We start from the raw sequence: 72,089 nt of genomic DNA, 5'->3' as shown, positions 1-72,089 counted from the left end.
TTTTGCTTTTTTTTTTTAATAATTAAAATTAGATTCCCAGGCTTCCCCCTCCTTGCATGGTAGGGAAATTCATTGTCAGTCGTTACTGTGGTTTTTCTCTGTAGTAAAAGGCAGCTCCAGCCCTTGGTCGTCAGGTCACACAGGTTGCTTCTGAGACCCCCAATTCCTGCAGATCTGGGCTTTGAGCAATGTGCTTGGGGTCCGGAACGTTCAGGTAACCTGTGAGCCTGTCTACCTTTTGTACAGGCTTCCTTTGGGCATCCTCTGAGGTCTTTTCACCACCCCAGGCCACTCTACACAAAAGCCTATGAATTTCTCTTTCATTGTGCAGCCTCCAGCCTTTCTGTCTTCAGTCTCTACTTCTGTCTTCAGTGCGCCCCTCTTCTCTCCTGCAGTGATAGCTCATCTGTGAATTTAGGTGATGAAAATGGGCAGGAGGTATATTTATACTAAGAAAAAGAGTTCCCCTTCATGCAATGAAAAGTCTTTGACTTAGAGAAACCTGAAGATTGGCCTGTGTGTGAGTGTGTGCATGTGCGTGGGGGAGGAGATGCAGAGGGAAAATGCAAATTAACATCCTGCCAATTAACCTACCACATATTCTTTGTTTCATGTAATGACCATGGAAAAGATGTAGATGTAATCATTCCTGGAAAAGACGTAGATGAGGAATCCGCAGTTTAGAGGGGTTAAACAACTTCTGGAGGTCACAAGATGTCTTAGCAGACCTGACCTTGGATTTGTGTGTCTTCAGATCCCTAGCTTCTTCCACTAGGCTACAGTGCCTTCCCACTAATTCTCTGGTCTCCTGCTAAAGCAGCCTGGCTTCCCAAGGGAAATTTCCTTATTCTATGTTTGAATAATCTTAGCTTCTAGTGGCTTAGGCTGTCAGCAGCAAAGATCTTCTCTTCCCTTACATCTAGATATAAACCTGATCCCAGGGGTAATTCCTGGCAGAGAAAGCTGGCTGGTGTGGTCATGGATTGGATCAGAAGGAAATACTTCAATTCATATATGAAATTCATCAACTGTTAAGTATCTCCAAATTTTCCTCTAATAGTCTCATTAGGGATCTGGAACCTGTCTTCAAAAAAACAGTATCATTCACCACTGGCTTTTTGAGGGATTAGCATACACATAGAATAGAAATTACAGCCAAGTGTGGTTATATTCTTCATTTAAGGAGGGAAGAAATAAATCAAGCCCTAGGTCTGTTTTCCTAAGATAAGGGGAACTCTAAGAATTGGGTTTGTTCCTAGATGACGGGTTGATAGGTGCAGCAAACCACCATGGCACCTGTATACCTATGTAACAAACCTACATGTTCTGCACTTGTATCTTGAAACTGAAAGTAAAATTAAAACAAAAAAAAAATTGGACTTGTTTACTCATTTTTTTCCTGTATGGATCCACATTCAATGTTTACATTATCATAAGAATTCAGAGCAAAGTCAAATCACATTTAAATTATATCTTCCACATATTCCAGGAAGAGTGTAACATAAGCACTAAGACATGAAAATGAGAGAATGAACAGAATATTCAGAATATTTTGTCTGGTGAGCTTCTAGCTAAGGGTTTGTAGGTACGGAGGTAGAGTTGGAAGAGTAGATTGCAGTCTTATTTTCAAGACTATGCTTTTCATTTCCTAAATAGTGGAGATTCATTGATAGATTCTGAATGGAGAGTGACGAGATTGATTTTATGTTTTATAAGAAATAAATAATTATTATTATAAATAAAATATCTAGTAAAAATATATAGGTGGGGTAGAACAGAAAATTGAAGTTAAGGAAACTAGTCAAAAGTATTGGCATTAGTCCCGGTGAGACAGGAAAAGAGCCTACCAGATACTTTTTACTCACCATACATTTCATGCATCTCTGTATTTTCCAGACTTTCTTGAAGTTAGATTAGATCATGTTCTGATGAATGGTCTGCCACTTCTAACTTGTGTCACTTTCTACTTGAGGAAGTAAAGAGCTGGTCTGTCTTCTCTTCTGTCTCTTCTCTTTCATCTGAGATGATAGAAGCCTGTGTTGATTTAGCAGAGTCACAAGATGAATGCAGAATGGATCTGGAGTTACTACACGGAGGAGAGCATGGAGGGATCACTCAACCTGCATCAAGTTTGGGTGAGCCCATAACGACAAGACTTTGTTATTTTCATCCACGGAGAGTTCCGAGTTTGACAGCTGTAACAGCTAGTGTTAATTATCCTGATGAATACAAAGGACATAAACCAAGACATAACAGCAGGTTTTGGGAGGAGAAAAAATATTTAAGAGGTGAACACTAGAGGACACAGAGACTGGTGTTGAGTGTGAGAAGCAGAGATAAGTGAATGAAGACCCTGAGCTCTTAGCCTGAGAGGATGGCAATGCCATTGACCAAGACAGATGGGAGGAAGGAGGAAAAGTAGGTGTTGAGTTTTAAATGCCTGAAGAACGTCCAAGGGGAGGTTTCCAGCTGGCAGTAGAAAATATATGTCTGGCACTTAGGAGAGAGATTGCTGCTGGAGATAGGCTTGGGAACCATCCTCCTTGAGCAAGTAGAGTGAGAAAAGAAGCGGGCTGAAAAGGAAGGGTCTAAGGGTAAGATGTGAGAAAAGCAAAACTTCCCAAGCAAGGAGAAGAAGAGGGAAGGATGGAAAGAAAATCAGGAGGATGTAGTGGCAATGCCAAGGGAGGGAGGAATTTCAACATGGAGCTGGTCTTCAATGGCATGTACCATAAGCAGTACCTTCTACAAGGTAAGTACCAGATGGAAACCAGCAGGCCAATATTAGCACCTGCTTCATGATTGATGTGAATCCATATGTTGGAATACAAAGCTAGATATTAAAAATAAAGACAAAGATGACACATGGTTATGGGAAATACAGTTACTCATTCTCTTTCTTCAAATCTTCTTGCCCAGACATTACAAACAAATATTTCTTAGTTAAAGCTATGACTTTGGTGTGAGAAAAACACATGAAACTATAATCACAAGCATCTTTATCAATGAACATTGAAGCCACACATAACTTCAGAGGCCGTTCCTGCTACTTGGAAGTCTTATTCTAGTCCCAGAAATGGATCATACAGGAGGAATGCCCAAAATGATACAAGTGCCTGGTGGAGGGCAAGTGCCAAACGGATGATTTAAGCAATAAATACCTCCGTAACTCTAGGCTAAAGACTGGGGCAAATTGAAGAGATCTTCCTAGAGGAAAGGATACTGCGCTGGAAGTTGAGAAGACAAAGGGAAAATGAGGACAAGGAAGATGTAAAAGAAAGGGGAGCCTTAGAGAAGGCAAAGACATGGACGAGGCAAAGGCTTGTATGTGACAAGTAGTGACTAAGTTGTCTGCATTGCACAACACTATGAAGTAATACGCAAACGGTGGCTTATATAGACAGTTCCCTCTGGAATTGCTCAACACAGTGGTTCAGAATATACATCTACACAAAATCTAGACATAGGCTGGAGATAAAGCTAGATAGGTAGGTAGGGGCCATTTTGTAAAAAGCCTTGAATGCTGGTATGACGGCATTCCTATTGAACTTGAACAACACGTAGACATTTTTGAATGGAGAAATAAAGTGTGAAGAATTGTGTTGAAGATATTCTCCTAGGAGAAGTGTATAGGGTAGCTTTGGAGGTCAAAAGAATAGAGGTAGAGTGAAAAACTAAAAGACCATTGCCAGTGTCCCGATTTTAGATGGCGAAGTTCTTATTTTCCAGTTGTAATATCAAGCATGAGAAGTGAGTAGTTCAATGGCTCATAGGCTATCCATCTGTGGTCAAAACTCAAAATATTGAGTCAGCAGGTAAAGAAGTTCACATCTGGCCATCATCTGGGTAGAAATATGACGGATTTCGCTTTGGAAATTCTGATTTTTGAAAGGCAGGACATATAGTAGGAGATATCCGGTTGGAAGTTGGAGATGTGGTACCGAAATATGTGTTTGCTTGTGGGTGTGGATGGAATGCAGAGGAGTGAAGGGATACTCCAAATAATGAGAAATCAGAAAAAGAAAAGCAGAAAGTGGAAGACTCAGTCCTATAGTGTTACTGTGTTTGAGAGTTAGAGAGGGGAACACTGCTGAGAGAGGGGTTTGCCCAAAGGCAAAGACACACAAGGAGTAGACTTCAAGGGTTTTATGTAGGGGTGAGCGGCCACACTACCAAAGTACCAGAGAATAACACTGGGAGATAATCTCCTGATTCTCTCTTCTTCCCAGCTCCCCATCTACTCCCTGTCGTTAGAGCAGTTTCAGAACAGTGGCTGAGATAGATTACAAAGGGTCAGGACTGCAGTGTGCTTCTTTCTGGAAATGCCTTCTGGAGATGGAAAGAGGTGACCTTCAATCCAGCTCCCTACAGAAAACTACCCACTCTGCTGTGAGGCAGTTAGACACAAAGTCCTTGGCTAAGAGCTTCCAGGGAGCCAAGCAGATGGCAGCTCCGTCAACTGCAGCTGCAAACAACTTCATCTTCGGTTTATTTCCAGGAGCCAGAGGAGCTCGGGGATAGCTAACAGCTGTCTACCTGTAGGGACTCAAATGATCTCTGGGCCATCAAACCATCATATACTCAACAGTGACTTAGCAATTTATCCAAATGCTTCCTGGTGGCCTGAAAGAGCTATCCAAAGCTTCCTTGATATTCCCACAGAGGGACTTTCGCTGGTTCAAAATAGAGTAAATACACTCTTTATTGAAGATCTTTCACAAATGAAAAGATTCTATAAACCATGACTGTTTGCTGTTCTGTCTGAAAAGAAATGTAATTATCTTATTTGGAGGTTTCTTTTTATAACAACCTCTCAGGGAAATAGTTTTCCTTTTTTTGTTGAAATCTATAGCATAATCCATGGTCTTTAGAATAAGGAATGTTAACCACCAGCTAGAATCACTGCCAAACCCAAGTCCTGCCAGTCTACTGCAATACCATGGAACTGCTATGAATATTTGAAGGCATACAACTGGTTACGGGAAGTACCTGGCTTGACATGATTTCATGTGAGTTAGAATGCAGTGTTAGTTTATTAGGTAACAAACACAGAAGCAAATTCACCCTTGAACCCACTCTTGAGAAGGCATTCTGTCAGGAGCTGGATTGAAAGTCACTTCTCTCCATCCCCAGAAGGCACTTCCAAATATGAAGCACATGACTGGCCCTAACCCTTGGCAATCTATCTCAGCCAGTGGCCTGAAACTGCTCCAGGGATGTGGGTGGGAGTGTTAATTAGAGAATTCAGGAGATCTTTCCCCAGGGATATTTACTCTTGTACTCTTACAATCAGCAATGGGAGTCAATGTCTTTGTCATTATTTATTGAAATACATTTATATTGAGTGCTATCAGGATGCAAGGCACATGGTATGCACTCATCTCTGCTATATATTTCTGTATAAAAAACCACCCCAACACTTAGACAATTGCTTAAGAGGATGATGGCTTACCACTCCTCATCATTCCATGGGTTGGCAGGGCTTAGCTGGGTGGTCCTTTTGCTCCAGGTGGTGTCACTTTGAATTCAGTTAGGAGATCAGCTAAGATTAGAAGGCCTGACACGGCTTCATTAATATGTCTGGCACCTCTGGGGTGACTGAAATGCTGGGAACAGGCTGGGTTGCTGTGTGTCTCTTCCTCTCTCTTTCTTTCTCCAACAGGGTCATTATGCTTCTTGCACTGTGGCCCCGGTCTTCAAGAGAGCAAAGAAGGATGCATCGGGCCCCCAAATTGGCACAGTGTCTATTGGTTAAAGCGCATGAGAAGGTCAGTCTGAATTTAAATGGAGGAGAAACAGACTCTTCCTTTTACTGGGAGGAGAGACATGGTAGAAATTGTTGGTGATGGTCTCTATAGTCAATCTACAAAGTTTTACATACTACTTAAATAAACGAAAGTCACTTTGTTTCCATACATGCTTTAATGTCTCAAATGGAGGAAATGCCAGATTTTTTCAGGGTACAAACCATGCCCTTGCACATTTTTCATTACTGAAAACAAACAAACACTTCTCCAGACTTGCTCCTGGGTAGTACTTGTTGGTTACTTGTTGGTGAGTAAGACATTAGGTGAGCTCAGTGGTGTGGCATGCTGGGAAGACCAGGAAGTAGACGAGCCAGACCTACATAAGGACCTGCTGCTCAGGCCCTGGGTGGACTGGAGGGGGATTATTCTAGCTACAGTGGTTTCTGGAAAGGGCAACTTTGCCATCTTTGTGGACTCCTTTTTAATGTCATGAATAATTCTGGCCACTATCAATAACTAGGGACCCAATTGACAGATAGGACTTAGGAGGGGGAAACTCAGGGCAGGGTACAATTCTAAAGGCAGGTGAGCGTAGCAGACGTTGTTGTAAAGTCTCTCCATCAGGCATAGCTGTCGCTAGTGGTCAAGGTGGAGGTGTCAGGATGGATTGCTGGTGAAGGAGAGGGGATAGGAGCCATACCTGGGTGGCAGGGTCCCAGTTATGAGTTTCTGGCACTGTCCCAGAATTGGAAGATACTGGAGTTAAGCCACATCCCAAATGAGTAAGAAATCATGGAAACACCCAGTTCGATAGAAGATACTCAGGCACCAGAGATTCTCCTTGGCCTAGATTCTGATTATCTGAGTCTTTCAGAAATTGTGTGTGAATGTGCATGCTGTGTGTGCATGTGTGTGTGTGTGTATGTGTAGGTGGTTGGAGGGATGGTGTGGCATGCTAGCATGCAAGTGCTCCAAGCTCATGGTTGGACATGTGTGCCCATGGAAGCAAGAGGGTGGGGACAGAGGTGGTTCCAGAGCCTGGTGCGTCTGGTCACATCCTTATCACCTCTACTTAGAGAGGAAGTTAAATCCCCAAAGTCTCAGATCATCATCAATAAAAGACAGACAGCCATAATAATAGCTTCTTAAGGGACTGTTTGGAGGAGGAAGGAGCTAAGATTTATATAGCACTTAATGTTTTGCTTGGCCACATACTGACTCTCAACAGCATTAGTTTCTCTCTTTCCATTCCTCCTTCCACCAACCCACCATTATCTGTGACTTTATCATGAGCTGAATGTTGGGCCTTAGTTCAAATCTCTCTGTCCCTATAAATATTAGCTCAGGAGCCAATGGGGGCTCTTAGGACACATGTGGCTCTGGAGAGCTGCTCCAGACGGCTAGAAAGATAATGAGAGAAAGTGAGTCAGATCGCTGCTCTACAGAAGAGTAAACTTCTAGAGGCAAGGGGGTATGTGGTTTCGAGATTTATATTTCACTATTAGAAACTAGGTAGTAAAATCTGTTTTACTCTTCCTTGTGTCAAAATCTCTTTTTTTTATTTTTTTATTTTTGAGACAGAATTTCACTCTGTTGTCCAGGCTGGAGTGCAGTGGTGTGCTCTCAGCTCACTGCAACCTCTACCTCCAGAGTTCAAGTGATTCTCCTTCCTCAGCCTCCCAAGTAGCTGAAATTACAGGTGCCCACCGCCCAGCTAATTTTCATATTTTTAGTAAAGATGGGGTTTCACTATGTTGGCCAGGCTGGTCTTAACCTCCTGACTTCAAGCGATCCATCACCCTCAACCTCCCAAAGTGCTGGGATTACAGGCGTGAGTCATTGCGCCTGGCCCTTGTGTCAAAATCTTAAAGATGCTTTAACTAAGTCTTTCTTTCCAAACTAAGTAAAAACTATAATGTCACTAAGTGTTAAATTTGAACCTTGCCCCACTTTGATAATTCTTGACAGTTTTTACAAGAAAACATTTCACTTTAAGCAGAATTTGTGTTTCAGAACACTTGCTTGCTGCTGGAAGATCATGGTGTTTCTGGCAGCTTTTCCTCAACCTCAATATAATTTTTGTATCTTGCTAAATTCACCAGCTTCCAAAATCACTAGCTTCTTCCATATTCACCTTTGCAATCTTTATCAACCATCTCTTTGGTGATGCCTGTTTTCAGCTGTCTTCTCAAATAATGAGTCCTCAAGCATCTAAACCACAAGGATGATTTTTTCAGATCATTCTGAAAATTGAAATACCCCAACTCAACAATATAATTGTGTAGATATGGTGTTATGCTTGATCTTAAATATGTAAAGAATTGAACTTGTTTTGTGTCATAGCTTTGAACTTGGGCTTCTAATAGATAGGAATTCCACAGAATTCCTAGAAAAGAGCTCATGCACAAACAAAACAAGGATCCAGACATCTTTTCCCCCAGATTTGTGTGGGAAAAAGTATAGAGTGCTAGCACAGAGTGTGTTTCATGCCACAGCTTTGTTAATATCTTATGCCTTGTACTCAGTAAACCCTAATCATACTGCACTTCACTTATGCAACCTCAACTATTTATGGGGGCTGAGAGGGAAAATACGATTAACTCCAAGTGGGCAATTCTGGCTTCAAACCTCCACATGATTCCTGTGTACTCAGTATTTACTCCCCTTAAAAAAAGAACTGTTTCTATGGAGAACACACGTATGTACAGATAAGTTTCTGTCAGTCCAGGCGCAGTGGCTCACGCCTGTAATCCCAGCACTTTGGGAGGCCAAGGTGAGCAGATCACGAGGTCAAGAGATCGAGACCATCCTGGCCAACATGGTGAAACTCCGTCTCTACTAAAAACGCAAAAATTAGCCGGATGTGGTGGCCTGCACCTCTAGTCCCAGCTACTTGGGAGGCTGAGGCAGGACAGTCACTTGAACCTGGGAGGCAGAGCTTGCAGTGAGCCGAGATTGCTCCACTGCACTCCAGCCTGGTGACAGAGCAAGACTCCATCTTAAAAAAAAATTATCCATCCATAACTTCGCACCAAAAAAAGTCATATTTAAAACAAAAGAAGCCCATGACATAATTAAGTAGTTCAATTTTATCTAAGGACTGAATGACCATAATAGAGTGGGAAAGCGCCCTTGTTAAAGTGTAGTAGTGTTCAGATGCGTTTTAGTTCAGCATGAGTTCCTCAAACTCATGTTCACAGGAAAAGTTTCTTCAGTGTTGTTACATGGTGTTTCATGCTGTTTGCATAGCATTTAAGCAAAGCAGAATATGCAGTAATAATCATCTGGTGGATCTTACTGCAAGTTAAGGAATAAACTACATGAGCAGCAGTGGTCTTCGCTTCCCCCCATTACAATTGCCCTCCCATTGCATTCCAGTAGATAATATTACTTATGGACCCTTCTTATTTATTTAAATATAAAATCTTCACAGCTTGGGGGTGGGGGTACAAACAAGGTATAGATTTTGAGAAGGCAAATTTGAGATACAGGGAATACAGATTCTCCTCTCTAATGAAGGCGTTTTCCTGCTTGTTGATTATTGTAGAAACAGCTCATTCATTCTTAAATGTCAAGGTTGTCTAGGCTGCTCTGTGAGTTGTTGTAAATAATACTAGTGACCACAGAGACCACTTCCTACCTTTCAGTGGCTTCACCCAATCGAGGCTTAATCTTTGCTTACACAAAGTCCAGTGTGAGTGGGTCATGTGGGCTTGCCTCCAATGTGTCGTGACACTGTCCAGAGCACATGGCCTCCAAGGTTGTCACAAGAGGGAAATGAGCTTGGAGGAGATAGTCTCTTCACGATGCTGAAGGGTACACTTCTTATGTCTCACAGTGCACCCACCAGAACTGGTTCCATGGCCGTCAATTAACTATAAGGAAGGTTGGGAAGGGTAGGTCAGCAAGTGGGATATTGGTGATGCTATGTCTATGCTATGCTTAGTGTCTTTTGGTTCTAATTTTCTGGCGGTATAGAAATATAAACGGTGAGTGCCCAGGCATTGGCTGAGGCCAGCTAGGGTGGTGGCCAAAGGAAAAGGCAGATATGTTAGGTGGCAGAAACTTAAAGCAAAATAAGCGAAGTACCCATCCCTGTAAGCCAAAGGGAAAGGGGGCAAGAAGATGTGTAAAAGCCTGGGTTTGTGGACACCATTTTCCTATTTATAAGGTAAAATACACTTTAGTTTTGCTTCATGGCTCCTGCAGCTCAACCTTGGCTGTCTGGTGGTGTAAAGTGTAAGACTTTTCATGCTAGCCCTTATCTGGACTCAGTTCCTGGGTCTGCGATTGCCGCACGTGCTTGTTGGCTTTGGTATGGGATACTTACCTTAAACTGACATGATTAGAACAGAACTTAGAATCTCACTCTGCAAAGTGACTCTCTCTCATCTGCCTGTCTTGGTTGTTAGGGACACCAAGTCCTACCTGTCTAGACTTAAAACTTGGACTGCTCTTTGATTCCCCAACTTTCCTTCTCGGTAAGTTATTCTCTGGTCCTATTTCTGTTCTCAGTTTATTTGGTTGTGAGGTTTGTTTGTTTGTTTGTCTTTCATGGAGCATGTCCTGATTTGTTCCTTTTCTCTACTCTTTCTTCCATCATCGTAGACCAGGCCCTCATCATCTTAGTTATAGATGACTCCAGTAAACTTCTAGAGCTCAGTTCCAGTCTGTCCTGTTCACCATTGCCAAATTAACCTTCATTCAGCAACTAAATTCATAACTTTACACTAACATTTGAAAGCCTTCAATACTCTCTGTTTTCTTCCGCATTAAATCTACATGCAAACCCAGTGATTATTTTTGCTATATCTTACACAGAAAACTGAATTCCTTACTTTTCCTAGCTGGTACATCGCATACCTCTTAAACTATTCTCCTTAATGTGTTCATCTTTGTATATCTCATAGCAATTAGCAGTGTGCCTGGCATATAGTGAGGCCTGAATAAATACATTTTGAGTAAACAAAGAGTGGATTTTCAATAGATATTTACTTAAAGAGGGCCTGGGATTAAATGCTGATGGAACCAATGTCCTGAAATACAGAATGTTTCAACATCCTTTTACGTTTGAACAATGCTGACTGAAAATCGATATGATAAAGACCTATTGAAACTTATTTAATGTAATACTTCAAAGTAGTTTCTCTTCACTGTGAAGTTTTAATTGTTCCTATAGCAGTCTGTGCGAAATTATCGATGATTTTTATACACACACATCTATTCTATCACACAAAATGCATATTTTAAATAAGTCACCGCATGACTATTTTTTCACATGATTATTCCCTTTCCTTGTCCAAATAAAGTAACTGCAGCACATTTATTCCCTGGAAATTTTGGAACACATCAGGGAAGAATGTCCTTTTCTACCTTTCCTGTCTCCCCTCTCCCCTCGAATCCTCCTTCCCCCACCTCATCCCAGTCACTAATTTACTGACTCATTCCATTTACGGTCATTATCTTTTTTTTTTTTTTTTTTTTTTTAGATGGAATCTCTCTCTGTCACCAGGCTGGGGTGTAGTGGCGTGATCTCAGCTCACTGCAACCTCTGCCTCCCGGGTTCAAGTGATTCTCCTGCCTCAGCCTCCCGAGTAGCTGGGATTAAAGGCACGTGCCACCACGCCCAAGTACTTCTTGTATTTTTAGTAGAGATGGGGTTTTACCATGTTGGTGAGGATGGTGTCGATCTCTCGACCTCGTGATCCACCTGCCTCGACCTCCCAAAGTGCTGGGATCACAGATGTGAGCCATTGTGCCCGGCCATCTTCTTTCTAAATAAGAACACAATTTACCCACCAGCTCTACTCTCTGCTTTCCCTGCTATGCCACTGCCATCTTTCACTCCCTTACATAAAATAAATCAAAGGAAACAGAAAACTCCGGGACAGCATGATGTATGTGAGATACACATTTGATAAACATAAAAGTATATAAGTCCATGGTTAGAAAAATCACAAGAATTTCACTTTGCATATTCAACAAACCAATATCAGCCAAGCCAATATAAGAAGGATCCTTCCTAAAAGAAAATGACAGTTTACTGAGGAAATGAGAACAATGTAATTGACTGGCGGAGTGGAGAGGGTGTGAAGAGTCCTTTGCAATTATAGCAAATAAACAACAAGCACAATGACGCCTAAGTGGTTTTCCACACTGGGAGAGCCCTGAGCCTTGGGACTGGAGGCAGCCTTCCTGCGGGCAAATCTCAGCACACTTCAGATTAGCTGTGCGGCCTCGGGCAAGTTACTTATCTATGTCTCACTTTCCTCATTGAAAACGTGGAGATAATGAAAGCAGTTTGGAGATTTCTCAAAGAACTTAAAACAGACCTATGATTCAACCTAGCAATCCCATTACTCAGTGTATACACTAAGGGATATAAGTTATTGTCTCATAAAGACACATGCAAGCGTATGTTCATCACAGAACTAAATGCTCATCAGTGGTGGACTGGATAAGGAAAACGTGGTGCATATACACCATGGAAAACTATGCAGCCATAAGAAAGAACGAGATTAGACCAGGCGCAGTGGCCCACGCCTGTAATCCCAGCACTTTGGGAGGCTAAGGTGGGTGGATCACAAGGTCAGGAGTTTGAGACCAACCTGGCCAACAAGGTGAAACCCCGTCTCTACTAAAAATACAAAAAATTAGCCGGGCATGGTAGCACGTGCCTGTAATCCCAGATACTCGGGAGGCTGAGGCAGGAGAATCACTTGAACCTGGGAGGCAGAGGTTGCAGTAAGCCAAGATTGTGCATTGCATCCAGCCTGGGTGACAGAGCAAGACTCTATCGCTAGGGGGGAAAGAAAAAAGGACGAGATTATGTCTTTTGCAGCAACATGGATGTAGTTGGAGGCCACAGAAAACCAAATACTGCATGTTCTCACTTGTAAGTGGGAGCTAAACATTGAGAACACATGGACACAAATATAAGAACAACAGACACTGGGGCCTGCTTGAGGGTGGAGGGTGGGAGGAGGGTGAGGACCGAAAAACTACCTATCCTGTATTTTGCTTGTTACCTGGGTGATGAAATAATCTGTACATCAAACCCCAGAGACATGCAATTTATCCATGTAAGAAACCTGTGCGTGCACCTCCTAAACCTAAAATACAAGTTGGAAATAAAATAATATAAAACAACTACAGAAAAAAAGAAATGACAATTTAAAAAAAAGTTGAGATAACAGTTGCTGCCTCAATTGTGAATATTAGAATTTGAATATAGCTATCCACAAAAAGGACTCAGCACAGTGCCTAACACGTGTATTAAGATGGCCCTTAATATCATCTTATTGATTAGTTTTATATTATTGAAGCATTGAAAAGGTAAATGGAAATTTTGGCTAACATTATGACATTTAAAATTCGGGAAGTGCCCATAGCAAATTACTTCTCTTAAATACTAGAGTATTAAACAATATTCTAGCCTTTGAGTTCATGGGCTTAAAATTTAGAATAGTCAATAAACGAGCATGGTTAAAAGCTATGACTATACAGGAGTGAAAAATGTTGTTAACTTGGAGCAGTATGTTCCAAAAAACTAGTCGTGATGGATTAAAAAAAATAATAATCTGTTATAAAATAAATGTGGGGAAATACTACAGGTTTTTCTGCCCCTCTTAGTAACTTACAATACTTTTGACAATGTTATCAGCTCTGATAAGTCTCCACAGGGAAGATGTATTTCCCTGAATTTTAACACAGGGTTTCTTAAAGTATTTCATCATGAAGACTTTTGAGAATGGGGCTATTCATTTTGTTCACAGATATATCCCAAACACTAACATATAGTAGGTGCTCAATAAAAGCTGTTGAATGTATTCAAGAGGAATATACTGAGAGATGGCTTAGGAAATGAAAGTATGTTTGTGCTGACTTTGATTTTCTCTAGAAACCAAAGTTTTATAAATGGAAGTAAATTCCTCCCCAAGACTCATGCTCATAAGATGTTTAGAGGAACGTATTCAAAGTCAATAGGGAACATTCTCTAACTCAGAGCAGGATTGGGGGTACTTTGGTTTCAAGGAACTGACTCTATCTTTCTAGTTAGCAGGAAAGTTCTAAGATATGCCTATAAGAGAAATCCCGTCTCTCATGGCATTTTGCTGGCCAGAGATGGGTATAATCTGAGGAAGTTCTGAGGAATCAGAATAGGGATGGCAGCCCCAACTAACCAATTCATTTTTTCTTGCAATGGTGACTAGATAAAGAGCTTTCATAAAAACCTGGTCCAGATGGGACCATGAGGAAGAAGAACCCCTCCAAAGACAATAAATAAGTGCCACCCTCAAAGGCTTTGGGGCTCCAGCAGCAAATTTTGGCTTATGCACAATCATATTCGTAACAGCAACAGCAAAATCCTTGCTCATAAAATTACCTTGGCTGCTACACTGTGTAAAATGTGAAAAGGAAACAAGTCATTTTCCTGATACATGAGCTCACTGCTTATCTGAAATCAGTTATACACTGCAAAAAAAAAAAAAAAAACCCTCTTTAACCCCCTGCCTAGGTCTCCCATTAGTACACAATGTAATTTCACAGCTAGCGCTTGGGGAACTTTCTGGAAGCATTTTAGGCTGAAATAGTGAAGTAGGGGGTGGCATGGGTCTGGTTAATTTCAGAATATTGAAGTGTTGGAATTACAATGTGATGACAGGATTCATCAGAAGGATTTATTTCTTTGGGCCTGTGGCCTAATGAATTGGAAAATATTTTCCTATGTCTTCTCCTTCAGCTCTAAATTAAAGTGACACATTTTATTAAAAAAATGTCATTTTTACATATTAATGTATGAATTATGGTATGGCACATATGACAATAATGACATCTGGGTGAAACATTCTAGTGATCTCTTGCGTTGATTTTCAGCTCACTTAGAAGTGAGAACATAGAATGAAAAAGTATCTATGGAAAGCTTTATTATGTGTGTATGTTATCCAAATACACTGTGTAAATGTGTAGGGATTTTATGTGACGGCTCATATATACATCTGCCTAGGCTGTGTGCTTGGGGATATAATTGCATGAACTCACACTGCTCTGTGGGGCAAAGAAAGAAGAGGAGTAAAATGAAATCTGGTCCATTTTCATTTCAGGGTTATAGCAATAAAATCATCCGAAATGGCATAGTTAATAGAAATTGCTGGGCAACTTACTGAGGAGATCTGAATTACCTCCAATTTTGTGTAGGTCTAACCAAAGGATGGTGCTGAAAATATCTTCCAGTTTCCATTCTCAGATCCACTTGGGAATTCTGCTACAGGTCACTCTTGGCATGCCGTGTCAGAATAACATTGCTACAGTGCCACAGGGCCTACACACACTTGCAATGAAAATATCTTGTCAAAAGCATGAGTCACTCTCACTGGATAAACAAAGTTGGAAATACTGAGGCAAATATGAACTGGAAGTTACCTGATGGTGATAAACAGATCCTCTTAGGATGAAAAATGCAAAGATTGAAAGGTAGAAAGTAAGACATTAGAAGAGGCACCCCTTCATGGAGACAAATATTGAATTATATCTGTGTCTACATGTACAACTCTATTTGAGCTAACTATGTATCTATATCTATGTATCTATGTATCTATGTCCATTTTGCTAGATTTTACTGTTTCTGACATTAGCAATTTGGAAATGTAACAGACGTTAAGAATATGAGTTATAAAAAGAAGATAATTCAATTATCTTTAATGAAACTATTAAGATTAGATTTCATTAGTATCAATTTTATTAATAACTTATCAAGTGTCGGTGATGCCCTAAACAATGGTACTTAAACAGTGGTTTAGGCCATTTAACTTTAATGTTTCAATAGTCTAATTAATGATTGTATACCTAGTGGCCCAGATTTTTGAATTAACTTAAATTTCATTTTAGGCCGGGTGCAGTGGCTCACACCTGTAATCCCAGCACTTTGGGAGGCCAAGGTGGGCTGATCACCTGAGGTCAGGAGTTCGAGACCAGCCTGGCCAACGTGGTGAAACCCCATCTATACTAAAAATACAAAAATTAGCCAGGTGGGGTGGTGGGCACCTGTAATCCCAGCTACTTGGGAGGCTGAGGGAAGAGAATCGCTTGAACCTGGGGGACAGAGGTTGCAGTGAGCCAAGATCGAGCCACTGCACTCCAGCCTGGGTGACAGAATGAGACTCTGTCTTTAAAAAAAATAATAATAATTTTAGTTCTACCTTCTTCAAGCATCATAATACTGTTTTTGTGAGTGACCTCATTCACTAGATCGGCTTCAACTGCTATATTTTAGCCCATTTGGGCTGCTATAACACAATACCATATACTAGATAGCTATAAATGAACAAACAAAAAATTGTTTTTCACAGTTTTGGAAGCCGGGAAGTTTAAGATCAAGGTGACAGTAGATCTAGTGTCTGGTGAGAGCCTGTTTTCTGGTTCATAGACTGTATTTTCTAGTTGTTTCCTCCCATGGCATGAAAGGGCAAATGAGCTCCCAGCAGGTCTCTTTCCTAAGGGCCTAATCCGATTCATACGGGTGGAGCAAGAATGGAATGAGTGCCCTTAAAAAGAGACCCATTAGTGAATGGAACTAATCTCATTCACCTCCCAAAAGCTCTGCCTCCTAATACCATTGATGGAGGTTATGATTTCGACATATGAAGTTTGAGGGAGCACAAGCATTCAGACCATAGCTGTATACACCAGTGAGCCCTGTTTATATATCTGTAACTTCTTTCTATCCCTGGATCCTCTGTTTATTGCACGTATCTACTGAACGAGGGTGTTTATCATCTGAAGCTCAAGAAATCCAATAAAACTCTCTCTACTTTGTCTTTTTTGGCTTTCCCCAATTCTACTGTTCTCATAGTATTTAGGCAGCTAAGGACATCATATCTTCCTAGCTGTCAAATTTAAAATTCCTCCTTCAGTCCTCATGTCCAATAGCTCATGAAGACCTGTAAGTCTGCCTCCTGAAACTATCAAATATATTCCCTCCTCTCCACCCTCTACTGACTTAGTTCAGCAATATTTTCTTTTATCTATGATATTACAACAGCCTCTTTGTCTTACTATTTCGATTTGCTATTATGTTAGTTTGTACTTCCTTCAAATATTACCCTAAGATAAATCAAATCTTCTCACTTCCTTACTTAAAATCCTTGGGTGGAAATCTGTTGCAAATTATTTGCAATCTCTACACCACTTTCTTTTCCAGTGCTCCCACCTTCCTTTCCGTCACAAGCACCCTGTGCTCCACTTGCTCTGAAATGCTTGACTCTATACTTTGGGGTATTATACACACAGATTTCTTTCTTGGAATGAATGCCTTTTCCCTTAGTATCTGACTGGTGAATTTCTCCCCCACCCAATTTAAATGTTGTCCTCTCAATGCAGGCTTCCTAGGTTCTTCCACAAAACCGCTCCTTCTTGTGGGTTCCCAATATGCACCCATCATACTGTATCTTCATTCCTAAGTGAATGTCGATTGCCTCAAGCCAAAGAGCATATTCCTTTGGGCGAGGGGTATCCCTGATGCTTATCCTAGTGCCTGGCACTAAATAGGTATTTGATAGATGTCTGTGGAGTGAAGAAATGACCTAATGGGTGACCTTTAGCTCCTTTTGATCCTTGAGATGATAAAGGAGGTGAGAGAGGATTAGTGTGTAGTAAATATAACATTTTTTCACATTAGGAAACAGTCATAGCCAAGTTACTGTCCAAATTGTATTTTGTGTTCTGAAAGATAAATCAATTTCTCCAAGACCCCAAGTCACCACTCTGTGAATTATTAACAAAATACATCATTACCCAGGCCTTGAGTTGAAAGCATCATGACATGGTTTTTAATTCACAGCATATAATTTCCAAGAACTAGTCTAAATTCAATGAACAAATTGTATTTAATATACCAAATTTTGAGCCTGTTGGGACTCCAAAACACTTTTAAAATTTGGAATGTGCTTGGGCCCTGTTTATTGTTGAAATGTATGTGCTTAATAACAGGTTAAAAGCTGGTATGAATTTAATCTTTATAAAAATTACAGAAATGCTTAGAAAAATATTGCAGAGCTATTTGTTTCACCACTTTTAATATATTTTCACTTGGTATGAGCACTAAGAATGTCATAATTTTTTTAAAAATGCAAATGAATACCTAAAAGCTGATATAATAGTGAAACAGAAGAATTGCAGAACTCTAACACTAACATTTATTATTCTCAGTAAACCAGTGACCTAAAAACATGTTAGTATACATTGTTTACTCTGGATATGTCATAGGAAGCACAGCTGGTGAGTGGACTCTACAATGAAATAGCCCTGCCTTTGTCTAGAAGGCTATTAACACCAAACAGAACTGGGCAGATCAATAGTTCAGGAGTACAGGGTTTGGTCTTTCCCTCAAGTGACTGTGATTCAAATGGCATTGCTGCATGGCTCTTTTGTTAGCCATTAACCATTTAAGAGCGAGCAGCATGACCAGCTACGGTACACTGGGTAGAGAAGAAAACTTTGAGATGAGCAGCTCTGAGCTCTGCCAGATAGAAAGGCTAGCTGGACATTGGAAATAACATCATCAATTCTTTCTCATTAAGTCACAATAATCTTAGTTAACGGTACTTCCTGGTATTCTAATTGAACCTTATCTTCTTAGAAAGTGATAACGTTACTTCCTTTCTAGGAAAAAAAAAAGATTCTCTTCATTTTCTTCAAATGATGATCTATTTTTTTAAAAAAACCCAAAATCTCTTTTTTCTATTTTGGCTACTTTTCATGTTTTTATTCTTTCTCCGTCTCGTCTTTAACGTTTCATGACTTTGAAGTCTTCTTCTCAGTCCCAGACCTGCTTGGGGACCCTGGGGCTTCCATTCTGAAGTATCCTTCATGAATATATCTGTGCCTGTCATATCTGCCCCTTTTACCTTCTTGCTTCTGCTTCTAGAGCCTTTACTGGAATTCTAGAAATTTCCTGGGAGCTAGCTCAAACTAGATTTCTCTTTAATTCATTTCCTCCTCCTTACCCCCATTTTATATTAACATTATTTCTCAAGATCTTGTTTCTAGTGCCTGAGAATATTTTTTTTTATCCTCTTTCTTCGTCTCTGCTGTCTTTCACACAATTAACTAATGTTCATTCTTCTGTCCTCTTTGCCCTGAAGACTCCAGGGAAATCACTTTCCTTCAACAATAGCAGGAGTCATCAGGATTCTATCTGGAACAGCTTAGTTTGCTGAGAATACACCACATGCACTATGCAGGCAGCCTCTGTTTTCATGCATAGACACACTGTTCCTTCTTCTCTATCCCTCCCTTCCTCAAGTGAAAACATTCATGTTTATGCATGTCCCAACTATAAGGACAGGCTTTGATGAATACATTCACCTGTTGATTTAAAATAAATGATGGTTTTGTGGTTACTTCTTACAGAGATATTTTCTTTTCTACAAGAAACATTTCTTTTTTTATTTAAAAATACAAACAGACCAGGTGCAGTGGCTACCAGCACTTTGGGAGGCTGAGGTGGGAAGATTAGTTGAGCCAAGAAATTCAAAACCAGCCTGTGCAACATAGGAAGACCCCATCTCTACAAAAAACTAAAAAAAGCCAGATGTAATGGTTCATGCTTGTGGTCCCAGCTACTTGAGAGGCTGAGATGGGAGTTTGAGGCTGCAGTAAGCTGTGATTGCACTGCTGCATTCCAACCTGGGTGACAGAGCAAGACCCTGCCTCAAAAAAAAATAAATAAAAATAAAAATGGTAAAAACCAAAATACAAACAGCAGCCAGGTAACATTTACTGAGCCTTTAACATGTGCTAGGTTACTTGCTAGGTACTTTACCTGGTGTTATTTATTCTTTATAATAACTCTCTAATATAGGTGTTGTCTTAGTCAGTTTAGGCTGTTACAACAAAAATATCATGGGTTGGGTGGCACAAACAGGAAACATTGTTTTCTATTGGTTCTGGAGCCAGTGAAGTCCAAGATGGAGGCACCAGCAGATCTGGTGTCTAGTGAGAGTCATCCTCCTGGTTTACAAGGCTGTCTTCTTGTTGTATCCTAATATGGTGGAGGGAGAGAGAGGAAACAAACTCTCGTGTCTTTTTTTAAGTGCACTAATCTCTTTCATGAAAGCTGCACCTTCATGACCTAATCACCTCCCAAAGGCCCCGCCTCCTAACACTGTCACATTGGGGATTAGGTTTTAACATGTAAATCTCAGAGAGATACAAACATTCAAACCATAGCAAGTTATTTGTTTCCTGTTGTACGGTGGATGAAGTGAGACTGAAGGAGTATAAATAACTTGTCGAAGTCTACACACCTACAAAGTGACCAGGCTAAGACTTCAGTCCCATTCTGTCTGACCCCAAAACATGTATTTTAATCCATTTTCGTCACTGACATCCTCTGGTTGAAAGAGAGTGCTACTTTTCAGTTTACAAGATGGCCAAACATGGATTTGTTTTAAGTTCTCAAAATAAGTTAAGTTTATTTTTATAAGTTCTATATATAACTGAGATTTCTTCTCATTTGAATAATTCTGTGGCTTGTTTGAATAATTCTGTGGGCTAGAAGGGATTAAATCCCTCTATTCAGGGTAAAGCAGAAGCCGTGCCTGGTCTCCTTGATAAGAAACATTTGGCTACAGGACCTTATCCATCCACAAGAGCAGAGTAGGGAGGGAAACTTGTGGTTAGGCTTTCCTGATTTCATCACATGTTAAGACAGCATATCATATTGGGCCTGAATTTTTTTTCCTTAGGCCACACCACACACTCTTACCCAGCTTTGAATTTTACTTTTATTCAACTCACTTGCAGAATTGAGGCTCTGGAATATATACCTGAAAACTCTTAAGCACTAACCTAGCAGCAAGATATGAGAAAAAAAAGAGTCCAGGAACAGGGTTCTACTCTTAGTTTTGCAACTAAACAGCTATGTGATTTCAGTGACTTCATCTAATGTCTTCTGGTGCTCTTTTTTTTTAAAGGACTACAATATTACTAGGTGGAAAATAGTTTTAGCTGAGTGAGGAGAGTCCCCAGAAAAGAGGGAGGGAGTAAATGGCCTTCTGTGAGAGTTTCTTCCCTATCTGCATTTCCTCCTATGATCTAAATGTTCACATCCCTCCAAAAACGTGTATGTTAAATCCTAATCACTAAGGTGATGGATTAGAAGGTGGGGACTTTGGGAGGTGATCAGGTCATGAGGTAGACCTTTCATGAATGGGATTGGCGTCCTTATTGAAGAGGCCCCAGATTGCTGTCTTGCCCTTTTCAGAATGTGAGGACACAGCTAGAATGCACCATCTGTGAGGAAGCAGACCCTTGTCAGACATGGCTGGCACCTTGATCTTGAACTTCCTAGCCTTCAGAACTGTGAGAAATACATTTCGGAGAAGCTTGAACAGACTAAGACATTCCATAATGCAGAATTTCCCAAAGTATGCTCCGTGGCATCCTGTTCATTCTGGATGCTGTCTGGACGAAAAGCTCTGGGATGAAATAAGTTTGGGAAATGATGCTTCTTTGCCTTTTCCTGCAGATTTACAATTCTAAGTAATCTACAGAAAAGTTCTAAGAAACCAGACCATACTGGATCTGGATGGTTTAACCAGACATCCCCCTGCATTTTTGCCCATGAATCTTGCTTTTGTGGAACGTTTGCTTATATTGATGGAAATGGTGTTCTATAGAAAAATAAACACCTTTTGGAGATGGAGGTGAGTGGCATTAGTTGGATGGAGGTAAGTGCCATAAAAGAGTAGGCAAGTAACCCACAATCTCTGCTGTGCCACACATTCTGCCCCAAAGGCCAGACACAACATGTGCTCCTCTTATCCTTCCACAGTGTGCAGATGACCCATGATCAAACCCAAGGTCCAGTCTTGAGCCATGTACATGGCTATCGCTGGTTTATGGAAATGGCTGGACACAGTGATGTAAAATCCAGAAATGGCTTTATTTTCTTCCCATCACTGCCTTCAAATTCCTCTTGTCAGTGTTCATTCTGTATCGATCTGGCAACATGGTTAGAAGAGACTGCCATTTTTCAGTTCCTTTCAGGTTTTATAAAATTTAATACAAACTACATTTTTATGAACTCATCTTATATTCAAATAAAAACTTCATCCCTCTCCATTATTAAAGCCTGACTTGAATTCTCTGTACTAGCAGTAGGGGGCCACGGGGGTGGGGAGACACAATCTGGCTTTCCTAACTTCACTCACATCCCACCACTACCCTCCCCTGGCTCTTCTGAGAGGAAGGTAGGTGGTTAGAACAAAAGAAGCACAGGACTTAGTTCTTAGCTGGTGCTATTCGGATCCCTCACTGGGCTTTCAATGCCCATTGTATTGGTGACGTCTTCTTTCAGATGTGCTTTTTGGTGGGTTCCTCTGAGTCCCTGCCCCACACAGACACAGTTGCCAGTGACTTCTGAAGTCATGCCCTCTTCAGGACATCCCTGTTTTTAGACGCTGTGTTGCTGCATAAAGGCCTCTTGAGCATTTTTCAACATGACTTGAGTCTGCACCCACTCCCTCCAGGGGCAGCCCCACACATCCTTTCCCCGCAAACTCTGAAGTGGAGGATGTCCTTGCTGCTCTCCATGGCTCCTGAGAGCCTCTGACTCTCAGGCTTCTGTAAAGGAGAGGACGAGTCCAGTCTCCATCCACGCATCTGCCCTAACTCCTCAGGGTATCAGTCATGTCGCTCACTCTGCTTTGGCTGAAGACCTGTGGACATCTGTGCTCCTCAAACATCCAACTGCTAGGAGATATGCATCTTCCCTCTCACAGACCACCCAGTGTCTGAGAGTGTACCTCCTGGAGCCAACTTATTAGATTAAAGCCTGTGGGAAGCGGCGAGAGAGGGAAAATGCCACAGGGCTCTGCTTTTTTCTGGACGCTCTTCAAAGTAATGGCTTCTCCTCCTTTCTATGGAAACCCTATTTCTCTCTTTTTATAGACTACTGAGAGTAATTTAAGATGGTTTAGAGGCTGTTTAGCAAACTCTAGAGAGTAGGGAGTATCTAATCTAGTGCCTCCCTTTGGAATGCGGTGGTACTTAAAAGCCATCAGGCTAAACTTGAAGCTTTAGTTAAAATTCCCAGACAAGAGGAAATGTTCCATTTCATAACCTGTTGTGGTGTCCAAGAACCAGACACCTCCTGCTTGGTTATCTCTGCACCACCATTTTGTGAGTCACTGGCCTCACTAGCTGACTGAAATCGGATCATGCACCATTTGAGGAGCTGATGTTCACTCTCACAGACCCTTTCTTCCTTCCTTCTCCAAATGGCTCAGAGCAGCACTGGAAGAGGATGATCTGTGGTTTTAGGCAGGGAAGAGGTAATTCTGAGCCAGCAATGTAAAAAGCCACTGGCAGAGATTCTTGAGCTGATGGCCAGTTAAGAACTTTCTCCACTCATTCTTGCCATGAAAATATCAATGCTATGCAGGTGCCAGGAAAATCTAGAGAGGTCTAATGTTATATCAAGAATAACAAAAAAAAATTATTAATGGAACTGTCATAGAATGGGAGAAAGTTACAGGAGGCATTTTTATCTTAGGAATTTCAAATGTGGTAGAGTTCTCCAGGAAGATGTGGCCAACACTTGAGGTCAGGGTCACACCTGCCTTCTGAAACACAGCATCATCAGGACCCGGTGTGGGGTTGGGTACAGAGGAGCTCCTCCACAAATACTGCTCAGTGGATACGTGATTGGTTCCTTGGTATTGTTTAAGAAGAATTGCATTAGGAGATTTTTGTGGTCACACCTGATATTTTTTGTGACTAAACAATTAGTTGTATAAGGTATAAATCTTCATTTTCTTTTTAATTATTACCTTATTAAAAAGATTGCTCACATATTTGTGCTAAACATGTTTAAAGGCCTCAGAAACATAAGAAGGAAAAGCAAATCCCTTCCTCAAAGACCTTCCCTTTTAGAGTGGAGAGAGGCAAACAAAAAGTACATTGAGAAAACATAACTACTAGAAGGAGAGCATGTACTAAGTAGAGTTGTGCAGGAGGAGGCTTTAAGTCAGGGGGAAAGTATCATTTGAACTGAGATATACATCCTAAGATAGCTTTTATGGGCCACAAATTGAGAGGAGATGCAGAAAATGCATAAACTTGAGAAAGCCTAGCACTTCCAGTGCTGTGGGAGCCTAATGAATAAGAACTAGAAAGGTTCCTAGACAGATGTTGACTGGAACCTTGTCAATCAGTTTTCTGATGAAAATAATTGTGCATTTTTGGTATTGAAAATTGACTATGACCAATTGAGTTTTAGGGTGCCAAAGAAAAAATAATTTATATCATCAGTGTTTAAAGAGAAAAACAATTGTCCCAAGCCTAGGCATCTTGATCAGGTTCCTAGGTGCCCTCTTGGTTCAGAAGCCACACCATGAATGAAATTCAGTGGAAGAGCTGCAACCCAGTGTCCCATCCCACCACGAGAGCTGATCAAAGACTCCCCAGCCACCACCCTGCACAGGTTCTAACATTAAAATAAAAAGTAGGAAGGACACTACAATTCAGACAAGAGAGAAAATGTTTCTAAGTATCTGGGTTTTAAGCGCAATTCCAATCCTTTGAAGTTAGAATTACGCTTAGCCTTTTACCCTTGGCCAACTTTTTTGGTCCAACAACTGAAATAATAATAAAGATAGCTTAAAAATTTTAACAGACCAAAAGTCCAAATAGGTTTCTTGGATTTGAAGCTTGTCTTGCAAAATAACATTTGGATAAATTATTTTTAAATTAATCAAAAGCACATAGATTATAATTGTTTTACTTTTAGCAGACAACTCATGTATCAAAAATCAAAGGAAAATTTGTTTTGTATTTGAGTTTGCTGAGATCCACATATTTTTGTACGACTTCAAGAGGCACATTTCCCAAACCAAAAGTCATGGGCATCTATTTTAAGTGGTCTACATGCTCAGTGGCACTTGGGTCATAAGGGATGGATTTTCTCAACTCTGAGGAGAACCTAGATTCTTCATGTCCATCTTTCAGATGAAAACTGATATGATTTGGTTCTGTGTCCTCACCCAATTTCACCTTGAATTGTAATAATCCCCATGTATCATGGGAGGGACCCATTGGGAGGTAATTGAATCATAGGGGTGGGTTTTCCCATGCTATTCTCATGATAGTGAATAACTCTCATGAGATCTGATGGTTTTATAAAGGGGAGTTCCCCTGCACATGGTCTGTCTTGACTGCTGCCATGTAACATGTGTCTTGCTTCCCTTTTGCCTTTCACCATGATTGTTAGGCCTCCCCAGCCATGTGGAACAGTGAGTCAATTAAACTTCTTTCCTTTATAAATTACCCAGTCTTAGATATATCTTTATTAGCAGCATGAGAACAGACTACTACAGCTACCACACATAACTAAGCAAGAAAAAGAAGAAGAAGGAGAAGGAGAGAAGAAGGAGAAGGAGAAGGAGAAGGAGGAGGAGGAGGAGGAGGAGGAGGAGGAGGAGGAGGAAAGCAGCCACCCTCACCCAGGAACATGGAGTGGCTGTTAGGAGCTTTAATCTCCTCCAGTTGGCAAAGCCCTGCCCTCTCATGAGCTAGCTGAAGTTAATCTCTAGAGCTAGGTGGTTTCTCTCAGCCAAAACCAAATCCTGAATAAATAGAAATATTCCCCAAATCTAAAAGCTGTAATTTTTAACATGGCACTATTAATTTTTTAAATTTATTTTTTAAAACCTAGTTAACATGTTGACTGGCCCAGAAAACTAAAGCAAAGAGCTGCTCCCTCCTTACTGATCAGACTTCACTTAATTTATCTGGTCATTCAGCCCTCCTGATTTTGGTCACCCTTCTATCAGACAGACATTTTCCTGATATACAACATGGAATTATGACATTCCATAACGTTCTAAACATCATATCTTAAGTATTGGTAGATAATACAAAATAAAATCTCACAGGATACAAATAGTATCCTGTGATACTATTTGTCTACAATGAGAGAGACAACCAAAAAGATCTACTGTGAAGAGGTGACTATAAATTGTAATGACTTGACATTAGAATTTTTATTTTTTCACTGTTTTATATAGCTAGAGAAATATAAAAATGAATAATCTCAAGGCCTTTCTGATGTTTCCTGCAGCTTAACATTCTCCAAAGAACTGGGAAGTCATACAGCAAAAGGTTTAAGCAAGGGCTCCAGAATGAAACAGGAATGGATTTGAATTTAGGCTGTGTGCTCTTGAGCAGACACAGAACTTCTCTGAAGCCCACTCTGCTCGCCTACAAATTGGGTAGAAGCAAGGGAATTACCAAGGGATGGGACAATACCAAGGGACTAGCTACTTCCCTCTAGCCTGAAGGAGTAATCAGAGGGGCTCCAGTGGGATCTGGAGCTATCCAAGAACTCAGGGACTGCCCAAGTCATGGCCAGGCAAGGAAGGAGCAGGAGGAAGAAATACTCCTTCCTCTCTCTTTCCACCGCCCAGTCCTGCTGATGCTTCCCGTTCATCAACTCAACTGGTAAGCCAGAGGGCAAGAGGGTTGGGGTGGTATACTCTGTAGAGGTCAATTTCCCTTGGTCCAGCTCAAGACATAGAAGGGTGGAGAATGGATGAGAAGGAGACAAACAGAAATGCTCAGCACAGAACAATAGAGTAATAGTCCCAAGGTGATGGGGAGCTGAAGTTAGAACCGAAGTCTAACTCCAATGCCCATACTTAATTCAACCTCCATGCCATATTGATACCATATTTTTTTTAAAAAACTTCATTAATATAAAACTTATATAAAAACCGAACTTTTTAACTATGAAGAAAGAAAAGTTCGGGTAGAAAAAAAAGCCCCATTTACTTTAACACAATTTCTCTCAGCACAGAGAAATGGTACTTCTTAATGATGGCATGGGAGACTGATCCTGGCTCAGGGATTATAATTATGGATCTTGGGCAGACACCACTAGAAAGTAAACAAATAAAAACCCTATGTCAGGAGTAGTGATGAAGATAGCACACTTCAAGTGAATGTCTCATTGCCAGACCCAGGAATCCTGTTTTTTCTTTTTTTTTCCTTTTTTTTTTTTTTGAGACTGAGTTTTGCTCTTGTCACCCAGTCTGGAGTGCAATGGCGTAATCTTGGCTCACTCTAACCTCTGCCTCCCGGTTCAAGTGATTCTCCCACCTCAGCCTCCCAAGAAGCTAGGATTACAGGTGCCCGCCACCATGTCCAGCTCATTTTTGTATTCTTAGTAGAGATGGGATTTCACCATGTTAGCCAGGCTGGTCTCGAACTCCCAACCTCAGGCAATCTGTTTGCCTTGGCCTCCCAAAGTGCTGGGATTACAGGCATGAGCCACTGTGCCCGGCCATCAGACCCAGCAATTCTTGACCTACTATCACCAAGCAGATTAACAAGGCCATTTTGCTTTCCCTGTCTGTGCCTACCTATTATTCCTTTGTCTTCAAACCTAAACTACCTCATTCAACTCATTTCAACTATTCAAATTTCTATGGAGTTCAAGGGATGGATGTAAACAAGCCTATAGGGTGAGGTTTTATGTTTTTCTGTCTAAGAGTTAAGACTGTGTTTATTGTTTGCTGTAGCTGTAGGTGCCAGAAAGTAAAATTTTCTTCGTTGTCTTTATTTTGTCTTCCTTGTTGTTTTTCACTTTTTGTCTGGTAAAATTCTTGTCTGGTAAAACCCGTGTGGATTAGGCTCTGGTAAAATAGTTTCTCTTGAGTGCAGATCTTGTTAAGGAGAACAGAACACTCTGGGCCTATTTCAAAATGGCTATTTTTCCCCTACCCCTTCTAAAAATGCAAGAGGATTTTTCTCTAATTTTTAGTGTTGAAATCTCATTGGGCTCTTGGAGGTAAAACTCATAATAGCATGGAGACCCCCTTTAGACTGCTTCCTCGCCGAATTTTTGACTCTCACGCTTGTTCATACTTAGGTTCTAGCAATTTTTTCAATTACAATTTAAGTTTTCTTACTCTTGTACTAACTCTAGTGGTTCCTGGGCTGCTTCTCAGGTAAGCTGTGATTTTCTGTATTCACCTGTCTCTCTCAAATGTTGGGAGCAATAGTTTGCCCTGTGACCTCAGGTCTCTGAAGGATCTAAGAAGAGTGCTTGATTTTCAATTTGTTCAGATTTTTGTTGTTGTGAGGATGGAAGTGATGACTTCAAACTCTTTATATGCTGGACAGAAAATTGGAAGTCCCCTGTGTGTTTTTCATATGGTTATTTTTTTGGCACAAATATTTGTTATAAGTGCCATTATCTTCAGCTCTGTGGAGCAAAAATAGATCCAAGACTTTTTTTTTTTTTTTTAACTGGGGTTTTAAAATTTTTAATACAAATTCACATTTTAAGTTATAAAAACTGTCTTTCATTGTGTCAGAGGCATTCAAACCAGAGCAACTGCATCTTGAGTGAGGGCGAGGAAAAATGAGGTTGGGACTTGCTGGGCTACATTCCCAGAAGGTTAGGTACTCCTGGCTTCTAGATGTTTACGGTTAAGAAAACAGATTGATAACATTTACTAAACAGACCCAGACTTAGGAGTGGCCTGATATCCCAATACCTTAAGAATAGAAGCATTCCTAATTTTGCTTTAAAGATAATATCAATTCTTGCAAAACACAGTACTTAAGAAAATTAATCCTTTATTACAAACCCTTGTAGCAGAGCACATCTCCCATGAATTTTTCTTTTTCTTATTCTTTTTTTTTTTTTTTTTTTTTTAAATGGAGTCTTACTCTGTTGCCAGGCTAGAGTGCAGTGGCACGATCTTGGCTCACTGCAACCTCTCCCTCCTGGGTTCAAGCAATTCTCCTGCCTCAGTCTCCTGAGTAGCTGGAACTACGGGAAGGTGCCTCCACGCCCAACTAATTTTTGTATTGTTAGTAGAGATGGGGTTTCACCATGCTGGCCAGGATGCTTCTTGATCTCTTGACCTCGTGATCCTCCCGCCTTGGCTTCCCAAAGTACTTACAATATATATAAATAAGTATTGTACTTAGGGTAGTTGTGTTCCTCCTCTTACTTTTGGGAACACCCTACTCTGTCCATAGAGTAGCTATTCTTTCACCACTTTTCTTTTTTCTTTCTTTCTTTCTTTCTTTCTTTCTTTCTTTTTTTAGGCGGAGTCTCACTCTGTTGTCCAGGCTGGAGTGCAGTGATCGGATCTCAGCTCACTGCAAGCTCCGCCTCCCGGGTTCACGCCATTCTCCTGCCTCAGCCTTCCAAGTAGCTGGGACTACAGGCGCCCGCCACCTCGCCCCGCTAGTTTTTTGTATTTTTTAGTAGAGCTGGGGTTTCACTGTGTTAGCCAGGATGATCTTGATCTCCTGACCTACTGATCCGCCCCTCTCGGCCTCCCAAAGTGCTGGGATTACAGGCTTGAGCCACCACTCCCGGCCTACTTTCTTAATAAACTTGCTTTTGCTTTGCACTGCTGTCTTGCCCCGAATTATTTCCTATGCAAGACCCGAGAACCCTCTCTTGGGATCTGAATCAGGACCCCTTTTTGGTAAAAACATTCTGGCAAACCCTGAAGAGACAATACTGAAGAAACCCTCCAACCAAAAGGAAACAGACTGTAGCACTGGTTGGCCAACTTAAGGTAAGTGGTAGGGTACCTGGGTAAAGGAGTGGATTGGGTTAGAGGCCCAGCTTAGGGGAGTTCAAGTTTCTCCTAAGATAGAGAGGGTTAAAGATGCCTCTCAGTAAAAGGCAAGGATGCTTGACTAACTTTGGTTTGAGGCCCAACTTAGGAAGGTTAGAGTCCTTCTTAAGATTTAGGGGGTTAGAAGCCCCTCTCAGTAAAATCCCTCTCAGCTAAAAACGAGTTTGGCACTATGGGATGTTAACTGCTATACTCTTTGTATTATTCTTGCTTGTCCTGTTTGCTGCATGAATAAATTTCTTGGTCACTGTCTCAGTTTCACTGTCATTTTCAGACTTCATTTAAGTGGTCTTTGGGATTTTAACTTATTCTTCCCCTGTGGGCCTCCCAATTTCCATCTGTTTGCTTGTGAAACACTGTGAACAAAAAGCATTGAAGACTCTGTCTCTAAAATTGCTGATGAAGATTTGGTATTTAACAGCTATGAGCAATAAGTTCAGATAAATGTACTCATGTTTTGTTGCAGATGTGATCTAGAAGCATTAGGATGGAAATCAGGGGACTTTTCTCCTTGCTGTTTTGTTTCATTTACACATTTCTTTCCCTTCTTGGATTTGGGCAAATTGGCTTTGCTTGTTCAATCCACACTGCCACTATTGCTCAGAACCTGCTTGCCCTGGTCATTCCCATCTAAATCCTCTTCATTTCCTTTGCCTTATTCAACATTTCTTTTGTTGGATACTATGTTATGGTATATCTAAATTCATGGTTTGGCTTATTTTTAGTGTGAATAAAATAATTCAATTTTTGGCAGGAATCCTCTCATTAATGCAGCTGGCCTTAAAAACCTCTCTTATCTCTTCTAGTGGAGCTGAGCCAATGGCGATATGATTTCATAGGTTTGGAACTTTTCTTTCAACATTACCTGCCTCCTTCCTGGAAACCATAGCATTGATTTGAAAGGACTCACCACTAGGATATACTCTTGAACATTGGGACCAGTTTAAATTAAATGGGCTTAAGAAGAGAAAACTGGTGTTTTGATGTAATACTGTTTGGCCTCGGTATTATTTGGGAAAACAAGAAAAATAACCTCCTGCTGGACCCATGACCTTTAATACTATACTTCAACTAGATTTGTTTTGTAAGTGGGAAGGAAAATGGGATGAAATGCCCTATGTTCAACCCTTTTTGCTGCTCAGTCAAGATAAAACCCTGCAGCAGGTGTGTGCATGTTTGATGAGAAGAAAGAAAGAAAAAGAACTAGACATACTAGATGATCCCTTGGCGCAAGCCTTCCCCTCCCTGTCTCCCCAGACCAGAGGGCATTTTTGGGTGGAGCAGAACTTCCTTCTTTCAGTTCTGAAAGTTCAGATGTATCAGCCCTTTCTCCCTCTAGTTTACATGAAAGTTCTAGTGAGAACCCTTTGTCCCTACTCCTTACCCCACTCTATACCCAGCCTTGTGAGTACTACTTCTAGTGGAGCCTCTTATCAACTTCCAGAAGGAAATCTTTGTCCACTTACAAATGTGACAAAAAGGGAAGAAGGCACTGTAAGAGTACATGTCCCCTTTACTATGTCTGATTTGGCTGAATGTAAAGAGTTTGGTCATTTCTCTGAAGATCCAAGAAAATTTATAAATCAGTTTGAGAAATTAACTCTGGCCTATAGTTTAACTTGGCAGGATCTGCATGCTTTGTTGTCTCTGTGTTGTACAGTACAAGAGAAACAACACATTTTGGGAACAGCTAGGACCCATGCAGATGAGATATTGGCTTATAAGCCTAACCATAATATATATGAGGCAGATAATGGAACAGTTCCAGATCAAGATCGAACCTGGAACTATCAAAGGGGCAGTGAGAACTTGGGGAGGAGAGATCATATGGTCACTTCTTAAAAGGTATGAAGAAATGTATGAAAAAGCCTGTTAACTATGAAAAGGTTAAGGAAGTTTCTCAGGGTAAAGATGAGAATCCAGCTTTGTTTCAAGGGTGTTTAGTTGAGGCCATCAGGAAATATACTAACACTGATCCTGTCTCAAGGGAAGGACAGACCCTTTTGGGAGTAAATTTTATAACCCAGTCTGCTCCTGATATCTGTAGGAAACTGCAAAAAGCAACTATGGGTCCTCGTATGCCTATGGAACAGCTTTTTGATGTGGCATTTTTAGTTTTCATTTTTAGCTCTAAAGCAAGAAGGACCTCCCACAAGGTGTAGCTCTTGGCTGCAGCCTTCAGCTCACCTTCCACATGGGATTGCCCTCCTGGCTCTTGTCCTGACCAAGGGAAGGAGAAAGGTTGGAAAGCCCAAAGTTGGGCATCCCAGTCACCATGCCTTGGGCATAAATCAGTGTGTATACTGTAAGAAAACTGGCCATTGGAAGAGGGACTCTCCAGAGTCCTAAAGGGAGTCATTGGCACCTAAACCAATGATGACCAAAATATCCAAGCAAGCCCAAGAGTGACGGGATCTGAGACCTTTTGCCACAGCTCCCATTGGACAATTTGCCATATCTCTGGAGGGTGCCTGAGTAACCCTTGATGTGGCAGGTAAAAATATTAACATCCTTCTGGATACAGGAGCTGCTTACTCTGTTTTGACCCATTATAATGGGCCTCTGTCAACCCAAAACTGTATGATCATGGGGATAGGTGAACAAGCTCATCGATCCCATCTTACCTGTCCTTTAAGCTGCTCTTCAGGGACTTTGGTTTTTGTCACATGCCTTTGTTATGATGCCCAAATGCCCCACCGCCTGTTGGGAAGGCATTTGTTGACCCAGATGCAGTGTTATCTTTTAAAAATCAAAAGGCAGATGAGGGATTGCTCTTCTCCTTTCCTGTGATAAAGGAAGAAAGTCAATAGGGGACTTACCTAGTTTACTTATTGAAGTAGCCTCCCAAGTAAATTCTACAGTATGGGACATTGAGATTCTAGGCAAAGCATTAAGCGTTCCTCCAGTTTACATCCAACTTAAGCCTGGTGCCCCATCCCTTGGAAGAGACAAAACTTCTTAAAGCCAGAGGCACAAAGAGGGATCCAACCACTAATGGCTAAGTTTTTGCGATTCAGGTTGTTAAGACCCTGTGAGTCTCCTTTTAATATGCCAATCTTGCCAGTTAAAAAGTCGAATGAAGACTACAGATTTATTCAAGATCTTTAAGCTGTCATTCCCATATATCCTGTAGTGCCCAGTCCCTATATGGTGTTAGCCCAGGTCCCTGGGGATGCTGATTGGTTTACAGTTTTAGATCTTAAGGATGCCTCTTTTTGCATTCCAGTACACACTGATTCACAATTCATCTTTGTGTTTGAATGGACTGATCCTGATAGTCATTTGGTTTCTCAATTAACTTGGACAATTCTTCCCCAGGGGTTTAGGGACAGTTCTCATCTGTTTGGAAATGAATTGGCTAGAGAATTAAGGATGTTACCATTAAATAAGGGCACTGTTATCCAACATGTGGCTGACTTGTTGGTTGCTAGCACAAACAAAAGAGACTCAGACGAAAATACCATTAGGTTGCTAAATTTTCTGCAAGCTAATGGGTATAGGGTCTCACTACATAAGGCCCAGATTTCAATTCAAGAGGTTAAATATTTAGGATATGTCCTAAACCCTGGTACCCAGGCAATAGCACCAGAATGAAGGGAAGCTATCTTGAGCATTCCAGAAGCCCAAACTGGAAAGCAGCTGTAGAGTTTCCTAGGAATGGCAGGATTTTGCCATTTATGAGTGCCTATATTTGGGCACATAGCAAAGCCTTTATACGAGGCCCTGAAAGGAGCAAACATAGTTCCTTTCGAATGGGATAGCAATTGTAAACAAGCTTTTAATGCTGTCAAAGATATACTGGGATCAGCTCCTAGGGATCCCTAATCTTGATAAGCCATTTTTTCTTTATGTGGCTGAAAAACCAGGAAATGCCCTACAGGTCCTTGTCCAGAAACTAGAAGATATCCCCTGACCACTGGCATAGTTTTTTTAAACAATTAAACCATGTCACTTCAGGATGGCCTGGATGCCTCAGTGCAGTTGCAGCAACTGCTCTTTTATTAGATGAAGCCAATAAACTGGCTTTAGGACAATATGTGGAGGTTTTAACCCCACGCCATATACAAGGAGTCCTAGAAGCTAAAGGACTCCAGTGGATGACAGGGGGACGTTTATTGTAATATCAGGCTTTGTTGCTAGACACTCCTGATGTAACTCCTAAAGTATGCCAGACTTTGAATCCAGCTACTTATTTTCCTGAACCCACAGGCACCCTAGATCATTCTTGTATACAAGTTATGGAACAAGTTTACTCTGGCCACCTGGATTTAAAGGATGAGCCTCTAGATAGTCCTGAGGTAGAATGATTTACAGATGGAGGTAGCTTTGTGCACCAGGGAAACAGGAAAGCTGGGTATGCTATTGTCAGTCAACACGAGGCCTTCTCAGTTTCTACCTCGGCTCAAAAGGCAGAATTAATAGCTCTTATTAGAGTCCTGCAATTGGGAAAGGACTTCATTGTCAACATTTACACTTATTTTAAGTATGCCTTTCTGGTGCTTAAAATGCACATGCTGCTATCAGAAAGGAACAGGGACTCCTACCTGCTAAGGGTTGCCCTGTAAAACATCATTTGGAAGTTCTGAATCTGTTGAATGCTGTTTTGCTGCCCAAGGAAGTAGCTGTAAACCATTGCAGAGGACATCAAAAAGGATAATTTAGTGTGGCTAAGGGAAACTCCTTTGCAGATGCAGCAGCTGAGGCAGCTGCATTAAAGGAACCAGTTGGACTTGTAGGCATGTTAGTGCCCTCTGCCATGGTGATGACAGAACCAAGATATACTAAAGAGGAACAAGAATGGGCTAAAGGTCAGGGGTTAATTCAAGATACTTCTGGCTGTCTTATCAATGACAACACACTGTTGGTACCAGGGCGTAATCAGTGGAAAACAGTTAAGCATTTACATGACTCTACTCATTTGGTAAGAGATTCCCTGTTTCAACTGAATGTCTCAGCTTTGTGTAAGAAGAGGCTTATTTAAAACAGTAAAGCAGGTTACTTGGGCCTGTGAATAACCCAAATAACAAATTTTTACCTCCTCCTTTAGTAAGGCCTGTTCATCACAGGGGAATGTACCCTGGCAAAGATTGGCAAATAGATTATACTCAGATGCCCCCGTGTGAAGGGTTTAAACACTTATTAGAATTCATCGACAACTTTACTAGTTGGATCAAGGCTTTTCCCACCCAGTCTGAAAAGACAATTGAGATTTCTAAACTTCTATTAAAGGAAATAATTCCTAGATTTGGGCTGCTTAAGAGCTTGCAAAGTGATAATGGCCCGTCTTTCACAGTGACAATTATCCAAAACGTATCTTCAGCCCTAAAAATTCAGTACCACCTTCACTCTGCATGAAGGCTACAGTCTTCAGGTGAAGTATTATAGAAAGACCCAATCAAACTCTAAAAAGGACTCTGGGTAAACTATGCCAGGAAACATAAAAAACCTGGCTGTCTTGGTCTCCATCCCAAGATAGCCGAGTAGGAACAGCTCCAGTCTGCAGCTCCCAACGTGATGGATGCAGAAGATGGGTGATTTCTGCATTTCCAACTGAGGTACCTGGTTCATCTCACTGGAACTGGTTGGACAGTGGGTGCAGCCCACAGAAGGTGAGCAGAAGCAGAGCAGGGCATCGCCTCACCCAGGAAGTGCAATGGGTTGGGGGATTTCCCTTTCCTAGCCAAGGGAAGCTGTGACAGGCTGTACCTGGAAAAAATGGGACACCTCTGCCCAAATACTGGGCTTTTCCCACAGCCTGAACAACTGGCAGACCAGTAGATTCTCTTCTGTGCCTGACTCAGTGGGTCCCACACTCACAGAGCCTTGTTCACTGCTAGCGCATCAGTCTGAGACCGATCTGCAAGACAGCAGTCTGGCAGGGAGAGGGGCATTCACCATTGCTGAGATATGAGTAGGTAAACAAAGTGGCTGGGAAGCTCAAACTGGGTGGACCCACCGCAGCTCAGCAAGGCCTACTGCCTCTATAGACCGCACCTCTGTGGGCAGGGCATAGCTGAACAAAAGGCAGCAGAAGCTTCTGCAGACATAAACGTCTCTGTCTGACAGCATGGAAGAGAGCAGTGGTTCTCCCAGCACAGGCCTTTGGGCTCTGAGAACTGACAGACTGCATCCTCAAGTGGGTCCCTGACCCCTGTGTAGCCTAACTGGGAGACACCTCACAGTAGGGGCCAACAGACACCTCATACAGGTGGGTGCCCCTTTGGGACGAAGCTTCCAGAAGAAGGATCAGGCAGCAATATTTGCTGTTCTGCAATATTTGCTGTTCTGCAGCCTCTACTGGTGATACCCGGGAAAACAGGATCTGGAGTGGACCTCCAGCAAACTCTAACAGACCTGCAGCTGAGGGACCTGACTGTCAGAAGGAAAACTAACAAACAGAAAGGAATAATATCAACATCAACAAAAAGGACATCCACACTAAAACCCCATCTGTACATCAGCAACATCAAAGGTAGATAAAACCACAAAGATGGGGAGAAACCAGAGCAGAAAAGCTGAAAATTCTAAAAATGAGAGCACCTCTTGTCCTTCAAAGGATCGTAACTCCTCTCCAGCAATTGAACAAAGCTGGATGGAGAAAGACTTTGACTAATTGACAGAAGTAGGCATCAGAAGGTTGGTAATAACAAACTTCTCTGAACCAAAGAAGCATGTTCTAACCCATTGCAAGGAAGCTAAAAACCTTGAAAAAAGGTTAGACGAATGGCTAACTAGAATAAACAGTGTAGAGAAGACCTTAAATGACCTGATGGAGCTGAAAACCATGGCATGAGAACTTTGTGACGCATGTACAAGCTTCAACAGCTGATTCAAACAAGTGGAAAACAGGATATCAGTGATTGAAGATCAAATGAATGAAATGAAGTGAGGAGAGAAGTTTAGAGAAAAAAGAATAAAAATAAATGAACAAAGCCTCCAAGAAATATGGGACTATGTGAAAAGACCAAATCTACATTTGATTGGTGTACCTGAAAGTGATGGGAAGAGTGGAACCAAGTTGGAAAACACTTTTCAGGATATTACCAGAACTTCCCCAACCTGGCAAGGCAGGCCAACATTCAAATTCAGGAAATACACAGAACACCACAAAAATACTCCTTGAGAAGAGCAACCCCAAGACACATAATTGTCAGACTCACCAAGGTTGAAATGAAGGAAAAAATATTAAGGGCAGCCAGAGAGAAAGGTCGGGTTACCTACAAAGGGAAGCCCATCAGATTAACAGTGGATCTCTTGGCAGAAACCCTACAAGCCAGAAGAGAGTGGGGGCCAATATTCAACATTCTTAAAGAAAAGATTTTTCAACTCAGAATTTCATATCCAGCCAAACTAAGCTTCATAAGTGAAGGAGAAATAAAATCTTTTACAGACAAGCAAATGCTGAGAGAGTTTGTCACCTCCAGGCCTGCCTTGCAAGAGCTCCTGAAGGAAGCACTAAACATAGAAGGGAGCAACCAGTACCTGCCACTGCAAAAACATGCTAAATTGTAAAGACCATGGATGCTATGGAGAAACTGCATCAATTAATGGGTAAAACAACCAGCTACCATTATAATGACAGGATCAAATTCACACATAACAATATTAACCTTAAATGTAAGTGGGCTCAATGCCCCAATTAAAAGGCACAGACTGGCAAATTGGATAAAGAGTCAAGACTCATCAGTGTGCTGTATTCAGGAGACCCATCTCGCATGCAGAAACACACATAGGCTCAAAATAAAGGGATGGAGGAAGATCTACCAAGCAAATGGAAAGCAAAACAAACAACAACAACAACAACAAAACAGGGGTTGCAATCCTATTATCTGATAAAACATACTTTAAACCAACAAAGATCAAAAGAGACAAAGAAGATCATTACATTACATAATGGTAAAGGGATCAATTCAACAAGAAGAGCTAACTACCCTAAATATATATGCACCCAACACAGGAGCACCCAGATTCATAAATCAAGTCCTCAGAGACTTACAAAGAGACTTAGACTCTCACACAATAGTAATAGGAGAATTTAACACCCCACTGTCAATATTAGACAGATCAATGAGACAGACGGTTAACAAGGATATCCCAGACTTGAAATCAGCTCTGCACCAAGCAGATCTAATAGATGTCTACAGCACTCCCCACCCCAAATCAATAGAATATACATTCTTCTCAGCACGACATCACACTTGTTCCAAAACTGACAACATAATTGGAATTAAAGCACTCCTCAGCAAGTGTAAAAGAACAGAAATTACAACAAACTGTCTATCAGACCACAGTGCAATCAAATTAGAATTCAGGATTAAGAAACTCATTTAAAACCACACAACTACATGGAAACTGACTACTGGGTACATAACAAGATGAAGGCAGAAATAAAGATGTTCTTTGAAACCAATGATAACTAAGACACAACGTACCAGAATCTCTGGGACACATTTAAGGCAGTGTGTAGAGGGAAATTTATAGCACTAAATGCCCACAAGAGAAAGCAGGAAAGATCTAAAATCAACACCCTAACATCACAATTAAAAGAACTAGAAAAGCAAGAGCAAACAAATTCAAAAGCTAGCAGAAGGCAAGGAATAACTAAGATCAGAGCAGAACTGAAGGAGATAGAGACACAAAAAATCCTTCAAAAAAATCAATGAATCCAGGAGCTGTTTTTTTTTTTTTTAAGATCAACAAATTGATTGACTGCTAGCAAGACTAATAAAGAAGAAAAGAGAGAAGAATCAAATAGATGCAATAAAAAAATGATAAAGGAGATATTACCATAGATCCCACAGAAATACAAACTATCATCAGAGAATACTATAAACACCTCTACACAAATAAACTAGAAAATCTAGAAGAAATGGATAAATTCCTGGACACATACACATTCCCAAGACTAAACCAGGAAGAAGCTGTATCTCTTGAATAGGCCAATAACAGGCTCTGAAACTGAGGCAATAATTAATAGCCTACAAACCAAAAAAAGTCCAGGACCAGAGAGATTTATAGCCACATTCTAGCAGAGGTACAAAGAGGAGCTGGTACCTTTCCTTCTGAAACTATTCCAATCAATAGAAAAAGAGGGAATCCTCCTGAACTCATTTGATGAGGCCAGCATCATCCTAATACCAAAGCCTGGCAGTGACACAACAAAAAAGGAGAATTTTAGACCAATATACCTGATGAACATCGATGCAAAAATCCTCAATAAAATACTGGCAAACCAAATACAGCAGCACATCAAAAAACTTATCCACCACTATCAAGTTAGCTTCATCCCTGGGATGCAAGGCTGGTTCAACATACACAAATCAATAAATGTAATCCAGCGTATAAACAGATCCAAAGACAAAAACCACATGATTATCTCAGTAGATTAAGAAAAGGCCTTCAACAAAATTCAACAGCCCTTCATGCTAGAAACTCTCAATAAACTACATATTGATGGAAGGTATCTCAAAATAATAAGAGTTATTTATGACAAACCCACAACCAATATCATACTGAATGGGCAAAAACTGGAAGCATTCCCTTTGAAAACTGGCACAAGACAAGGATGCCCTTTCTCACCACTCTTATTCATCATAGTGTTGGAAGTTCTGGCCAGGGCAATCAGGCAAGACAAAGAAATAAAGGGTATTCAGTTAGGAAAAGACAAAGTCCCTGCTTGCAGATGACATGACTGTATATTTAGAAAACCCCATCGACTCAGCCCAAAATCTCCTTAAGTTGATAAGCAACTTCAACAAAGTCTCAGGATACAAAATCAATGTGCATAAATCATAAGCATTCCTATACACCAAAAATAGACAAACAGAGGGCCAAATTGTGAATGAACTCCCATTCACAATTGCTACAAAGAGAATAAAATACCTACACTCCAACTTACAAGGGATGTGAAGGACCTCTTCAAAGAGAACTACAAAACATTGCTCAACAAAATAAAAGAGGACACAAACAAATGGAAGAACATTCTATGCTCATGGATTGGAAGAGTCAATATCATGAAAATAGCCATACTACCCAAGGTAATTTATAGATTCAATGCCATCCCCATCAATCTACCAATGGCTTTCTTCACAGAATTGGAAAAAACTACTTTAAAGTTCATATGGAACCAACAAAAGAGCCCGCATTGCCAAGACAATCCTAAGCCAAACGAACAAAGCTAGAGGCATCACACTACCTGACTTCAAACTATACTACAAGGCTACAGTAACTAAAACAGCATGATACTGGTATCAAAACAGAGATATAGACCAATGGAACAGAACAGAGGCCTCAGAAATAACTCCACACATCTATAACCATCTGATCTTTGACAAACCTGATAAAAACAAGAAATGAGGAAAGCATTCCGTATTTAACAAATGGTGCTGGGACAACTGGTTAGCCATATGTAGGAAACTGAAAATGGATCCCTTCTTTACAACTTGTACAAAAATTAATTCAAGATGGATTAAATATTTAAATGTTAGACCTAAAACTATAAAAACCCTAGCAGAAAACCTAGGCAATACCATTCAGGACATAGGTATGGGCAAGGACTTCATGACTAAAACACCAAAAGCAATGGCAACAAAAGCCAAAATAGACAAATGGGATCTAATTAAACTAAAGAGCTTCTTCATGGCAAAAGAAACTACCTTCAGCATGAACAGGCAGCCTACAGAATGGGAGAAAATTTTTGCAATCTACCCATCTGACAAAGATTCTAATATCCAGAATCTGCAAAGAACTTAAACGAATTTACAAGAAAAAAATCAAACAACCCTATTAAAAAGTGAGCAAAGGATATGAACAGACACTTCTCAAAAGAAGACATTTATGCAGCCAACAGACACATGAAAAAATGCTCATCATCACTGGTCATCAGAGAAATGCAAATCAAACCACAATGAGATACCATCTCATGGCAGTTAGAATGATGATAATTAAAAAGCCAGGGAACAACAGATGCGGGAGAGGATGTGGAGAAATAGGAACGCTTTTGCGCTGTTGGTAGGAGTGTAAACTAGTTCAACCATTGTGGAAGACAGTGTGATGATTCCTCAAGGATCTAAAACTAGAAATACCATGTGGCTCAGCAATCCCATTACTCAGTATATACCCAAAGGATTATAAATCATTCTACTATAGAGACACATGCACACGTGTGTTTATTGCAGCACTATTCACAGTAGCAAAGACTTGGAACCAACCCAAATGTCCATCAATGATAGACTGGAGTAAGAAAATGTGGCACATATACACCATGGAATACTATGAAGCCATAAAAAAAGGATGAGTCCATGTCCTTTGCAGGGACATGGATGAAGCTAGAAACCATCATTCTCGGCAAACTATCACAAGGACAGAGAACCAAACACCGCATGTTCTCACTCATAGGTGAGAATTGAACAATGAGAACACTTGGACACCCTGGGGGGAACATCACACACCGGGGCCTGTCAGGGAGTGGGGGGCTGGGGGAGGGATAGCATTAGGAGAAATACCTAATGTAAATGACTAGTTGATGGGTGCAGCAAATCAATATGGCACATGTATACCTGTGTAACAAACCTGTATGTTGTGCACATGTACCCTAGAACTTGGAGTATAATAATAATAATAATAATAATAAATAAATTAAAAACCTGGCTGTCTTTATTGCCCGTAGTCTTATTACAGGTTCAAGTTGTCCCCAAGGGGAATCTACAACTCAGCCCTTCCCTTTTGAAATAATATATGGAAGGCCTTTCTTTCTCAACTACAGATTTCCTGATAGGCACCGATACTTTCAAGCTACAAAATTATGTAATCAACTTAGGACAAGCGCAAAACGCATTCCTTGAATATGGAAATCAAAGAATCCTTCCCCCACTAAGGAAGAGAATCTTGTTACCTCAGATGGGAGATTGGGTCCTATTAAAAACTCGGAAGGAAGGATCTCCAGCATGTAAACATTCCCCAAAATGGAAAGGATCCTATGAAGTTCTTAATACCCCAACTGCAATTCCACTTATCTCAAATTAAACCTGTCTGTTATGAAGTTTCACAGGCAGATGGAACATGAGAGACTGGTCCCACCTGTTCCTGTGAGCCAACCAGTGATCTCCGGCTTCTGTTCAGAAGAAGTGAAAGAGACGGGTAGCCTAAAGATATGGACTGGCATTCTACTTTTGGGTATAAGTTGGAATCATACCAAGAGTAATTTATTTGCTGAGTGGGCACAGACTTTAGCCTCTCCATGTAATCAGACAAACTGTTGAGTATGTGGAGAATTGCCACTTTCTTCCACTTCCTGATTGCCCTGGCATATTCAACTGGCCAACCTAGGTTTATAGGGATTTTATTATGATTGGGAAACTGAAAATTATAAACATAGTCCCTCTTTTCCTATGTATCATAGCCACACAGACCTTAGCCCCTTCCTCTCCTATGGAGAGACAAGAAGGTACCTTTTCAATCTAATTAAGGAACAGCTAAATTCTATCCCAACTTTAGGTTATGCTGTAGATGATGGACTTGGGTGTATGACAGCTGTTCAAGTATAGGTATCAGGCAAAGCGCCTCTATGTTTCAAAAGGCACAATAATACTCACGACCAGACTGGAACTCGTGATGTGGGATGGTTGCCACCTCAACAATGTAATCAGACCCTTCTTTTAACAGAGTAGATGTGGATGGGATGGCAACATAATTTGCCAAAAATGGGCACCTAACTTTCTCCTTGGGGATGATTATGGGCTTGTAGAACTCATGGTTGGCCGTACTTACCTTATAACTGGCCTGGAAGGAGTATGTGGGGTCGTCCTTATCTACCAGAACATATCCTCACCAAATTGGATTTTATCCCATCTAGCTGGGAAATTGTAAAGACTCGCCATAGGTGACAAAATGGGCCACACTGTGATTTTACCCAATGGCTATATTTTCCCCACAGGCAGCTACAATCAGTATCGAGTTACAAGTTGAAGCCTTAGCCAAGCACAGGCTGCAGCTTTCAGTAATACATACCATTCCCTTACCCTCCTAACTGAGGAAACTTCTCAGATTAGGCAGGTAGCCTTACAAAAGCGTATGGCTTTGGACAGTTTAACAGTGGCCCAAATAGGAACTTCTGCTTTGATCAAAACCGAATGTTGTGTGTATGTTCCATACTATTCACATGTTACCCTGGCTATGAAAGCTTTAGACACTCCTATCTCTGCCATTGATGTACTGTCAGTTGACCCTACATCAGCTTAGTTCCAACAACTCCCCAGTTCTTGGAAAGCCTTCCTGTTTAGTTTACTTGGAATGATTTTACTGATTTTGCTTTGCTGTTGTGGAATATATTGTGGTTTTACTCTGTGTAGGAATGCAAGACAATCTTACTCAATGCTTTCTTAAATTGGACACTTACTAATCTTCCAGATATCACCTTTTGTCGGAACTCAGTGTTATGAATGACCCTTACCATACCAATGCTTTCTGACTGAGCTCCTCTCTGCCTGGGAGCAAGAGACCCAATAGTTAGGAGGGAATGTCATCGCCCCATTCAGCCTGAAGAAGCTACAGAAGCTGGATCTCCATCCCTCTGAAACATGAGGACTAAGGGTCCTCTTGTAAAGGGACGGAGGAGGTATGTCAGAGGTGTTTGAACCAAAGTGACTCCATCTTGAGGGAGGGCTAGGAAAATAAGGCTGGCACTTGATGGGCTACATTCCTAGAAAGTTAAGTATTCCTAACCTCTAGATGTTTATGGCTAAGGGAACAGATTGATAACATTTACTAAACAGACCTAGACTTGGGAGTGTCCTCATATCCCAATGTCTTGAGAACAGAAGCATTCCTAATTTTGCTTTGAAAATAATACTATCAATTCTTGCAAAATATATACTTAAGAAAATTCATCCTTTATCACAAACCTTTGTAGTAGAGCACACCTCCTCATGATCTTATTTTATCCTATATATAAACAAGCATTTCACCTAGGGTGATGCGTTCCTCCTCTTCTGGAATGCTCTACTCTGTCTATGGAGTGTCTATTCTTTCACCACTTAATTTTCTTAATAAACTTGCTTTTGCTTTGCACGGTGGACTTGCCCTGAATTCTTTCTTGTGTAAGATGCAAGAACCCCCTCTTGGGGTCTGGATCAGGACCCATTTCAGGTTACAACTGCAATAATGTGTTAACTGACTACCTCAAGTTCACACTAATTACCTGAGGTTACCCAATACCTTGTGTTTTTTACAGAAATCAGAGTTGGTAGTTCACATCATAACATACATTCAATATAGCTTACACTATTTGAGCCATAGTTTATATACAACCATTGCAGTAGTTCAGATAAATTAGAATTAGGCTGTTGTGTGGGCTATGGATACACAATTTCCCCTGAATAGATGGATTCGTTCATTCAAATAGAGGGGCTAATCTTTGCAAATAACCCACTTGATTAATATTTCTAGTGAGCTGATGGAGTGTTTAACACTTGAATGCCGTAGAATCTTCACACTAAAGTAAGGCAATGGTCACCAGGTTGTTGCTTGTGGGCCTGGAAAAGAATTTTCAAAAATTACATAGCCCTATACATTTCAAAGTTGATGTCTAATTTCAAATTAGATAATTTTCATCGTTTTAAATAATTGAAAATAATGTAATTTCTGGAATATAAATATCAAATTTTTTAAATGAAAGCATTCTTTAAAATTATCTAATGAAATATCATAATTTGATAACCATTATCTTCCGCTTAAGAATAAATGAAAATAGCTCTTCTTTTAAATTTCAAAATTCTACACCTTTCCTTTTTCTCTTTACATGTATATTTCTGTTCCACTTCCCCCAGAGATTTTATTATAATATATATATTTTCATGTTTGAACATTTTATTCTTCACCTATCAAATATATCTGCAAAAAAGCCCATTAGTGATATGGTACCAGTGTTAACTTCCTGATTCTTGGTTCTGATAAATGTGCTATGGTTATATAACATGTTCAAATTGGAGAAAGTTGAAAGAGGAATATATGGAAAGTCTTTGTACTATTTTTCAACTTTTTTTTCAACTTTTCTATAAGTCTAAAAATAGTTCAAATAAAGTTAAAAAAAAATAAACGCACTGCCAAGATTTTCTCAGAATGATAATGAAGATTTCTTTAACCTGATTTTAAAAATACTATAGAAATCACAAACCAAAGGCCGATCTCATGCTTACTGTGAAATACCGAAGACATTCTTATTAAAAGTCAGAAAAGTATGCTTCTCATTAGCACTATTACTTCTGATTTTTATAAAAAGTCTGGTCATTGAAAAACCAATAAAAATTCATAAGAAGTGTAACATTTGGGAAGGAGGAAATAAATGTTTTAATAGATAATACAGTTTGCAATCTATAAAGCCTAAGTGAATCAACTGAAAAATATTAGTAATAATTTTTAAAGGTACTGAGTTATAAAATAAACATACAAAAATCAATTACTTTTCTATTTCACAGTTCAGAATAATATTGACTAAAATGTACTTGATAATATCGACTAAAATATAAACCATATGTCAATAAGAATAATAAAGTTATATAGTACTTATTTCAGAAAAACCAAAACCCTACTTAGTGGCATAACCCAAAATTTGATTAAATGAAAAAAATATATCTTTCTTTTTAGGAAAACCAGTTGTTGAAGAAAAGTAATTTCTCTTTAAATGTTGTATAAACTTAATGCAATTCGAATTAAAACTGAAATCAAAATGTATTTAAAACTTGTTGAGGCCGGGCGCGGTGGCTCAAGCCTGTAATCCCAGCACTTTGGGAGGCCGAGACGGGCGGATCACGAGGTCAGGAGATCGAGACCATCCTGGCTAATATGGTGAAACCCCGTCTCTACTAAAAATACAAAAAACTAGCCGGGCGAGGTGGTGGGCGCCTGTAGTCCCAGCTACTCGGGAGGCTGAGGCAGGAGAATGGCGTAAACCCGGGAGGCGGAGCTTGCAGTGAGCTGAGATCCGGCCACTGCACTCCACCCTGGGCGACAAAGCGAGACTCCGTCTCAAAAAAAAAAAAAAAAAAAAAAAAAAAAAAAAAAAACTTGTTGAAGTGATTCTAAGTGAGAAAAATTTAAGAAATAAGACCAGTGAGGGGACAGTTGCATTTTCTATACTAAAATGTAGTATGAAGCTATAGTTATTAAAAAGCATGATATTAGTGCTAGAAGACAATCAGTAGAACAGAATAGAAAACAATGAGAAAGACTCTTCTGTATCTAAACATCCTGTTATGATACTTTTGATATTTTAAAATTAGAGGGGTTAAAAATGAATTATTTATTAAAGTGTTATTAGAAAAGTTGATAGACCATTTGGAAAGAAATAAACCAGATCTTATGCTTCAAATCATACATGAAAATAGATTCCAGATGGATTATAGAATTAATCTACAGAAGACCTGAAAAAAAGAGATTATTTAAATGCAAGAGGAGGATATTCACAAAGAAGAAATATGAAGAATAGTAGTGTTACATTTGATTATATATAGTCTGTACTTCTTCATATCAAAACAACAAATAAAATTAAAAGGCAAAAGAAAGAGATAATTAATACATATCACAATAATATAAGAAAAAGCAAACATTATGTCCTTAAAAATACAGAGATCTTACAAATTAATAAGAAAGGAGATGAACTCCTCAATAGAATGAAAAGTTGGAAAACATAAATGGTTAATAAACACAGAGAAATTATACAACCTACTAGAAAACAAAGCAATGTGACTTAATATATTATTAAAATTGTTATTCATCTATTGGATTGACAAGATTTGTTTCTATTTTAAAAGTATATAGAAGTTAATAAGATAGGCTTTCTCACACACTGTTAAAGTTTAAGTTGTGGCAAACTTTTGGAGTGCAGTAAATCACTTTAGCTCTAAAAACGCAAAATCCTGGGACCTAGCAGATCCAACAACCCAAATGGCTAGCAATAGGAAAGTGATTAAATTCTCTGTATCCATCCATGGAATACTTTGTCATTATTAGACATGGTTTCTAACAGTGGTTCTTAAAATGAGAAAATGGGTTACACATCAAAGTTACCCAAGATGATCTTTGAATCCACAGCTTCATGACTCACTGCTTCTATCCCCCACACACACCCTCTTTCTGATTTTTTTGGTTTGCTACAGGACTTAGGAGTCAGTTTTTACGTAAATCTCCAGTGGAATCTGATGCAAATCCTCTATGGCAAAACGCTGTTCCAAAATAATATTCAACATCATTGGAAATTATTCTCAGTCTAATGGGAAATATAAAATACAATATTTACTTGTTATGATTCCCAATTTAGAGTATAGAGAGTATAATATTATGTATGTAACTTTATTTTTATAAAGAATATTCTCATTTTTACATTTTTTGCTATTTCTAATTTTTTAAAGAATGGACATTGCTTAGGGGTAATCACTAATAGTGATAATTAGTTTGGAAAAAAAAATCTTTTAAAGGAGTTACTGTGCTCTCTTTCCCTGTCTCTCTTGCTGCCAGAGATATCTATCCACCCTCTGCCAGTGTTTTCTGAAATATGCCAGGTCCTCGGAGAGCACCTCAAATTTATCCCTAGACAACTATGGCATTATTTCCATGTGAATAGTGGAGAGAGAAAGGGAGAAAGAAAAAAGTAAAACATTGTGCACGAGTGAAATGTAGAGTTTAGCTATTATCTAATGAATTTGATCACAGTAGGCAGCCAATCTTGATAATTATTTTAAAAGATTTTTCCTCAATTGCAGCATATGGGGTGGGATGGAAGTTGGGGTAAATATTGTAGGACAAAGGTGGTAGTGTCAGGGGATCTAAAACAAAGAAACCTTCAAAACGATAATAACAACAACAATACACACACACACAAAGCAAAAAAGTAAATGTCTCCTGGGCTCTGCCTCAAAGGTAAATAAGACGTCCTGCATATTGAGAAAATTCTTCAGGCTTGTGCACACACAGATTTATTCAGTATATTCTGAATCTGTACTTGTTTCATTATTCTGCATTCTAAGAAAGACTCAAGGCATTTGAAAAACAGAGCTTGAAATATTCATTGATAGTTGGGTGACGTGTGTACATTATACCTAAAGATGAGTGCCAGCCCCTCTCAAGAGGCTACTCTGGTGGCCTAGAAAATGAATTAACTGAAAAGTTATTAATTCTTTGATTAATTTTCCCCATATCGCTGCTTTGTAGGAAGGTTGAAACTTGCCTGAATGTTCAAGGAATGGACCTGAGCTATCAGTATGGAGACCTTAAAATGTATCACCCAATCTGGGAACCTTTGGAGAATTCAACAGGGAACTAGTAACCATTCTACTGAATACGAACTGGAATTGTCATGGGACAACAGAGACATTTGATTACCCTTGCTAGGAGTCCTTATTGCTTGAGCACACTGAAGGCCTGGTGAAATCAGGTTGACCTGGAGCCAGTCAGTGACACGTCTATATCAAAGGCCATAATGTGAAAAGGCTAGGTTGAAAAATCACAAACAATGCCATCAATAAGATATTGTGCACTTGACTAATTCTCCTGATGTGAGAGTTAGCAGGAGGGATACAACAGTAAGTAGGACTAATGTGATCTCAACTGCAGAGTGATGGTTCAGCCTCACATGCAGATAATTAGGCTGGAAAAATACACAATAGAGAACCAATAGTGGTAGGCTAGGATAAGTCAGGCCATGAAAGATGGGCTGGAACTGTGGCAGGATTGAAGGACTGCTACTGGTGTCAGGGTGTTTAAGCTGAAACTGACCAAGAGTTAGTCAACTGAAGGGGAAGGTGAGGGTGGTGGAGAGAGGTGGAAAGTAGAACATGCAAGAGTATTCAGAGGACAGAGGATGGAAAGGATGGCCCAGTTCAGAGCCTGAAGGAAATTTGATTGATTTTTAGAATAGGAGATAAGGAGGAGCAAGAGATGAGGCTGGAAAGGCAAACAGGGCAAGAAGGAGAAGTGCCTGCTTACACAGGTTTAGAAGTGTGGACTTCATCTTGAGGGCTCATGGAGGGTTTTGAGGAGTAGAAGGACATGGTTAGACTTCACCAGGATCATGGGCTAATGTGTGGGTTACGGAACAAGGAGTGAAGGGATTCTCAAGGCTAGATGGAGGGAGAACAGTAACTCCATAGAGAGAAGGCAGTGGTTTTGATGAGACTGGAAATCCATGGACGGATTATGAAAAACGCTAGGCAGTAAAATCCATCTGCCTTGTCAGCTAAATAGCATTGAGGGAATCAGACAGGTAAGAGACCCCATAAGGAGAAGGCATTCTCAGATTGCATATAATATGGGAGGTATGGCCATATATGTCTGAGAGATTTCCACCTTTGGGGGAATCACTGTGCTAAATCAATGATGTCCTAGGGCTGTCTACTAGGCTCAAAAGTTCTCATGACATTAATTTTCATAATTGGGATGATATGAGTTTCAATGATCTACTACCCATCAATGTACAGAAGTGAGACGGAAGTTGTTTGAAATAAAATTCTAAGCAAATGGTTTAAACCTGCAATATAGTGATGTATTTATAGATGGTTTTGATGTTGCATTGACTCAGTCTCAGACTGGTTTTTAAATAATTTATTTTCCCAGACACTGATATCTCTGCCAGAACCATAACAAAATGAATGGGATTAGACAGGCTATAAAAATGTGTATGTAGTAGGGGACTAGAGAAGGGGAAGCTGACTTCCTTTTCATTTATCAAAGTGGTATAGCTTAATTATGGAGATTGGCATACACATGAAGAAAACTTAGTCCAGAAGAATCCTGAAGGAAATATTAATGAAGTATTGGCCAGCCAGAAGGTGTACATGGGGTTCACCCTAACTCTTCTGCTAAAGCTAGAATTCATGTCTCTAGCCCTTTCACAAAGCTCTTTATTCCAAGTTTAACTATTTGCTCTCATGAAATTAGGATATCTTTCAAAGTGGTTTGAAAGACTGAAAAAAACTCCACTCTCAGAGGTGTGAAGTCCAAGAAAAAATAAAATAGAATATTTCTGTAATATGTATCTTTGTAGAGAACAAGCCAAGAGTGTTTGCTGATAGGTTTGTCCAGAATGGAACAGTGTCCTAAAGCCAAAATCCTAGGCTGAATGGGCAACGTGACCAGGTAGAACAGGAGGAAGTGGAGCCAAATTAGCTCCACTGAGAATATGGTCCTGTGTTTTCAAGAAAATTTAGGATGTCAGGAGCATATTCAGCATCACAGTCAGGTAGAACAATTGATTGGAAACCAAAGTCTCCAAAAAACTGTCTCCATTCCCCCTTTCACGTCCATCTGATTCCCTTGGTGGGGCCCTGGGGAGTCACACAGTAAACTGATGCTGAAGGGAACTGGCCTTGCGGAGCCTGAGCCCTTTGATTGTGTCATCCGGTTCCCTGCCTGGTTCCCACTCAGATTACATCCCTGCAGTCTGTATTGTCCAGACAAAGGAGCAGTGGCTCCTCTCTGAGGACTGCCTGGAGCACAGCCACCCTCCCGTTGTCTACCCAATCTCCAGCCTCCTCCTATTTCTTCATTCAGCACCCACCTTCTGGGTTTCTTGAGTGAAAATATAAAAACCAGTTAAGCCCTGCAGTGGATTTCATGGTGCCAGGCAGGCTTGGAGCACCAGCTTCCCTCCCCAAGCCTCTTCCTGAAATAGGCTGACCTGGAATTTCCATTTCCACTTAAGTGCTTTCTGGGAAGGGTGTATCCCAGCTTTCTGGAGATATCTCAGGGGAGAAGGACAAAGGGTGTGGCCTGCATTTATAAGAAGAGTCTTGGGTACCTAGTAAAATTCAGGTTCTTTTCACTTATCACTATAGCCCAGCTATCCACAATCTTAAACTTCTTTCTACTTTTTTTTTTTTTTTTTTTCCAGAGACAGCATCTAGCTCTGTTGCTGAGGCTGGAATGTAGTGGCACCATCATAGCTCACCACAACCTCAGAACTCCCGAGCTGAAGCAATCCTCTGGCCTCAGCCTCCTCAGAAGGTGGGACTAGAGTTGTGCATCACCACATCTGGCTAATTTTTTTGAAATTTGTTTTAGAGAAGGGGGTCTTACTATGTTGGCCAGTCTGGTCTTGAACTCCTGGACTCAAGTGATCCTCCCACTTTGCCCTCCCAAGCACTGGGATTACAGGCATGAACCACCATGCTCAGTCCGTGATCTTAAATTTCTAAACAAAGATTATTTGAGCCAACAAAAGTCGGGGAAAGCTAACAATTTTGCTGACTTGAAATTATGAAGCTCTTAGATTTTAATCTAACAATTAGATTGTATTTACTATGTGTCAGGCACTATTCTAAAAAGTCACATCTATTTACACATACGATTTTTATGGCAATCCCATGAGGTGGTGTGTTTTTCCTCTTTATTTCACAGTTAAGAAATAAAGATACATGCAGAGAGGTAAAATGCTTTGCTTGATGTCACACAACAAGCAGGTGTCAGAGCTGAGATTTGAATCCAGGGCTTCTGGCCCTATATCCAGTGGTTGGCACCACTACACTACACTATGTAGTTGTATGTGTGTGTAGTGTGAACACACACACAACTATCACCGATTGATTGATTGGAAAGAATGCTTTTCCAGTCGATTTCTCCTTTTTCAACCATTAATTATTGATTTTTTGACAAATTGTAAGAACCCTTTCTTTCCCTTCTGCCAGGGCCACTCCTCATGTGAGCCGTAGAAGCTCTAGTCTTTGGGATTTAGAAGGTGGTGGGTGAAGGATAAAGGGGAGGGAGAAAGGGAGACGGTCAAAAGCAGGAGCCCTAATTTCCTGGTCTAGGTTAGAGGTCCCAAAGTCAAGTTACAGTGTAGATTGCTGATCCCACCCTGAGTAGTTCCCTTAATAAGTCTGGGATGGAGTCCAAGAATTTGCATTTCTAACAAGCATCCAAGTGATGCTGATGCTGTTTGTCAAGGGTCGGCACTTTGGGAAGCACTGGCCTAAGAGGTCACTTGAGTTGGCACTCTCACACCTAGACCAAGCAAGCTGTGGAAAAGAATCCCTGGGTAGATCCCATTCCAGAAGCTACTGTTTCTCATTTGGCCTCTGAAGGCCTAGATTAGAAAAGCTTTGCTTCTTGTTAAAATGCAAATTGGGGATCTCTGGGAAAGATGAGGCTTGAGTGTGATGACCTAGGAGTGATTGATGGCCTGGAGCCTCTCCAAGAACCACTTGAACAATTGGCTCTGAATTGTGCCCTTTTTGTATTTGAATTTGCACACCAACACCGGGATGGATGATTGTTCTCATAAAGATCTCTATTATTTCTTTGCCTTTTCTGAGGTTTCTGATTTTTTTTTTTTTTTTACATTTTGAAAAAATGTAATTTTTTCAAATTGTAATCGTGAGATTCACTTGCACGATTCTCTGCTATTGCAAGTGAGAGAATGTTGCAATCTAGCTCCCCTGTCTTGTTTATCTTGGCACTAAATAGGGGGTTTCAGCTTTCCCAAAATACTGACAAAAGTCTTTTCAACTTCGTTTCTCTTCCATAACCTCAATGTAGAATGTCACAGTAGGAAGGAATGAGAGAGGAAAACAAAGCCATTGAAAGAGGTTCAAAGGTTAAATCTCCATCACACTCTCCTTACTGTGCATACCTAAGACCAGCTCCTGCAAAGGACCCTTGCTAGTCAAAGTCAAGGCTTAGTTCATTTCTAGTTTTAACCACATTGAATTCCAGACATTAGGGAGCCTATAATGCAAATTCTCTCTCTCTCTCTCTCTCTTTTTGACAGAGTCTCACTTGTCACCCAGGCTGGAGTTCAGTGGTGTAATCTCAGGTTACAGCAACCTATGCCTCCTGGGTTCAAGGGATTTTCCCGCCTCAGTCTCCTTTGTAGCTGAGACTACAGGCACGCACCACCATGCCTAGTTGATTTTTTTTTTTTTTTTTTGGTAGAAACAGGGATTCACCATGTTGTCCAGGCTGGTCTTGAACTCCTGACTTCAAGTGATCCATCCCCGTCAGTTTCCCAAGGGTAAACTATGTCTTTTGAAAAATGTCCCATACAGAGATTTCACTGCTCTCTACCTGGGCCAAGTTTGGGAACCAGGTGCTGATCACAGCTTGGTGTCGAGCATGTTCCAAAGGCCCTGCTTCCCTCTAGCCTCATGTTGTTCCTGATTTTCCCTGGGAATGGACCTATAGCTTACCTGAAGATGCCAGTTTAGGTGTGGAAACCATTCCTCCCAAGAAAAGTTAGGAGCAATATTGCTCCCCAGGAGTGATGGCGATGGTAGGGAATGAAAGACAAAAATGAATACTTCAGTTTTACAAAACGGCTACTTTCTCCTGCAAAAAAAAGAAACTCCAGGATACTAGGAGGCACAATTCAAAGCAGGTAACATTGGTCTTCAGGTGTCCTCTGCTATTTCTTTCCAGCTGCCCCTCTTAACTGTTCAAGAGGTGGTTAATAAGGTTTAACTTCTTATAAGGGTTTTCTCATTCTATAGTGAACTTTGGAACACAGAAAACACCACCATCCAATACAGCATTCTGTGAAAATGGAACTATTTGGTAGTGGCTACCCTATTAGGTCACTGTCTTCATAGCACAGCAGTAGAGCCTTCATGATTTGAATGAATGAATCTGCAGAAGTGGCAGATGGTGGAGTTGGTGGTGTGCAATGGGAGCACCTTGGAGCATACCTTGGGCAATTACCAACACATTAGACCGCATTCAATAGATAAGTCCAGATAGTCCCAGTCTACATGTAAATATCTGCCGTGTGATTGATGCTTTGCTGGATGCTTTTAGGATACAGAGAAATAAAGCTCTTGTTTGTTGTTTTTAGAAATGTTGTAATTTTTATTTAGAGTCTCAAATAATTAAAAAAATAATAATGTAATAAATGAATAGGCCCTAAGGCTAGAATGGGTTCCAAACCTCAAGGGAAGAGAATGAAGCAGAGAAGCTTTATTTCAATTTTCATGTTGGCATAGTGTCTGTCTTGGCAGGGAGGAGGGAAATGGGATTGAAAGCAGAGAAACTGGAAAAAATGTATGCATGGTAGTCTAAACGTGCGTGGCTTGTGTTGTGACAGCGAGAGTCCTGGCCTGGCGCGAACAAAATGTATTGGAGATGAATGAAAGAGAAAGCCAGGCAAATAAGATGGTGTTAATTAATGGAGCCTGAATAATTGAGCCTGAATACAGGCTCAACATCTGAATTTCCATAGGCAAGAGGGAGCTACTGTAGGTTTTTCAGCCAGGAGATGACAAGATGAAAACAGTATTTTAGAAAATTAATTAGGGAGTGGTAGCTGGTGTGGGCTGGAGATGGAGAGAGAAGAGTCAGAGAAAGCAGAAACCTTTTGCAGGCCTCTCCATTCCTGAGAGCTGAGGCTGGCAAGAGAGTGTGAAACAGGGACCGACCCTCCTCTGCCTGTAGCATTGCACACTTCTGACAATGTGCTCCTCCCTCCAGCTCTTGGCCTCTGTGATGTTTTAGTCTCTGTTTCTCCTTCATCTCTTCTCCTCTTTGGCCTCCTTCACTGGTTTCTTTTCTCTGACCTCACCATTAATGTAGGTGTTCCCTGAGATTCTTTCCATCTTCTTTCTCATCCTCCACTCTCTTGGCTTCAGCCATAATCTACATAAACATTTATCCCAAATTTATGTCTCTATTCTTGATCGCTATCCAGCGATCTTTGCCTGTATTTCCAAGTGCCTCTTGAACATTCCCACCTGAGTATCTCACCAGCATTGCAAAATTAATGTCTAAAACAATACACATCATTGCTGAGGTGCAAACCAGCCTCTGCCTCAGATTCTCCTCTTTCTGTAATGAAAACAAGATTCACCAAGTTACAGAAGCTCAAAATCTCAGACACCCATCCAAAGCAACTTTTCCTCTTCCGGATTCTGAAGTCATAGATGCAAAATAACTTGGCTACTTTTCCTTTGCTCTCAATAGTAATCAAGTACCATAGATCCCAGCTCTTCTTCCATTTTTATGTCTATATAACATTGTAATTCTGACCTTCAGTCCTTCTCACTTATGCCTTTGACATTGCCACCCAAACCCCACTCTGATCACAGCCCTTCTTGGCCCAAAAACTTCCCCCATGATATATGATCTCAGGGCAGGCTTTTCAGATGTTTAGCCACAACTCTCCTGGCTTTGTACTGTACCGCACCCACAACTGACCACGAAATATGCATTATGTATGCCCCAAATCTCATGCAACCACACCCTTGCCTCATCATGTCTCTTGAGCATGAAACTCCCCATTTCTCCCTCACAATATGCATCTATAGAAATTATTTCCACTTTTTGAGATCCATTTCAAGTCCTACTTTCTCTATAAGGATTTTCTCCATGCCCCCAACATAGAAGCCTCCTTCTTTCTTTGACTCCCATGCCAGTGACATTTTTCAGCTTTATGCCCCAGTTCACTGCATTCCCACTACAGCATCTCTATGAGATGACACATTTCTCATGGCCCAGGAAGGTGTCTTCACCATTCCTATTTTTCTTACAACTACAGGATGCCCTGCACACAGTGAACACTTTATCCATATGACAGAAAATGAATAAATCCAAATAAATGTAGGAAAGGACATTTGACAAAATGTCGTGACAATTCACAGAATCAAAGAAATTGCAGGGTCAAGAGACATTGGTACCATCCGGCAGAGATGGTCATTCCTTGAAACATACCTGAAGGATTCATAGTACCTTTCAGCTCTGCTTCAGGGAATACTTAATAGGGAAGTTGTGAGGACACAGATATAATTTTTGCTAGGTAAGAAAATATTTCTAGCTGTAATCTTTCATATTACTCTGTACTTCTACTCTGAGGAACATATTTATTCCTTTGCCATAAGAAGCTTACTGGAATTCTGCTTTTTCTATAACAAACCCAAACAGAAGATTTGACTTCATTCTTTCCTTAAGACCTTTTGCTTGTTTGTTTTATTTTGTGTAGGAGGAAATAATGTTAGCATAAGTGGGCTTATTTCAAAACATGTGAGTTGAACAGTAATTCTCTCCTTCATCCCACCACTCTGGCTGACTGGAACCAAGGAAAATTTACAGCCCAAAGCAATCCTAAGTCTGGTTTGTGTATTAGTAATGCTCTCTGACTGTACAGGGCAAGCGAAGGCAGAGCTCATTCTCCACAACTTTGCAAAGCCCTATGTAATTTTCAAATCTTCCTGTGTTTTTTGTAATGATCTGGCAATCTAAACAATTTGGTTTAAAAGCTGTCCTAACTCATTTACCCCCTCTGGCATTATATAATGGAAACCAAGAAACTGCATTATGAATATTATAAAGGCCATTCAGATATGAATGTAAATATACGACATGCATTTTTATACAGCAGTGGCTTCAGGAATTTACAAAATTATAAATGTTGGTGTTCTGGACAGAGTTACTACCTCCCTGATTTTCAGCGGAGCCCTCTTAAAATAAAGCATAATGCCAACAGCAACCAAATCACAAGATAGGTTATTTTAAAGCATGGTGACAATAATTAGCTAAGTAATCAAACATCTTTTTAAAGATAAAGTAATACTTCCTTAAATTTAGCCTTGAAACCCTCTCTAATCCCCTGACTCTATCTTTTTCCTAATCCCAATAGGGCTGGCAAATAGAATATTATTTATAACTCATGTTATAAACATGTTTTGCTATTAAAAATCATAGAGGCTGGGTGTGGTGGCTCATACCTGTAATCCCAGCACTTTGGGAGGCTGAGCCAGGAGGATCACCTGTGCCTCGGAGGTTGAGACTGCAATGAGTCATGGTTGTGTCACTGCACTCCAGCCTGGGCAACAAAGCAAGATCTGGTCTCAAATAAATAAATAAAATAAGACAAAAATCATAGAGTATAAGAACTACTCAGATCCTTTCGAAAAGAATACAGGGTAATAATACTGTTCAGAGATTTTGTCACTTGAGTGTGAGGCAATGATGGCGAACATTAGAAGAACGATTAGAAATAGATGACTCAGTTTTCACCAAATAAGAATCAACCCAAACATGATGATTAATTGACTCAGAGCTCCACATCTTTTGAGGATCAAGCATATTTTGTTGTTGTTCTTTTTGTGAGTAAATGCTAGTTATCTATTTTTAAATGTTTTTATTTGGTGAAGAGAATCAGTAAAATAGTGAGTGAAGAGTTTCATAAATGAATGACCAGAGTAGCAATCCTTAAAATGAATTGAGGAGTGGGAAACAGGTACAACCAAACAAAGTGGATATGGGAAATGGCGTGTGACATGGGAGAGTATCCCCGAAGAACAGGCGTTCACAGGCTATGCTAAGCTCTAAGTCAACCTAGAAATGATAATACGATGTAGCTCCTACAGATCCCCTTATCCAGTCTTGGCTTAGGGCAGAAATTCTTCTACCTATACAGTATGGCGATTCCTCAAGGATCTAGAACTAGAAATACCATATGACCCAGCCATCCCATTACTGGGTATATACCCAAAGGATTATAAATCATGCTGCTATAAAGACACATGCACACGTATGTTTATTGCAGCACTATTCACAATAGCAAAGACTTGGAATCAACCCAAATGTCCATCAGTGACAGACTGGATTAAGAAAATGTGGCACATATACACCATGGAATACTATGCAACCATAAAAAAGGATGAGTTCGTGTCCTTTGTAGGGACATGGATGCAGCTGGAAACCATCATTCTCAGCAAACTATCACAAGAACAGAAAACCAAACACCGCATGTTCTCACTCATAGGTGGGAATTGAACAACGAGATCACTTGGATTCTGGAAGGGGAACATCACACACCAGGGCCTATTATGGGGAAGGGGGAGGGAAGAGGGGGGAGGGATGGCATTGGGAGTTATACCTGATGTAAATGATGGGTGCTGATGAGTTGATGGGTGCAGCACACCAACATGGCACAAATATACGTATGTAACAAACCTGCACGTTGTGCACATGTACCCTAGAACTTAAAGTATAATAATAATAAAAAAAGGCAAGCAAAGGGATCTTGAAAATGTAAGGCAAGGGTGGGACCCCTGAATAAAGCAAATGGAGGTGATTTTTACATAGAATAAACATTGCTTTCTGCACTTAGAAAAAATCCTTGAACCTCAAAATGAAAGCACAACAGAGAGTTGATTTAGATAACAGGATAGGAAAGCAGCCCCATGTACAGTGACAGGAACAAAGCACTGAGGGTTAAGAGTCCCGAGCTCTCTCCTGGGCCCTACTGCTGCTTTCTGCTAAGCCTGGTTAAATCACATGGCCTCTGAGTGCTTGCCTTTCTTCCCTGGGAAATCAGAAAATGAAGTGACCTCTTCCTTGGCCAAAACAAAGAAACAACTGGCCACCCCTCTGGTGTTGCCTATATCAGTAAATGGTAATATTTTGTACCCAATTGTTAAAGTTGGAAGCTTGGTTGTCATTCTTGGCTTTTTCTTTCCCTTTAACTCCCACATTCAAATCGGACCAAATTCTGCTCTTTCCCTTTCCAACATATCTGTTAAAGAAGCCCACATAGCTCCAGTTCCATTGACTCCACAGTAGTCTAGGCCACTGCAATTTCTCCCTCAAATACTGCAATCATCTACAACAGATCTCCCCAAATCTTCTCTTGACTCCTGCCAAACAATTGTCCCCACACTGCAGCTGGAACAAGACTTTGAAAACACAATCTAGTTTTTTCATTTCCCGTATTAAAATGCTTCGTTGAACTTACATTGCTCTTTGGGAAAATTCCACTTGCTCTGTTCTTTCTATTCCATCCATGGCAGATTCATCTAAAGTCCTTTGTCCCTCCACACCTCTGTCCTCTAGCCTGTGCCCATTATCCTCCTTAACCCTGGAATGTTCCTAATGCCACCTGCTTCCACCTAGAGTCCTTCAGGTCTTGATCAACATGACCTCAGGAAAGCCTTCCTTAATCCCCAACTCCAGGCCAGCTGCCTCCTGAGATGGCTCCATGCTCCATACTCCACCCCAGCACTTCTCACACCCGCACTTCTTTCTTTCAAGGTAAGTGTAGTGGGCTGAGTGGTGGCCCTCCCAAAAAGATTGGTTCACATTCCAACCCCCAGGACAGAACCTGAGAATGTGCCCGTCTCTGGAATAAGAGATTTGCAGATGCAATTACGTTAAAAATCTCAAGATGAGATCATCCTGGAGTCAGGGTGCCCCTAACTCCAGTGACAGGTGTTCTTCTCAGAGAAAGGCAGAGGAAGGTTTGAGTCACAAACACAGATAAGATGACCATCTGAAGGCATATGCAGAGATTAGTTACGCAGATTCAAGCCAAGAAATACCAAAAGCTGGAAGAGGCACGAAAGGACTCTCCCTGGAGCCATAGGAGAGAGTTCAGCCCAACAGACAACTTGATTTCATACCTCTAACCTCCCAATTTGTGGCAAAATAAATTTCTGTTGTCTTAAGTAGCCCTGGGAAGCTAATGCAGCAAAAAAGTATATCTCTCCCCTGCTACGTTGTAAACCAAGAGGGAAGACCTCTGCCTGCTTACCGCTGAGCTTGGCATATCACAGGCCACTTGTAACTGATAGACCAATTAGATGGCTAATTCTCAGCTTTGTGTAAACAGTCCTGAGGTCAAAATAACCTATGTTAACTGGAGAAATGGCCATCCAGGCTGCCATCTTGAAGAAGGAGTTGTGGAAGAAGAGATGATTCATCTTTACTCCTGAAGTTCAGATCCTCTATACAGCCTCCAGCAAACCAATAATTTAGCTCAAGGCTCTGGGTTAGGCTGGTACTCTGCCTGGAAAACCATAGCTACCCATCACTCTGAACAGCAGTGATATTCAAAATACTTAAGAGTATATCATGAATTCCAACCCAAGAGGATAAATGTGGTCATAGAGGAGGGCAGGATCTTGGAGATCCCTACCATGCTGAAAATTATCTCTTCAGTTGTGGTATTGTAAAGAGATGTGTGTGTGTTTTGGGGCACTGTCCCTGGAAAGGGTCTGCACTGGGGGAGGGGCAATGGGAATATTTCAATAATTCCACATCTGGCACAGTTCTTCTATTGTATGCAGATTATTTATACATCTGCCCCTACCATCCCAGTCACCTGCCCTGTAAGAATCTATTCATTTCTCTATTTTTCCATGAAACAGCTCCATTGACTCTAGCTTTTCTGAGCTGTCTATGAACTTCTCCACTCTGATATTCAGAATCACATTTGTAGCAGCTTGCATTAGCCTCTCATGATGGTACCTCACAGACTCATACTATATTGATGCTGTTTCTCAACTGTCATTTCAGATTCTTGACTGAAAAGGGTCATGTTTTATTTTTCTTCCTATTTCCTTGGGTTTGCTCAGAGTTTTTTGTTTTTATTTTAAAAGTTTGATGCTTTATAATTTGTTTCTATGCTTGATTTGCAGACAGTTAATATCATGAATTGTTCCCTGAAATCAAAGCCAGTATTTTTGAAAGCCATAGCTAGTGGAACCGGTCATGAAGAATACTATTACTTGGAGTCAGGGCCATTCCATAAACTGGCGTGCATTTGTGACAGAGGTTGACCATCTTTGTCACTTAATATCAACTTACTTTAATAATTGGTATAAAATATATTTCTTATTTGGGTGGAACTCAACTTCTTTATTTTTTTTGAGATGGAGTCTCTCTCTGTCGTCCAGACTGGAGTGCAGTGGCGCTGTCTCGGCTCACTGCAAGCTCCGCCTCCCAGGTTCACGCCATTCTCCTGCCTCAGCCTTCCGAGTAGCTGGGACTACAGGCGCCCGGCACCATGCCCGGCTAATTTTTTGTATTTTTAGTAGAGATGGGGTTTCACCATGTTAGCCAGGATGGTCTCGATCTCCTGACCTCGTGATCCACCCACCTTGGCCTCCCAAAGTGCTGGGACTACAGGCATGAGCCTCAGGGAATGGGCCCTCCACATCACAGGAAGAGGCCTTAGTTTTCCTTCTGCAAAGTCTGGAAGCTTGAAACGTGTCTGAGAGGGAGAATGTCATGGTGGCCACTGAAGCCTGCATGTTCCGGCCCAGGCTACAATTTCAGGCTCAGTTGTGTCCTCCTGGGAAAAGTAGACAATGAGGTCTGTGAGAGGAACCTGTGGGGCTTTTCATCCATTGCCCTAAGCCAGGCTGTTTTGGAAGTGTGATTCACACAGACCTAACAATAGACCATAACAGCTGAGACAAGACCAAAGCTCGTCTTCCTCGGTTATGAGAATTGTTTAGATAGGCCACATGTAAGCTGCTCACCTGGAATATGACTGAGATGCTCTAACCCTTCTGAGACATGCTGTAAGATCTTTAAAATGAGCTCTTATGTGATCCTTGGAACATCCTTAGAGCAATCTATATTGATAATGTACAGAAACTTTTCCGTTAGATCTTGGATGTTTGCCTAGGTTCCTATTGCAATTATCTGGATTCTGCCAGCGGAAGGCTCCACTAATTACCAAAATCTCAAACCAAATAAATGATAGAACCTCATTAGAAATTTGTAAGAATATTCTGCAGTTATTTCTGTTCTTGGAAGTAGAAGTGTGTTGGCCTTAAATAGATGAAGAACATTTGTCTACTCCAATGACAAGTGGTAGGAAGGCAAAAACAGGGTTTATAGCAAGTCGTTTTGGGAACAATGTACTTTTTGATACTGTAGGCTTTCTATTAAATTTCATTATTAGCCTATCTATATCAGACCAGATATCTTTTTACTCTTTTATTGAACTCTGCATTTTTACATCTGACTCTACTAAAGCCCTCCACAGGAAGTAATTCCTTGCCAGCATTTAGGAATGACTGGATTGGACGGCTAATGAGAAATCCTAGAAAAGAAAAATGAATGAATTGAAAAGGTCTTCCACTTGATAGATGTGATAGAAAATTTTCTTCTTCGTTTTCCTATCAGAAATGCAGTGTTCTTTTTGCCTGCTCCACCAAGGAGGGGCAGCCGTTCTTAAACAAGATCTAACATTTACTTGAAACCAATAGTTTCCAGTAAAGCATTTTTAGGATAAATGCAGGCTTACTGTTAAATATTGGTCTAATCTTCAGGGAAAATTAAAAACTTGTGGTTTGGGGACTGATGGCGGAAGGCAGATGTATAAGGACTAGGGACTAAAGAGTTGGTAAATCCCCAAATAATGTCCTCTTTTCCAGCTCCAGGCTAAAGAACCAGTGCATACCCACTCATTTTCTCTTAAAGGAAAGAATTATCCCAAACTTAGGAGCCTCGAGTAAAATTCAATCACCCTTTTTCAATGCTTTGCTTAGTAGTGCCATATATTAAGCTCTCCTCATAACTTAGCCACCCAAGGGCCTGGTAGAGTAGAAGTCATGGTAATTTTTGCTACTTTTTGTGGAGACTGTGTCTTATAAACTGAGCATAATAGTATGTTGTGCGACGCCGTTTATTGACGAATTATAGTTCACGTGGGCATGTTTAGCTGAGTAGTGTTAAGTTGCTTTCTTTCACATATAGTCTTGCAGGAACTTTTGGAAAACATTTTTCCTGATCTTAACTTACTATAATAATTGCACGTGTGTTATCCAACTCATTCTTCCAACACGAAAGAGTTGCCTTATTCCCCATGAGCTCCTGGCTTCTGCTACTGGTTTTTGTTTCCTTTTCTCTTTTATGGTACGGGTATTAGCCTTTTCAGAAAGAGTGCAGAATAGGACACCAGCAAGCATTCAGCCGCACCGTCTGTGTATGTTTTGAAGTGGGATTCACCCCTGAGGAACCAGAGGCCAGGAATAACCATTATCCCCAAAAGGACACTTCCTGACCTGTTGTGTCCACCTCCCCACCCCACCTCAAAGGATAAGAACATCACAACCCACCCCGAAGATGGGCGCACAGACATACAACCATGGGAACCAGGCATGGGTCAGCTAGCCACATGCCCAGAAAAGGTTTTCTATAAAACGATATCTGTTAAAGAGGTCTTGAGGTCAAGAAAATGTAGGAGACAACAACATTTCACAGGAAAGGATTTCATTATCACTGTTGGTGGTTCACTTCATGGTTTTTTCTTATTCTGTGAAAGATTCCACAAGTAAAATAGGTTAATTTTCATAATGGGGCCAAAAGAAAAATGACAACAGCAAAAACTAACCCATGGACAATGTTAGGCAGAAATGCCCTTAGCAGGAACCTTCTCCCTTGCATGAAGCCTTGAGGTGTCTGTGTGTCATGGAAGCTGTGGGTTCGTGGGCTGCCAGGGAATCCTGCAATCTCTTTGGGTGACAGGGGCATGCCAGCAACCTGTGTACTTCCGCTGCTGGGGGCATTTTCCTCAAGATGCAATTCTCAACAGTCATCAAACAGTGTGGTTCATCGCAGCTGCTCAGCACGGACAGGTAGTTCCCTTTTTTTATTTTTTTTTTATTTTTTTGAGATGGAGCCTTGCTCTGTCACCCAGGCTGGAGTACAGTGGCGCGATCTCTACACACTGCAATCTCCACCTCCCGGGTTCAAGCAGTTCTCCTGCCTCAGTCTTCCGAGTAGCTGGGATTACAGGCACATGCCACCAGGCCCGACTAATTTTTGTATTTTTTTAGCAGAGATGGGGGGTTTCACTATGTTGGCCAGGCTGGTCTTGAACTCTTGACTATATGATCCACCCACCTCGGCCTCCCAAAGTGGTGGGACTATAGGCGTGAGTCACCGCACCTGGCCAATATTTCCATTTTTGACTTGGTCATTGGTCTTCAGCATGAGAAAATAATGTTTTGGGATACAGAGTAAGCAGAACACAACTCCTAGTGAAACAGGCTTGTTAACCCAATTGCCCTGAATTATTCCAGATGGAAGGGAGAGAATTTCGAATACAGTTAACCTAATAAATGTGTTCATATTCAGAGACTCAGAACACACAGAGTCCTTTATTATTGAATAATTATTAGATTGGTGCAAAAGTAATTGCATTTTTTTTGGTCATTGAAAGTAATGGCAATATATTGATACTGATCCTATTTTATTAACAGAACTAGTTATATACCAATAGAGCATGGCTGAGTACTCAAATACTCCATCTCGACCTCTCAGATCTGGTTTTTTTTTTTTTTTTTTTTTTTTTTTTTTCTTCTCTCTGCCTTCTTCCTCTCTCTTACCCAGGACTTCAGTCTGAAAACTCAACTCCATTATTATCTTTAAGACCTTAATTTCAGCAAAGCGGTTTAGAGAAACCTCTCTAATCTCTAATGTACGGCTTTTCTATTAATAATAACTGAACTTGGGGCCTTGGTCTTGAAACCCAGACACTGCATTCTTTCCCAGTTCTGGCAGTAAGTATCCTTATTTTCTCAATCAAGGCTGCCTTGGGTCCTCATGGCTATCCTAATCCTTCCTGCATGGGAAACACTCTAGTCTTTACCATACCTCTTCCTAAGAGTGGAGTTCTGTCTCTGACCCTCCATTCCACATCCCCTAATCACAGAAGTTCCTGAGGCTGTTTATTTTTCTGAGTGTCACCTAATCCCAGACTCCTAATCCTTTTGTCCACCCCAACTACAGGACACTCCTTCCCTTCAACAGGCGTGTTAACACTGTCCACTGCTTGCCGGCGTTGGCCATGCCCTTTAGAGATTCTCTTCTGCCTGCTAGACAGGACTTCTCCCAGCACCTGTGCTTCTACTCAACTTCAGGACAACCCAACCCCAGGGACTGTGTACTGCCTCTTCCTAGCCCACCCCACCTACTATGGTTGACCAGGTCAAGGTCTGAGATGCGGTACAGGGGTAGCATTACCTGGAAAGGAACATCACTGCAAACTGCTGAAGGGTGACGGTGTTTTAGACATAAACTGGACAGGCAGGCAGGTGTGAGATAAGCGCTGTCCCTGGAGGCAGGCCGCCCCAGGACTGAGAGTGAGGATGGTGGTGAATGCTCCAATAGGAAGGGGCCATCAAGGCACACTCCAGGTTGGCAGGGCCCCTTTTCCTTCTTCCCTATGGAATGTGCACCCTTACTTCAAAGGTAAATTGAGTAAATCCACTGAATCTAGAGACGAGTGTCACCCTACGAAAGGTTGTTCATCAACCTAGGAAAAATTATGCCTATTTTTTATTCCTACATACCAAGATCTTCATTGGACAGTCTCTGGATAAAATTACACTGGTCAGTCTTAAAAATACAAGTGAATAGTAATTTTATGCTTATTATCAGGTTGATGCAAAAGTAATTGCGGTTTTTGCTATTACTTTTATATGTCAAAAAACTGCAATTGCTTTTGCACCAACCTAATATATATCAGGACCTAAGCTAAATGTTTTCTATATACCATATTATGTTATTTAATTTCCGTGAACCTCTTCAAGATAGATATTATTATACTCCTCATTTTGAGGAGGAAACCAACATTTACAGAGATAAACATCCTTCCCAGGGACCCACAACTGGACAATGAAAATTTTGGGTTTGACCTCAGGTCTTTCTGCTGTGTTTTTACCCATCACACAAATGCATTGCAAAGCCGCACAAGAAGACATGATACTAGAATCTGTTGTTTTCCCTTCTAGGTGTTTAAAGGAAACTTTAGCTTAGCGTTTTCGAGATTCTGAGGTATGTTGTCAGGCCAAGTGCTCTGCCTGGCTCTGGATGCATCTAGATGTGCAGCAGAGAAAATGAGGAATTGGCAGGGCGTCGTGGCTCACATCTGTAATCCTAGCACTTTGGGAGGCTGACAAGAGCGGATCACTTGAGCCCTGGAGTTGGAGACCAGCCTGGGCAACGTAGCAAATTCCTGTCTCTACAAAAATACAAGAAATTAACTGGGCATGGTGGCACGTGCCTGCAGCCTCAGCTACTCGGGAGGTTGAAGTGGGAGGATCACTTGAGCCCAGGAGGCGGAGGTTGCGGTGAGCTGAGATCACGCCACTGCACTCCAGCCTACACAACAGAAAGAGACACTGTCTCAAAAAAAAAAAAAAAGAAAGAAAGAAAAGAAAAAATAAAAAAAAGGAATTAAGCACAGACATCTAGGCTCAGGGTGAAGGATGGAGTGACAGAAACCATAAATAGGAAAAGCAAAAATTAATTTTAAAAAATCTTGTAAGAAAACTTAATTATCTATTACCACCAAAACGTAGGGGTTAATTTTCTTCTAGAGCAAAAATAATTTTTGCATCATGTTTCCTGTATACAAATTGCTCTGAATGCAGTGTGCCTAGTTTTTCTATACTATCCTTTGTTCTTTTGATGCTGTTATTTTTGTATATAAATAAAACCCTTTGTTTACATTACTGCTTCAGAGGCTTTGGGTAGAAAAAAAGAATGACTTCTTAAATTGGTCTACCCTCAAATGATGCTGTAGTTAAAACAACACAATGGAGAGAGCAGGGTGGCCCACTCTGTCATGTGCAATTTTGACAACTGGAAACAAGTGTGGGGGTGGAAGCTGAGATTGTCACACAAATCCTCATAGGAAGCATCTTGGTTTTGGCTAAAGCAGCGTCCATGGGAGAGTATGCCTGTGGCACTGGAGCACAGAAGTGGACAGGAGGGTGGCCACCGAAATGTTGCATTTCCATAGCACAAGCTGTTCAAGTCATTTTTTTTTTTTTTTTTTTTTTTTTTTTTTTTTTTTTTTTTTTTTTTTGAGAGACAGAATGTCACTCTCTCACCCAGACTGGAGTGCAGTGGCCCAATCTCGGCTCACCGCAACCTCCACTTCCCAGGCTCAAGCGATTCTCCTGCCTAGGCCTTCCAAGTAGCTGGGATTACAGGCACATGCCACCACCACCTGGCTAATTTTTGTATTTTTAGTAGAGACAGGGTTTCACCATGTTGGCCAGGCTGGTCTCAAACTCCTGACCTCAAATGATTCACCGGTCTCAGCCTCCCAAAGTGCTGGGATTTGTTCAAGTCAATTCTAAGAATGTTGGTGAGATGTTACTACAGGTTCAACATTAAGTAAGAGCAGGATCCTAAGAAAGCTGTGGTCTCATATTTGGAGTACAAAGTCAAGAAAAATTAAATAAAAGAGTAGCACTGAGTCAAACCTTGATGCCCAGGAAGTAGAGCCATGGGGCAGTGAGGGATTTTCTGGTAGGGATGGATGTGTGAGGCTCTGAGAAGATGGGTGGTAACGAAAGTGGCAATTAACAAGCAATTTGGGGACAGCAGGCTCTATGTTAAGATCTTGCTGATTGGCCTCGTGTAGTATTCAAGGCCAGCTCTATGAAAGGAGGGCTGTTGGCACTTTTGCACTGCCATTTTACAGATGAGGACACAAAGGATCAAGAAAGTCGGAACTTGTCAGAAATCGTGAAGCCGGTAGACTGCAAAGATGAAATTCAGGCTAAGCACTAAGCCACGGTCTTAGCTGTCCTCTTGTGCTATCTGCTTGGAGACATGGCCTTTCAACAGCACAGGAGGATGGGGAAGCAGGTCCTCAAAAGCAGTTACATCGTAGCTATGTACTGGGCATTGCTGTGGACCTGATACCGTCCTCCATCACTCCATAGGCTGCCCATATGCACTCTCTTTGGAGAGAGGCTCTGGATGAAAGTCTCAGTAGCCAACAACCCTGCAGACCCTGCTTCAGGGCTTGTGCTTGGTGAGACTGCCCAGGCCTCAGGGATCTCTTAGGAAGCCCTCCACCCCTTCTCTCCTCTTGGTCTCTCCTTCAGCAAGTTCTCTGCCTTCCCTTCCTAGTCTCCTGGGCTTCTGTGCTATTGTGTCCCTCTGCCTCACCAAGTATGGAAGGAAAAGAACATTTGAAAAGGACCCTGCTAAGATATTAAAGGGATATGGACAAACTAAGAAAGGTAATCAGAGAAGGGTGATGGAGGTACTGAAATGATCATTTGCTTAGCTGGGAAATGTGATGAGAATTACATATTTTCTTGGGGGAAAGAATCTGGTTTTGAACTTGCTGAATTCAAACTGTTTATCAGAGGCATCTCTTTCCTCCCATCAATCTGGCATACTTTTTACTTTTCTGACATTCCTCTTCCTCTGAAATGGAGAAACTTGGGCCCTGGAGCAAATTTTATTTTTATAGTAAGTTAAAAGGGCTTTATTACAGAATTTAGTCAATTTTCCTGCTACTCCCACTTCATTCCAGTATAAGCCTCTTCCTGAGATTTGCGTTTTACTTTTAGAAAGCAGATCTCCCCTCCTTCCTTCCTTTTCCCCTTCCTTCCTTCTTTTTCCTTCCTTCCTTCCTTCCTCTCTTCTTTCCTTCCTTCCTTTCTTCCTTCCCTCTTCCTCCCTTCCTTTCTTTCTTCCTCTCTCCTTCCCTCCTTCCCTCCCTCCTTCTCTGCCTTCCTTCCTTCCTTCTTCTTCCTCCCTTCCCTTCTTTCTTCCCTTGCTTGCTTCCTTCCTTTCCCCCTCCTCCTCCTTTTTCTTTCTCCTCCTTCTTCTTTTCCTCCTTACCCCCTCTTAGCCCTTTTCTCTATTCCTCCTTGCCTAGAATATTCCCTTTCTTCATTCCCTAGTCACAATTCACTGAATGGATATCATGAGCCTGGCAGCCTGTGATGCTTTGAGCTCAGCGACATGAGAAAGCACTCAGGAGCTCAGGGGGTTCAAGAAGAAGTGCCCAATCAGGACCTTAAAGGCTCACAGATTTCTTCTTGGTAAAATTAGAGACCTTCTTTGGGAAGAAGGTTTCTGGAAGGGAAATGTTCACTGGAATCTGGCAACAGATTTTTCCCATTAATATGCAAAGGAAGACACCATTTTCTGTGGCTCTTGAAGACAAGTATTTGTCCATCTGTTTAGGAGATTGTAAAGGGGTTCATTGGGGAGAGAGCTCCAGACCGAGGCTACACGAAGCCAAACACCAACTTTAACAGTAGCTGTGCCCTTGATTAGAATGTAAAGTCAGCCAGATGCCAACAAGCAGTCCAACTCCTGTCCTTTAGAGGCACCCAACTGAACAAGAACCCCAAACTCCTCCTCACCTGTCCTCTAGCCAGGCCACTCACAAGAAAAGATTGGAACACTCAAAGCAGAAGACCCAGTCTTTTAAAAGAGATAAGATTATTAGAGAAACTAGAATTTATTAAGTACCAATAAACTCTCATGTGATAAACGAGAAACACCCTTTTATCTGAACTCATCTTCACAAGATTTAGATGTGGGCCTTATCATTTTATTCTAAAAAGACAAGGAAGTTTCTGGCTGCAAAGACTAAATGCATGCCTGGGACAACATGCTGGAAAGGTGCAGGGCCGGAATCTGAACATGAGTCTGCACTGCCCGGCCTTCCCTCAAAGTCAGCCGTTTTCTTGTCCAAGATGCGGCATGTAAGTGCAAAGAAATCCTCAGGATCATGAAGCCATGCATGGCAAGGTCCAAAATTGCCCAGTTCCTGGGTTCTTAGTTACCCCTGCCCAGGCAGGCTCCTGTTTGTCCGACACGTATTCGTGCCTGTGTGCGCATACGTTAATATAATCAGACTCCCATGCACACTCACAATAATAATCATCCACCAAATAGCCTTATCCGAGATTCCCTCTTGAAAGCCCACTGACCTGCAGTGACGGGCTCCCCATCTAGGGAATGGCATGCAGTTCAGGGATCCCCATCCCGTAGGGGAGGTCAGCTCCGGTTTTGTGGCTCTGACACAACCTGTGCAGAATTTGACAGCTGATAAGCAGGAGCTTCTCTCCAAGCTCTGCTGTGTAGTCAGACCTTTTCCTCCTGATATGGCCCAATCACAAGAGTTCGGATCTCAGCAGTCTGTGATATTGTGATGTGTGCTATTAAAAAGGGCTTAAGCGTGCTGATGGGGATGGAAGCCAGAGCCTAGACATCAGTTCACACCCAATGTCCTTAAAGGCGAAAAGGAGGGGATAGCAGCCCTGTAGACAGGGCTCTTCTCCAGTGTGAGAAGGCCTTACTGGGTGATGAGGCTACCCCCACAAAGACCGTGGAGCCCTTGTTTCTGCTCCCAACCAACACTAATGTCACAAATGGGCCCAAGAGATGTAGTGTTTTCAATGCCTGCAAAATAAATAATTTCAAAGTATAATTATGGAAAAATATGAGTTTGACTTTTAGATAACGAATAATTTGGAAACTGATGCAAAATGGTTCACTAAAATTCGCTGGTGTATATTACTACTCAGAGTCTTGAAAATCCAAGTTCTGATCTGAGAAAGGAGAATTTATATGCCCTCAAAATAACAAAAAAGTAGAAAATCAATGTATTTAACCACATGAAATTAAAACATTTTGCATGACAAAAATATCCATAAATACAGCTAAAAATAAAATTCAGGCTTAGGAAAAATATTGGCAGTTAATATGGCAAGAGCTGATATTTCTAATATATAAATATATCTTTAATAAATACAATGTTTATATAAATTATTTTAAAATTGAGTAAAGGACATGAACAGTGTACCAAACAAAAAGTAGAAGAGTTTTACAAATGGGTCACAATTCAAGCTCATTATTAACAATGAAAAAGGAAATAAAACTATAATAAAATGTCTGTGATATAATTATCTACATTTTCTTTCTTTTTTTAATGACACTTTCAGTACTAGCAAAAGGGTCTTGTAATGGTTATTCTCATACCTAGTTGGTTGGAATTTAGTTTGGTATAAATTTTATGAAAAGCATTTTGGAAATTATAATACGAATCTTTAAAAAATATTCTTAAACCAAAATATTTCCTTTCTGGAAATCTCCCCTAAGAAATAACACAAGGAAAATTTACACATGAAGATATTCATAGAAAATTATTTATAATAGAAAAATTTGAAATAACTTTGAATTCCAACATAAAGAGAAGAGTTAAAGAAATCATGGTCTATTGGCTGGCTGTGGTGGCTCATGTCTGTAATTCCAGCACTTTGGGAGTCTGAGGCAGGAGGATAGCTTGAGCTCAGGAGTTTGAGACCAGCCTGGACGACATAGCCAGACTCTGTCTCTCCAAAAAAAAAAAATAAAAAAAATAATAATAATAATGGTATATCCTTAAAATGACACTTAGAGCACCTATTGATGGTGGGATGTTTGAAGAACATTGACTAAGATGGGCAAAATCTTCATAATGTATTAACTAAAAATACTATAAATATTATATATAAGCATCTTATTTTATGTTGAAAGTGGATAGTTCTAATATTATTTTTAGAAACATTCTGTAAAGTAAAAGATGACTGGAATTGCAAAATTTATTAGCTGCATTTTTCTGGATTTGGTAACCCATCCTCTGTAGTGATGTAACAGACCGAGAAAGAATACAAATTATTGCACTCAGTGATTGCAGTGATACTAAAAACAGTAATGCTGGCAGATGAAATTTGCTCTTCCAGGACTTTCCAGGGTGGAAATTGGGCCCCCATAAGTTCCTGGTTACACACTGTGTGTGTGTATGTGGTGGGGGTCTGGAGCTGTAGGTGACTCTGTTGACCATTGATGGGTTTGATATGAGCTGAGGGAGAGGCCCCTGGTTTTTGGTGAAGCTAGAGAAAGGGTGTGATGGTAAATATTGAATGTCAACTTGATTGGATTGAAGGATGCAAAGTGTTGTTCTTGGGTGTATCTGTGAGGTTGTTGCCTAATGAGATTAACATTTTAGTTAGTGGATTAGGAGAGGCAGACCTACCCTCAATCTGGGTGGGCACCATCTAATCAGCTGTTGAGTGTGGTTAGGATAAAAGCAGACAGAGGAACATGGACTCACTCGCTGGCTAAATCTTCTGGCCAGAGTAAAGGTTGCACTGTCAGTTTCTCTACTTTTGAGGTTTTGGGACCCTGACTGGCTTCCCTGTTCCTCAGTTTGCAGACGGTCTGTTGTGAGACTTCACCTTGTGATCATGTGAGTCAATACTCCTTAATAAACTCCCTTTCCTGTATATATCTATCCCATTAGTTCTGTCCCTTCAGAGAACCCTGACTAATACAAAGGGCAATGGAGGAAAAGAGGTGTCTTCTGTCTATGTCCCCGTTCACATGCTCCCGAAGAGAAGGAGAAGAAATCACACTCTCAACATCTGTGTTGAACACTGGCTCAGGATGGTGCCAGGCCTGTGAGGACAATGTACACCTCACAGCTGCACTTTGCAGAGTAATCAGCAAACAATCCACAAGCATTGTTTCTTCTTTCTTCCAAAACATTTAACTACAAAATACGTCTGACATATAATTCTAATACAAATTGCACTACTGCTGTCTTTATGCCCGGTGGTCAGCTGCTCCTACTGTTTTCTATTTGAGGTTAAAAATAGAACAGCCTGAAACAGTGTGTAATAAGACAAGTGAATGAGATGGACTATTTGAGGCAGAACAATATACTAATGAACAGTGTGGGTGTTGGAGTCAAATTTCTTATTTGAATCTCAGGTCTACTTGTTTCTGTTGGTCAAGGTGCTTAATTTCTCAGAGCCTCAGATTTCTTGTAACGGAAGATAGTAACCTACTTCCTAGGGGTGTTGTGAGGATTTAATAAGATGATGTGTATAAATCATTTAGCACACAGCAAGAGCTCAGTAAATATTAGCTATTATTATTATGAATGCTATAAAATTTACAGAATATAAAATATTTATTCGTGCACTTAATATTTTCCAGGAACAATGCCAGGTGCCTAAGATACAAAGATGTGTTCATTTACTCAATGGAGATGTTTATTGAGCACTTACTATATGCCAGATACCAATCTAGGCCACTGGGATGTATCGCTGAGCGAAAGGAACAGAGATCCCTGTTTCTGTGAGGAGGACAAACC

The sequence above is a fragment of the Macaca thibetana genome, chromosome 3 (genome assembly GCF_024542745.1).
Source record: "Macaca thibetana thibetana isolate TM-01 chromosome 3, ASM2454274v1, whole genome shotgun sequence".
In the NCBI taxonomy this organism is placed as follows: domain Eukaryota; kingdom Metazoa; phylum Chordata; class Mammalia; order Primates; family Cercopithecidae; genus Macaca; species Macaca thibetana.
This window is presented reverse-complemented; position numbering follows the sequence as displayed.